At 44.9% G+C, this 71,462-nt stretch overlaps 2 protein-coding genes across 2 annotated transcripts; one reads left to right on the plus strand and one right to left on the minus strand.

Moving 5' to 3' along the window:
- Positions 1-418: 418 nt before the first annotated feature.
- On the plus strand, positions 419-25,603 carry trpv4 (transient receptor potential cation channel, subfamily V, member 4). Its single transcript, XM_072664504.1, has 16 exons — positions 419-463; positions 1,918-2,321; positions 5,920-6,098; positions 7,289-7,441; positions 10,922-11,062; positions 15,225-15,523; positions 15,640-15,819; positions 16,426-16,584; positions 16,748-16,840; positions 18,722-18,795; positions 21,965-22,130; positions 23,184-23,250; positions 23,348-23,655; positions 24,725-24,852; positions 24,964-25,082; positions 25,193-25,603. Exons 1-16 carry the CDS (start codon positions 455-457, stop codon positions 25,309-25,311), a joined length of 2,598 nt encoding a protein of 865 aa, XP_072520605.1. The 5' UTR covers positions 419-454; the 3' UTR covers positions 25,312-25,603.
- A 17,755-nt stretch (positions 25,604-43,358) lies between these two features.
- fam222aa (family with sequence similarity 222 member Aa) lies at positions 43,359-48,195 on the minus strand. Its single transcript, XM_072665070.1, has one exon. The coding sequence runs from the start codon at positions 48,193-48,195 to the stop codon at positions 46,714-46,716; it is 1,482 nt and encodes a 493-aa protein (XP_072521171.1). The 3' UTR covers positions 43,359-46,713.
- Positions 48,196-71,462: the final 23,267 nt, after the last annotated feature.

Here is a 71,462-nt window from a genome sequence, read left to right on the forward strand (position 1 = left end):
TGGACAGCTTCACGAATAATCCCCCTAATATGAAAAAGAACACTGAATCTGTAGGTGTCCCAATACTTTTGTCCAAATCGTGTATGGTTTATTTATTAGTGCGTGGTCCACAAATTAACACCGGGTCCTCCAGTGAGGAGCTTTGTTGCTCGCTGGGTGATGCGGTCTTCCTTTTTAGCCCACCTCTGCCAGATCTGGAGACCCCTCGCAGACTGGTCGGCGTGGTGGTGTAGTGGAGCGGAAACCCGAGGATGAGACGCTTGGTGAGGGGCTCGTAGCGTTTGTTTAAACTCTTGACATCATGTGTGCTTTGCTATTTCTGCAGTTCAGCCCGGACCTTTGAGTGAAACCAACCCCACCCCCCCCCACCCACCTACCCACCCAACTCCAACCCCGACCCCCGCTGACCTCCCCCTGAGGAAGAGGAATTTGGCACCATCGCACTACTAGAGGGATGAATGAGGTAAGTGATGGTGTGTGAGGGTGTGGGTGTGGACACCGAAACAGAAAACTCTTTCAGAACTGCTCCACCCAGACTGCTCAGCATCCTGCCTCCATCAGCCGTAACATTAAAACCACAGCCAGGCCGAGTGAAGAACGTCGCTTATCTGGCTATCCGATGGCAGGGAAGCAGGAAAGATAGACAAGCGTAATAATCTGAGGCACTCTGACAAGAACCCCACTGTGAGGTTCTAGATGACTGACTGGGTCAGAACATCTCCAAAGCATCAGGCGGGTCTTGTGGAATGTTTCCAAGAATGCAGTGGTCAGTATCTACCAAAGGTTCTCCAACCAGCATCAAGGTCGTTGAGACTCATGAAGGCCCCACTTTCAGAGGACACCTTCAGAGGGGTATAAAGCCCCTCCAGCATTAAGCTGTGGGATGATGGTGGAGCTCCATCCAGGACTTCCCTGGACAGTAGAGATCGATACTTTCCAGAAGAAACAGTGAACGAGCAGGCGTCCCAATAATTTTGCCCGTATTTTACTATATATAACTACTGTACGTGAAGTATTGTCATTTTTAACAACATTTTCTTCTTGAATGAACTGGCCAACCAAGCTTATATGAGTTATGATCGCATTGCTCAAATTTTGCTAATAAACAAAGAAAAATGAGCTAAGGGCACGTGAAGTGATGTTAGCCCCTGTTCGGGATTACATGAGGACGAGTCCTGGCCTCCTGGCTCTGTGGTTCTTCATGCTACGCACTTTCGCAACCGAGCGCTTGACTGTGTGTGATTGCTCTTTCCAGTTTAGTCAGTTTGCTCATGACCTCATTAATCAAAAAAATGTGCCGTGAAGAAAGCACCAGGCAAGCGACACCTGTTGATTAACGAATCTCTGGTTCTATGGCGTGAATTTCTTATGGTGCTCGCTACACAAAATATATAAGCTTAAATAGTGCGACTGCTGTACTCTAATTTTAATAAATTAAAATGTAATAAATTAATAAAAATGACTTGTTTTGAACTGCTCATCAGTTTATTCAGCTTATTTATTTATTTATGGTTCTTGTATTTTTAAAATATTTTATCTTATATATATTGTTTTTATAATTAAATGTAAAAATATATACATTTTATCGTTTAAGGTGTAATTTAACAAGTTTAACGTAATGTATGGGTGGGTCAAATAACACCAAAAAATGGTAAAATGATTTTTTTAAATGAATCTTCAAATTATAGAATTATTTGAGAAATTACGTTGTTTTTATTTAAAATAAATAGTATTTTTTTTTTTATGTCTTTTTATGACAATCACACAAGAATTAAAATCTTTAATGGTATCTGAACGTCCGGCTTCGAAAGTGACGCAGCAATTCCGCTAATTTGTCAAATCTGTCTCTTAATTGGTCTTTCCACAACATACAGCGCATCCTTAAAATGCAGGGATTCTCCTTTGGTTTCTTCCTAGGTTTCCTCCACGTTACTACGGCGATACCGCCTGGCCAGGACAGAGACGAACGCCTCCAGCCAGGATGTGCCCGAAGCTCGGGACGGCTCGGGGGACGGAGATCCCGCCTTTCCGCTGTCATCCCTGGCGGGACTGCTGGAGGGGGAAGAAAGTTCCCCTCCACCGCCGGACCCCGTGCGGACCACCGGGCAGACGCAGGGTGACGGTAAACAGAACCTCCGCATCAAGTTCCAGGGGGCCTTCAAGAAGGGCATCTCCAACCCAATGGACCTGCTGGAGTCCACCATCTACGAGTCCCCGGTCGCTCCAGGGCCCAAGAAGGCCCCCATGGACTCCCTCTTCGACTATGGCACGTGCCGGGCCAACAACAACCAGAAGCGCCGCAGGAAGAAGCTTCCACGAGGGTGAGGAGACGTCTGATAATGACATCAGCACAGTCCCTCTGTTTTCTGTCCAGTCTGTTCGTCCTTCAGTGTTCACGAGGTGTCCAGACCCAAAATGCGATGCTGCCGCCCCCGTGCTGCACTGCTGGGAATGCTTTTGCAAGGCTCTGTCTGTCTCTGTCTGTCTGTCTATTGGTTTAATCTATCTGTCTGTCTTTTTATGGATTTGTCTCTGTCTGTTTCTGTCTGTCTGTCTTTCTATGGATTTGTCTCTGTCTGTCTGTCTTTCTATGGAAATGTCTCTGTCTGTCTATCTGTCTATTGGTTTATCCATCTGTCGGTCTTTCTATGGATTTGTCTCTGTCTGTCGGTCTTTCTATGGATTTGTCTCTGTCTGTCTATCTATCTATTGGTTTATCCATCTGTCGGTCTTTCTATGGATTTGTCTCTGTCGGTCTTTCTATGGATTTGTCTCTGTCTGTCTGTCTTTCTATGGAAATGTCTCTGTTTGTCTATCTGTCTATTGGTTTACGTATCTGTCGGTCTTTCTATGGATTTGTCTCTGTCTGTCTATCTGTCGGTCTTCCTATGGATTTGTCTCTGTCTGTCTATCTATCTATTGGTTTATCCATCTGTCGGTCTTTCTATGGATTTGTCTCTGTCTGTCTTTCTATGGAAATGTCTCTGTCTGTCTATCTGTCTATTGGTTTACCTATCTGTCGGTCTTCCTATGGATTTGTCTCTGTCTGTCTATCTGTCTATTGGTTTATCTATCTGTCAGTCTTTTTATGGATTTGTCTCTGTCTATCTGTCTCTCTATCTCTGTCTATTGGTTTGTCTGTCTGTATGTCCATCTATGGGTTCATCTGTCTGTATCTAACCTGTCTGTCTGTCTGATGTGGTGTTATGTGTTATTATGTCTGTTGCATATGTAAACTGAGAGCAGTAGGGGCACTCTGGGCCTCATCTACCCTGTAACAGCTCAGAGCTGATGGGCTGTGAGCACCTGTTCCGTTCGATACTCCCGCCTACAGCAGAGATTGGTCCGAACCCGAGCCGCAGCAACGCGGTCTCATCCAGGACTGCTGTTTAAGCGTGTTCGTACACACTGCTGCGCTGCACTCGCTCAGCTGTCGGAGATGCTGGTCTGTGTTTGGTAATACGAGCTGACTCGGATGGCGCCACTCAGTGGTTAGACGCGTGACGCGGCTGTTTTGACTGGCTGATGAGAGTCGCTCAGCGATCTGATCTACACTCCAGGGCCCTGATTTGGAAGTCAAATCTCTTCAATTCAGAATGAGACCAAAGGCACAGAAGTACATTTAGCATACCATAAAGAACTGCCACACACACACACACACACACACACACACACACACACATACAGCAGATGTAGAAGTGTCACTGAGGAGGAACTGGTTCACCGACATGGTAGCGTTCATGTGGTTCATTTGGGAAGTAAACACAAAGCGTGGGCGGTTGTGAGATGGTAGGTGTAGAGTATCCACGAACGCTCTCACAGTATTGTGAGCACAAATTTAGCAGAAATTGAACGTGGATAGATTGTACATCTTATTTATAGACTTTAGTGTTATTATTTATTACAGCATCATCTTTAGACATGCATTCTGGTACTGAAAGCAGCATTAATAAATACATATAATCTAATCTAATAATTTAAAAAATGCATTTAAATTTAGGAAAAATATATAATCTGATTTTCAAAAAAACAACAACAAAACTTTAGATCTCCACCAAAAAACACAACTAGCATTTATGCTGCTCATTGTGTAATTACAAGAAATATTAACATTAATTTTTGGTATTTCATTCTACACTTGATCTGATATTATATTTTATATTTTAAACTGTTGTTATTGTCAACATTTTATCTGATATCTAATTCTACATTTTCTCATATTTAAATCTGCTTTTTATCTGATATTTAATTCTACATTTTCTCATATTTAATTCTACATTTTGTTCTGATATTTAATCCTATATTTTACCTTATATTTTATTCTGTATTTTCTGATATTTAATTCCACGTTCTGATATTTAATTCTCTATATTTTTATATTTAAATTAAATATTTTATTCTGTATTTTCTGACATTTAATTCTACATTTGATCTGATATTGAATTCTACGTTATATCTAATTTAATTCTACATTTTTTCTTAGAATTTTTTCAATATATTCTGATATTTAATTCTACATTTTATGTGGAAGTTGAAGGGCCTTGCTCGAAGGCCCAACAGTGGCAGCTTGCCGAGCCGAGCCCTCTGACCGCTGAGCCACCATTTTACATTATATTTTACATTTTATCTGAAATTTAATTCTGCATTTTATCTGATATTCCATATTTTATAAAAATTCACAAATATGTACCTTTTACATTTTTGTCCACTTGCACTAAGATACCCAGCTTGCATTACGCAAATCCACCATACGAGCACTGGGAATCCCTGTTAAGCTTTATATTAAGCTATAAGATAACGGTGATAATGATCGCTGACCTTGAGGCTAATAAATATCTGTAGCAACAATTTACCGTTAGCGCGGTAGCACTAACCTTGATTAGCCACCTACAATGTTTTTCTTCGTAAAAAAACACGGCCCATCCTCAGAAATCCACCATAAAGCTCTGTTTTTTGTCCTTGAAAGTCCTTATTTGTTGAAGTTTAATAAACATATCAAGTTAAAAGTGTCACATTAGAGTCTTAAAGCTTTTCTAGCGAATATCATCTGTAAAAGTCACGAATTCTCCTCAGAGAAGGCGCTAATAATCTGCTGAGGGTGGTTAGCACGTTAGCCAGTTAGCCAGCTAGCTAAAGCAGTTCTGTTTACTTTCCTACAATTCGGAGTTTAAGCTTTAAAGCTTTTTTTAGTTTGTTTTGTAATATCCGGTCCCTGTGTTATGGTGTTGTCTTGAGACGCTAAGCTAATCAGACTGACTTAGCCTCTTAGCTACAGCTCTGTTCGACAGGTCTGCCTGTGGTAAAATCTACTGAATTAAATATAATGAGTCATTTTTTTTGTTATTTTTTTTGTCTGATTTCCCTCATGAACGTGGTCCGAGGCTGCAAAACCTCCAGGCTCTTGTTGTAATGGTGGTTAGGAGGAGCTAGTCGTCTTCTCGTGGTAGTAGCCTGCCTCTGCAGGGCATCTTTCCAGAGCTTACAGCTAGCTAGGTAGTAGAATACTGAATAGCAGGGTCTGTTTAGGTAGCTAAAAGTAAACGGACGCCCTTCTGCTACGGGTGCGGCCCTCACGTTGTTGTTTTTTCCCCCGCTAGCGGCGGAGGTCCTGTTTGCTCGGAGGCTTTTCCTCAATGTACAGAGGCTTATTGATGACACAGCTGCGCTAGACTGGCCGGGTGGAACCTCATTTTACCAGCCACTCTGAGCTAAACACTGGTGACCGTTGACACTGTTACTGTGTCCATCTACGTCCATGAAGGGTTTACTGATCCTACAGCAGATTCAGCCTCGACTTGCCTATATTCACTATATATATATATATATATATATATATATATGTATATATATATGCTCTGATCAGCCATAACATTATGACCACTTGCAATGGCGTACACAAAGTTCCCCTTCCTTCCACAGGAAGACTGAAAACGAGATGTCGTGCGACGAGGGCTCAGCGGACCCCCCGAAGGTCCTGAAGGAGTTCAACCGCTACGTGCTGTTTGATGCCGTGTCCCGGGCGGACCCCGACGCTCTGGACGGCCTGCTGCAGTATCTGCAGGCCCAAGACAAGAGGCTGACAGACGAGGAGTTCAAAGGTGAATTCTGGGAGGGAGGGATCTGACCTATACCACTTGCAGTCACTCAGCCAAGAAGCTTATGTACACCAGTTAGCGTGGCGCTGTCTGCACTGTCTCTTGATTTCCGGAAACCATGTGGAGATGTTCAGTGATCTCTGATAGACTTGCTTACATGGTATCTATCTAACCTGACTGGCTTTTATTTTCTGGCAGAGTTTTTGAGGGCTAATGTGACTAATATAAGTTGGAATCTGGGTTGTGGTGCCCTCATCTAGAACTTATTTTATTAGGCATGCAGTTAGCATCATGCTAATTGGTGTACATGAGCTTCCATGACCTTTTTAGCTATGTTAGCCTCGTCGCTCCAGTTCAAAACTAACGAAGCCGCTCCTCCGACGCCAAGCATGTCTTGGCTGATGGACTACATTTGGATTTAGATGGGAAAACTGGGTAACACACGGCCTCCTGAATTAACATAGCAGGAAAAATCCTTATCCATCCATCCCCGACACCATCCGGCCTTATCGGTGACCTTTCCACGCGGACGTGTGTTATGCTTGGCCGTACCGTTAAGAGGAAGAGGAAGCTGGGCTGATATCAGCGGCTTAGTCCCATTAGGGCGTCAGTCAGAGCTTCCTGCCTTAAAAGCTTCTGAGTACACATAGCAGATGACAGTGAGAAATCGCAGTGAACCGCCTCAGAGAGCTGTCTGGGTTGTGTTTGAGCAGAGACACACACACACACACACACACACACACACACACACACACACCCACACAAAAAGTAAACACTAGAGGTCTTAACTTCACCTCTGACCTTTGTGCTTAGGTTAGTGGGGGTTTCCTCTTACCGGAACAGCTCAACCAATAGCTGTACGCCAGCAGCCACCAGTTAGCGTCTTTTTTTATAATGGTAATTGTTTGCTGTTTGCTTACATTCGTTTTATTCATGGCCACTTTATTAGAAACACTCATTGGCTCATACTTTATTATAAAGACACCGTCCAGAACCAGAAACGGACCTCTCATGAAGGTCTAGAGGACGCCAAACCCAACTGTGCGTCAACAGGTGAGCTACGGAGGGGTTTCTGATAAAGTGGCCAGAATGGGTATCGAGACTCAGGGTCAATTCCTTCAGTGTAGAGGAACTGAAATGAATTAATGAACTAATGTCCACATTTGTGTCCGTTATGTTCTTGGTTCCTCCAGAGCTGTCCACGGGGAAGACCTGTCTACCCAAAGCCCTGCTGAACCTCTACGGCGGGAGGAACAACACCATCCCCCTCCTGATGGACATTGCAGAGCAGACGGGAAACCTGCGCGAGTTCATCAACACGCCGTTCAGAGACGTCTACTACCGCGGTAAACCTCCACGGGGCGAGCGTGTGGATCATATGAACATTATAGAGCGCCCCCTACGCTTCCTGTAGTGTATTACAGTCTGTCAGAATGAGCGTGTGGATCATATGAACATTATAGAGCGCCCCCTACGCTTCCTGTAGTGTATTACAGTCTGTCAGAATGAGCGTGTGGATCATATGAACATTATAGAGCGTTATAGAGCGCCCCCTACGCTTCCTGTAGTGTATTACAGTCTGTCAGAATGAGCGTGGGGATCATATGAACATTATAGAGCGTTATAGAGCGCCCCCTACGCTTCCTGTAGTGTATTACAGTCTGTCAGAATGAGCGTGGGGATCATATGAACATTATAGAGCGTTATAGAGCGCCCCCTAGATACCAAATGTCTGATTGACTGAATCTGAGCTCAGTGATGTGACTTAAACTTTTCCTTTAAGGGGAATTGTGACCCTGCTGTAGGAGTCCACCTAAAGGCGGCCTAAAAATAGCTCTTTTGAAATCCACGCTGGCATTTCGCACTGAAGTGAGTGTGTGTGTGTGTGTGTGTGTGTGTGTGTGTGTGTGTGAGAGAGAGAGAGGTTAGGCAAGGATTTTGTGAAAGAGTTGCAGTGTAGCTTGTTGTCTCCACCCTCCTCCTCCGGTGTGTGTGTGTGTGTGTGTGTTTTATGGTCTCAGTGTTCCAGGACTGGATGTGAGAACACTGAGGTTTCCAGTAATGACACACCCCGTCACTTTTCCCTCCTCGGCTGGTGTGTTTTGATGGTCTTCACATCCTAAAGCTTTCGCTTCTGATTGGATGCGTTCTGGCGGTGGATTCGTTGGTGGAGCTGCTGTTTGTGCTCCATCTTTATGCTTTCCTCAGGATGTGATCACTCACAGATGGGCGCCGTCACTTTTGGCAGAGTTGAGTCTGGAGTCCAGTCTGGAGTTCTGAGGAGCAGCTGTGTGTGATGGAGATGGGAGGAGCCGGTCAGATGGGTGGTGTTTAAAGACACCGCCATGAAAAAGGCCTCCGTGATGCTTTCAAAGACCCTAACTGACCATCTCGGTTCACACTGCGGTGTTTATACACTGCACCAAATTCAGGTTCCCGCCCTGAGTTCTAAAAGCTTCAAAGTGGGTGTGGCCTTATTTTTAGTTATGAAAATAGGTGGGAGTTGGGTGGTGCTTTTGAACTGTTGGTGCTGCACTGATTGGCTGTATTTGGGATAAGGGGAGGGGGGCACTGACACCTTGCCTGAAGCAAATGCAGAACGGTTGAGCATGTAAAGTGGTTTCCACTTTCAGACAGCTATTTGGCTGTTGCTAGGTGGTTGCTAGCCAGCTGATGTGGTATTCCAGGTGGTTGCAAGGGTGTTGCTGTGGTATCCCAGATAGTTGTTAAGTAGTTACTATGGTGTTGATGGGGGGGGGGGTTGCTAAGGGGTTGCTAGGCAGCCAATATGGTACCCAAGGTGGTTGCTAGGTGGTTGCTTTGGAGTTGTTCATTGCTTGCTAGGGTGTTGCAGGCAGGTTCTGATGTATTGCAGGTGGTTGCTAACTGTGTGCTATAATGTTGCAAGGAGGTTGCTGTGGTATTCCAGGTGGTTGCAAGGGTGTTGCTTAGTGGTTGCCAGGCAGTTGCTGTGGTATCCCGGGTGGTTGTTAAGTGGTTACTATGGTGTTGATGGGTGGTTGAGTTGGAGTTGTGTAGTGCCTGCTAGGTGGTTGCTATGGCATATCGGACACGTAGCGGGTTTGCTGTGGTTCCGCAGTAAGATCAGAGGAGAACCGGGGGGTGTGTGTGTGTATGGGGGGGGGTTTACTGTGTGTAATGGTGTGTAAAGCGTGTAACGCTGCTGTTTAATGGTGTGTTAAATGGGCAGACTGGGAGAGGACATGGTGACGGCATTAGGCGTGAAATGCAACGGCTTACCTGCGCTCACGAATTCTGCTTGGTCACGGAGCCTCGGAATAAAAGCCGAGACCAAACACGAAATACACACACACACACACACACTATCAAGGGAATGCTGTATCTGGCGCAGGGTGAGCTGTTTTTTCCTGGTTTGCTGAAAGCGCTGATGCTGTCCACTATTCAGTCACTCCAGCTGCTCAGCGAATGTGTCTAGTGTGTGTGTGTGTGTGTGTGTGTGTGTGTGTGTGTGTAATGCAGTGTTTACTGATGATATATTAATAACACTGTATTCGTGCTGTTTACACTGCCTGTGAAGATGTTTGGGGACACCTAGCTTTTCAGAATGTGCTTAAAGGAGCCTTCTGGCCTAAAGCCGACGTTTAAAGGGTCCGTATGTAAAATTTCCCCTGCGTATCCAGGTCCCCTTATGATGCTAGTTCTGAAATGCTGATATCTTCAGTGCAATTAGACAGGGCTAAACTCAAAAAGCAGGCCGGACCACTCTTTATAACCTCAGGGGAGTGGGCGGGGCTAAGCTGCTGCAAGCTAAATGGGTGGATATATTTAAATACTTTGTGACATCACAAAAACAGTGAATTCACAACAGGCTGTTTTTGCAGCACTTCCTTTTCAGATTTTCGGATATTGGCCTTTTATGACTGATTTGTGTAAATGAGCTCTGCTTTGATTGGCTGCCCTCTATTGCCCATAACATCCGTGGGCGGGACTAATCGGCTGCAAGCTGAATAAATGGATGGAGCCTACTTTTTTTTTTTTCACGTGACATACTGTATGTAAATGAGCTCTGTTCTGATTGGCTGCCCTACATCACGCCTGGTCTGTAAAGCAGTCCAGGCTGAAGCACTCCTTATAGCTTCAGTGTGAGTGGGCGGGGCTAAATGGTTGTAATCTAAATAGGTAAGTATATGTAAATGTGATGGGTGGTTTTTGTGTGACATCATGAGCAGTAAATGTATATGTTGGTTTTCCATTATTTTGGCCCTTTAAAATGCTACTATGTGATGGAATATTCATCCGTGTTCTTTCACTACATTACCCAGAATGCAACTTATTGGAAATCCCCCTGATTAAAATAAAGAATTCTACTGACGTATATTGAGCTTCCCACAGATGTTCGCTAGCCAGGAAGTGAAAAATGGTTTCAGACAGCCCCGCCCCCCTTAAAATCCACTCCAAAACAGTTGTAGTTCTGTAGAAGCTCCTCCCACCTTCAAGATGCGTCATCAGAAGGTGGTTTTTAGTCGTTAAGCTCTAAAATCTCACGCTGTGAAGACGGCAGCACCGCTGTAGGGTCAGAGTAGTGTTTACATCACACACAGCGAAGGTTACGTTTTTTTTGCTTTGGCCGAATTGACCCTTTAAGTTCCGATGATATTTACGATGTATGCTGTGATGTCATACCGTCCCCACACCCACTCGTGCTCAGTTGATAACTACAGTGGCTGTGAAGGTGAAGTGTCCTCAAACTTTTGGCCCTGTCCCTGCAGTTGTTTGTTGTTTATACGCTGCTCGTGTGTGTGTGTGTGTGTGTGTGTGTGTGTGTGTGTGTGTGTGTGTCGCAGGTCAGACGGCGCTGCACATTGCCATAGAGAGGCGCTGTAAGCAGTACGCAGAGCTGCTGGTGGAGAAGGGGGCAGACGTCCACGCTCAGGCCCGAGGACGCTTCTTCCAGCCGCGGGACGAGGGAGGATACTTTTACTTCGGTGCGTAGAACCTCCTATAAACCCCTCCCGCCTGAAGTGTTGCCTTTTTTATAGCAGGAGGTTTCTAATAAAGTGGCCAATGAGTGAAAGAAGCACAGGGTAGGGTGTTTCTAATAAAGTGGCCAGTGAGTAAAAGAAGCACAGGGTAGAGTGTTTCTAATAAAGTGGCCAGTGAGTAAAAGGTAGGTGTTTCTAATAAAGTGGCCAGTGAGTGAAAGGTAGGGGTTTCTAATAAAGTGGCCAGTGAGTGGAAGGTAGGTGTTTCTAATAAAGTGACCAGAGAGTGGAAGAAACACAAAGTGGGGTGTTTCTAATAAAGTGGCCAGTGAGTGGAAGGAAGTGTTTCTAATAAAGTGGCCAGTGAGTGAAAGGTAGGGGTTTCTAATAAAGTGGCCAGTGAGTGAAAGGTAGGGGTTTCTAATAAAGTGGCCAGTGAGTGGAAGGTAGGTGTTTCTAATAAAGTGGCCAGAGTTTAATACCAGCCTGCTGTTGTGTTTATAGGGGGATGAGTGCACTGTCATTAGATTCTCCTGAATAGAGAGACTTCCTAGCTGACCACACCCTTCTCTAGTGACCATTATGACTATAATGTCCTATTGTAGTGTTGTGTACACACACACACTCACACACTCACACACACTCACACGCTTCAAAAGCAGTCCTCCACTCGTGCTCCAGGGATGAGTCTGACCACACAACTGTAGTGTTGTGTGGTCAAAGCTCCTCGGTCAGCACTCCTCCCCTCGGTCAGTCTGAACCCCCCTGCCTCGGCTCCTAATGACCGCGAGCTCTGCGGGCCGAGGGCGAAGTGGTTTTCAGGCCGTCGCCCCCGAGGCCATTAACCGAGGGACTGGACTGTTGTCGTGCCAGTTATTACATCATACCGTCTGCAGCAGTCTGACCACCTTCATGGTGACGTCAGTGGAAGCACACGGTGAGCTCTTACCCGGAGTCCGGCCACTGGCTGAATAGGACCCTCACTGGCCACTTTATTAGAAACCCCTACCTTGTGCTTCTTCCACTCACTGGCCACTTTATTAGAAACCCCTACCTTGTGCTTCTTCCACTCACTGGCCACTTTATTAGAAACCCCTACCTTGTGCTTCTTCCACTCACTGGCCACTTTATTAGAAACCCCTACCTTGTGCTTCCTCCACTCACTGGCCACTTTATTAGAAACCCCTACCTTGTGCTTCCTCCACTCACTGGCCACTTTATTAGAAACCCTCTACCTTGTGCTTCTTCCACTCACTGGCCACTTTATTAGAAACCCCTACCTTGTGCTTCTCCCACTCACTGGCCACTTTATTAGAAACCCCTACCTTGTGCTTCTCACACTCACTGGCCACTTTATTAGAAACCCCTACCTTGTGCTTTCAGACTGGCCACTTTATTAGAAACACCCCCCTCTGCGCTGCTTTGGACCTGTGGTCTGTTTATGGAGAGGATGATGAAACGAGACTCTGGCTTTAATAACGGTCACACTGTTCTTCACTCCGTCACTCAACCCGTCATTTGAATAAAAAGTGAGGCGGCGCCATAAAAATCACCCCACTCACTCCACTGCTCAGGCACCTCTGCAGGGACCTGTGAGGTGGGTGGAGCTCGTAAAGAGACCGGGGAGTGGATGCAGCGCGTGTGTGTGTGGTGGGGGTTGAATGCAGAACGCTAAGCACCTAAGAGTTATTAAGGAGTGTCAAAGTCAGTCGGCATGGCAACATCAACGTCAGGCGATGTTCAGCCTCCACCCTGATGGCTGGAGTACAGTTAAGCCATTCAGGGCCTGTCTGCCGGTTAGCAGGAAAGCTTTAGGGAGCCGTGAGCAGGATCAGCGAGACGCTCAGTGAAGGGTGTCTCTGTGCTGACCTGCGCAAACGAGCAGCCGTTAGAAAGCAGCACATGGACCGAAAGTGACCGAATCTAAGGCCAGCCGGCCACTGTGACACATTTAAGACCGGCGGCTGCCACTGCCCCCTGCTGGTCAGAGAGTGCCAGTGCCACGCTGGACTTTATTAGAAACCCCTACCTTGCGCTTCTTCCGCTCACTGGCCACTTTATTAGAAACACCTACCATGTGCTTCCTCCGTTCACTGGCCACTTTATTAGAAACACCTACCATGTGCTTCCTCCGTTCACTGGCCACTTTATTAGAAACCCCTACCATGTGCTTCCTCCGTTCACTGGCCACTTTATTAGAAACCCCTACCTTGCGCTTCTTCCACTCACTGGCCACTTTATTAGAAACCCCTACCTTGTGCTTCTTCCACTCACTGGCCACTTTATTAGAAACCCCTACCTTGTGCTTCTTCCACTCACTGGCCACTTTATTAGAAACCCCTACCTTGTGCTTCTTCCACTCACTGGCCACTTTATTAGAAACACCCACCTTGTGCTTCTTCCACTCAGTGGCCACTTTATTAGAAACCCCTACCTTGTACTTCTTCCACTCACTGGCCACTTTATTAGAAACCCCTACCATGTGCTTCCTCCGTTCACTGGCCACTTTATTAGAAACCCCTACCATGTGCTTCCTCCGTTCACTGGCCACTTTATTAGAAACCCCTACCTTGTGCTTCTTCCACTCACTGGCCACTTTATTAGAAACCCCTACCTTGTGCTTCTTCCACTCACTGGCCACTTTATTAGAAACCCCTACCATGTGCTTCCTCCGTTCACTGGCCACTTTATTAGAAACCCCTACCATGTGCTTCCTCCGTTCACTGGCCACTTTATTAGAAACCCCTACCTTGCGCTTCTTCCACTCACTGGCCACTTTATTAGAAACCCCTACCTTGTGCTTCTTCCACTCACTGGCCACTTTATTAGAAACCTCTACCTTGTGCTTCTTCCACTCACTGGCCACTTTATTAGAAACCCCTACCTTGTGCTTCTTCCACTCACTGGCCACTTTATTAGAAACCCCTACCTTACGCTTTTCCGCTCACTGGCCACTTTATTAGAAACCCCTACCTTGTGCTTCCTCTCGGGCCGCTTTATTAGAACAGTAGTGAGGGTGGAAACGTGGGAGTGCTGTTTAAGTGTAATTGTCTTTTTCCTCGTTTACCGTCTCCGTACAGCGCTCGCTCCTCGTGACATTAGCTTCAGAAATAAAGAAAGCGCCACAGCAGGAGTCTCTCCTGAAACCAGACTGATGGAACGTCGCTCTCCTCCGCTAGGTCTCGTTGTCAGGATTCGTCTCTGTTGCGCCGAAACCGATTTCCTCTTGCATTAAGTACGGCTGGCTCTGTCTAATCCCCCCTCCATTACCCCTCCAGCCAGCCAGATCTCAGAGCGGCTGAGTAATTTGCCGCGGAGCTCAGACCTGGCGCGACTGACGGGCTAATGTGATTTAGCGATCACGCTAACCGCTCTCCAAGCGCGTGCAAATCAATGAGGAGGAAGCGTTTCCACGCGAAGTGACATGAAAGTAATCTGTCACCCCTGGCAACAGCTCTCTGGCTCTCGTTCTCTCACCGTCTCCATAAGCCTCGGTTTGGTCTCCTCGTCTCTGAAGGGCCTCCTCGTGAGGGAGGCGCTAATTGTGCGCTTGATAACGTTAGCGCTCGGATCAAAGCGCATGTCTTGCCGCCGCTCTGATCCCTGACAAAAGAGCGTCTTTCGCAGGATTGATTTTCGCAGGCTAATTGTCTCCGCTTTCATTCCAGCCTGCGCTCGCTGATTAAGGGGGACTCGAGACGAGCCCGTGTTGATTCTGAGCGTTTGCTGGAGAACATCTGGAGGCTTCAGGAGCCGTTTATTAATTGCTGTGAAATGCTGATAAATTTGGGCATATGGTGCGATTGAGTAATCCATAATTCAGCAGCCCCGACAGCAACACCCCACCGAGATAACCGCCTTGTTTACATACTGGCCAATTTATTAGAAACACCCACCTTTTACTTCCAGTCACTGCCCAGTTTATTAGAAACACCCACCTTCTGTTTCTACTCACCTGGCCACTTTATTAGAAACCCTGACCTTGTGCTTCCACCTCCTGGCCACTTTATTAGAAACCCCAACATTGTGCATCCACCCCTGGCCACATTATTAGAAACCCCTACCTTATAGCTCACAGTTGCCACACCTCTGCTGGGTGTTGATGAATGGAAGCCTGACGCTGATGCTGTTCCCTCTCCCTCTCTTTCCCTTTTGCCGTGTCCAGGGGAGCTGCCGCTGTCTCTGGCCGCCTGCACTAACCAGCCGGACATGGTGCACTACCTCACTGAGAACAGCCATAAGAAGGCGGACCTGCGGCGGCAGGACTCGCGGGGGAACACGGTGCTACATGCGCTGGTGCACATCGCGGACAACACGCGCGACAACACGCGCTTCCTTACCAAAATGTACGACCTGCTGCTCATCAAGTGCGCAAAAATCTACCCAGAATGCAACCTGGAGCTGGTGCTCAACAACGACGGCATGTCCCCGCTCATGATGGCTGCCAAGCTGGGGAAAATCGGGGTGAGGGAACACTTACAGATATGACGGACCACTTTATTAATATTGGAGCGGGTTTGGGCTAATTTAAGCCCAGTCCAGTCCTGGTCCTTTGTTCTTATGACTGTCTGTCCCTGCAGGTGTTCCAGCACATCATCCGCAGAGAGGTAAAGGATGAAGAGGCTCGTCACCTGTGCCGCAAGTTCAAGGACTGGGCTTACGGACCTGTTTACTCCTCCCTGTACGACCTGTCCTCTCTGGATACCTGTGGAGAGGACGTCTCTGTGCTGGAGATCCTCGTCTACAACAGCAGGATAGAGGTAACTTCACACATGTAGTGCTGGTCTTCTTGGAGACATCTCAACAAGCTTTGAACTTCTGGAAATTGGCATCTTTAGGCTCCTCCACAGATGTTAGATGAATCTGGAAGAGGTGTTCTTCAAGGATGTTCCTCTATTCGGCTGCGTTAGTCATGTCCTCACCTGTCCCCATAGCACAATGCTGCCACCACCATGTTTCACAGTAGTGGTGGTATTAGCCAGGTGATTTGCAGTGCCTGTTCGTTGCCTAGTTTATGCAACTAGTGTCCAATCGTTGTCTCATCAGACCAGAGCATCTTGCATAGGTGGGCTGTCTTGCCTGCGGAGACGATTGTCCATCCAATGGGTTCGCTGATCTATCTTTGACCAGGACAACTGGAGCTGTCTTAGGGCCAGGCGATGAGCTTCATCCATGTAGTGTAGATTAACGGGTTAAAATACAGCTGATCCTTGACCAGCTCTTCGACCTGGACATAGGTATAACTGTAGGTACAGAGAAACGCAGAGAGGCGTGACGGGAGGGCGACCCTGTGTTTGCGTACATCAGCAGACCTTGGTGGAGCAACCAGGCCAACGTCAACTGACCTCTCGGTTTGTCCCCATCAGAACCGCCACGAGATGCTGGCAGTGGAGCCCATTAACGAGCTGCTGAGGGCGAAGTGGCAGAAGTTTGCAGCCGTCACCTTCTACATCAGCGTGGTTTCCTACCTCATCACCATGATCATCTTCACCCTGGTCGCCTACTACCGCCCCGCAGAGGGCAAGGTGAGAAGTGCGCCTCGGTTCAGTACAGTTCTGTTCAGAAAAATATATAATATTAAAAATATGATTTCACAAAATCTGGTTTAGTTTATAATATTTTATAATACACTGTAAAGAACAGGGGTGTGTGTGTGTGTGTGCTAACTATATTAATGACCCTCCTTAGCCTCCATATTCGTATGAAACCCCTGGAGACAAACTGCGTTTGACTGGCGAAGTCATCACTCTCGCCTCTGGGGTCTTCTTCTTCATAACTAATGTGAGTCACATTTATTTATATGTATACATACACATCCACTCATGGCTTAAGACATTGCTGGTTTGAGGCAGGGTAGGATATATGATGTTTCTGGAAGGGACCGAAATTCAGGATAATTTTTAACCCAGTTTCTATTAATGAAAACAATTATTACTTCAAGTGGAGACAAAATACAGTAATGACTTTTCAGCACTGAAATATTAAAAGTTCAAGTATTGAATTGTTTGAGTCCCAGTGATGCCACAGCTGATGGTTGTTTATGATGTCGCTCATTAACACTAATCTAGTGGTCAAAACACTATATAACTATAAAATTAATTAAAATGATTATCAGGAGGCTGCAGGTTTAAATTCCAGTAATGTCACAGCTGATGGTTTTTAATTATGTCTATTGTTCACATTTTCCTGGACTGTCCAATCTTTGTCCAAGCCTCTACTATAACAGTACAAAATAAATAATGGTAAAATAAACGTTATACATAAAAATAAATAAAAACCAGCAGGTTGCAGGTTTGAATCGCAGTGATTTCACAGCCGATGGTCTGCAAATGATGTTGCTCGTTAACACCCCTCTAGACGGCCTGTTATTAGTCAGACACTCTACTACAGAAATACAAAATAACCATAAAGAAACAAAGTATAATTTAGACAAACAAATAAATGAAAACCATTGAAAAGTTGCAGGTTCGAATCCCATTAGCCCCACACCTCATTGTTTTGAATAACTCATTAACACTCATCTAGATTGCCCAATCTCAGTCCCAAACCTGTACTATAACAATACAAAATAAAATAATCTCTCAAAATAAATGAAAACCATTATTGGGAGGTTGCCGGTTTGAATCCCAATGAATCCTCAATAATTAACACTCATGCAGACTGCCTAGTGTTGGTCAGAAACTCTCCTTCATGATTACAAAATTAAACAACGAATGAAAAAGAATGAAAATGAAAAAGATCACTGAGCGGTCACAGGTTTGAATCCCATTCATGCCACAGCTTGTTGTTTTTTTTAATAATGTCATTAATGAACACTCACCTGGAGGTTGCAGGTTCGAATCCTGGTGATGCTACAGCTCACCCTAATTGATTTGTTACCAGAATAGACAATAAAATAACAAAAGCAACAACAAATAATTGAATATAAAAAAATAAAACAAAACAAAACTGATCAGGAGGTTGCAAGTTCGTAACCCAGTGATGCCCCACCTGTCCCAGTGCATAAGATACAAGCGTCAGGCCAGCACTTACACCACGCTGCTCTACTGGAACTGTTAGCTTAGGACGGAAACATCAGCCATCACATCAAATCAGGTTTATCGTCAACGTGGGTTCATGGTCCCTCACTGCAGTACAAACACGCACATATCTACACATTAACTTACACTAAACACACACACACACACACAGCACTGCACTGTTTATATATGAAACCCATACATTATAATCTGTGAAGTGTTTACAGGACTGTTCACACGTAGACACTGGAGAGGACGTGAAGAGGGAGCTCGCAACACGCCTGCCATGAGCTGAGCTGCAAGGCTAAACCTAATCGCTGCTCATAAACGATAAGAAAGCGTGTTTTAAACATCTAAACTATCTTCTCCTTCCCAGTTAATGAGGAGGAATTTGCCAAAAAAGCATTTTGTGTCTGGAGCAGAAAGAGAGCGAGAGAGAGGTGTTATCCACGCGGCGCTCTGAGTGTCTCCCTCTCGGCCCCCCTCCAGTTCTGTCTAATTGGATCACGTTCCCCGTTTCATTTACATGATAATACTTTCTCTAGGTTTTCTCTGCTCTCGGGTTTCAGCTCCTCTCCTGCCTCTGCTCAGCGTTAAACACCATATGCTCCACGGCAAATCTGCCTCTTTCTCTTCCTTTTAGGTTAAGGACTTGTTCCTGAAGAAGTGCCCGGGGGTGAATTCCTTATTTATTGATGGATCCTTTCAGCTTCTATAGTAAGACTCACTCTCTCTCTCCCTCTCTCTCTCTCCTCGCCGTGTTTCTCCTGAGGCAGATTCCTCCTCATTTTAATTGAGCTGTCTAATTAATTCCACAGCCCCCGACTTGGCATGTTTTTATAGTTTACATCCCCTTTAATAAAAAACCCACCATCCGAGCCCCGCCGCCGCCGCCGAGCACAGTTCACAGCCGTGTTTCGGTTTCATCTGAAGTGCTAAATCCAGCCAGGCCCCGAGCGCCTTCGCAGACCCGACGGCATCCTTTCATATTCCAGATATCTGCGGTCCCAGGCACAGATCGGCGCAGCGATAGCCTCTATCGAGCAGAAACACACTGAAGTCCCTTCAAAATCACATTACGTGTGTTACATAACCGGGTTCAAGCTAATGTGTTTGTCTTGGAAGGTAAACAAGAACATGGCTAACGTTACAGGCTCGCTGTACGGTCAGTCCTGAGGCGCAAATTTCGCTGATAGTTTTGGTATTCGTGTTCGAGTGGTTTGGGTACCATAGCCTGCTTTTAGATCCTGTCTAGAGTGAAAAGCTTCATTTAAAAGCAAAGAATCTCAAAGATTAGTAATTACAAACAAAAAGAAGTACGGTTGGTTTTAGTATCGTATTTACTATTTACTACTCAGCATTTTAGTATCAGTAGTATTTAGTAGTATCAGCCAATATTTTAATGTCTGTGTCCGCCGATGCTCAACATTTCAGTGTCCATATTGGTTTCAATATCACTCATCAATCAGTACTCGACGTTTCAGTATCACTCATCAATCAGTACTCGACGTTTTAGTATCACCATCATCGATCAGTACTCGACGTTTCAGTATCACTTATAAATCAGTACTCGACGTTTCAGTATCACTCATCAATCAGTACTCGACGTTTTAGTATCACCATCATCAATCAGTACTCGACGTTTCAGTATCACTTATAAATCAGTACTCGACGTTTCAGTATCACTCATCAATCAGTACTCGACGTTTCAGTATCACTCATCGATCAGTACTCGACGTTTCAGTATCACTTATCAATCAGTACTCGACGTTTCAGTATCACCATCATCGATCAGTACTCGACGTTTCAGTATCACTCATCGATCAGTACTCGACGTTTCAGTATCACTCATCAATCAGTACTCGACGTTTCAGTATCACTCATCAATCAGTACTCGACGTTTTAGTATCACCATCATCGATCAGTACTCGACGTTTCAGTATCACTCATCGATCAGTACTCGTCGTTTCAGTATCACTCATCAATCAGTACTTGACGTTTCAGTATCACTCATCAATCAGTACTCGACGTTTCAGTATCACTCATCAATCAGTACTCGACGTTTCAGTATCACTCATCAATCAGTACTCGACGTTTCAGTATCACTCATCGATCAGTACTCGACGTTTCAGTATCACTCATCGATCAGTACTCGACGTTTCAGTATCACTTATAAATCAGTACTCGACGTTTCAGTATCACTTATAAATCAGTACTCGACGTTTCAGTATCACCATCATCGATCAGTACTCGACGTTTCAGTATCACCATCATCGATCAGTACTCGACGTTTCAGTATCACTCATCAATCAGTACTCGACGTTTTAGTATCACTCATCAATCAGTACTCGACGTTTTAGTATCACTCATCAATCAGTACTCGACGTTTCAGTATCACTCATCAATCAGTACTCGACGTTTCAGTATCACTCATCAATCAGTACTCGACGTTTTAGTATCACTCATCAATCAGTACTCGACGTTTCAGTATCACTCATCAATCAGTACTCGACGTTTCAGTATCACCATCATCGATCAGTACTCGACGTTTCAGTATCACCGTCATCGATCAGTACTCGACGTTTCAGTATCACCGTCATCGATCAGTACTCGACGTTTCAGTATCACTCATCAATCAGTACTCGACGTTTCAGTATCACTCATCAATCAGTACTCGACGTTTCAGTATCACTTATAAATCAGTACTCGACGTTTCAGTATCACCATCATCGATCAGTACTCGACGTTTCAGTATCACCGTCATCGATCAGTACTCGACGTTTCAGTATCACTCATCGATCAGTACTCGACGTTTCAGTATCACTCATCGATCAGTACTCGACGTTTCAGTATCACTCATCAATCAGTACTCGACGTTTCAGTATCACCATCATCGATCAGTACTCGACGTTTCAGTATCACCATCATCGATCAGTACTCGACGTTTCAGTATCACTCATCGATCAGTACTCGACGTTTCAGTATCACCGTCATCGATCAGTACTCGACGTTTCAGTATCACTCATCAATCAGTACTCGACGTTTCAGTATCACTCATCGATCAGTACTCGACATTTCAGTATCACTTATAAATCAGTACTCGACGTTTCAGTATCACTCATCGATCAGTACTCGACGTTTCAGTATCACTAGCAACAAATACGATTTTAGTATTCTATTTACCAAAACCTCAATATTCAGTATTGAGTATTGGCCGACACAAGGTTTCAGTATTGGCATGGGTTAGAAGTCTACATTGCAGTATTGGTTTTAGCCAAGACTCAGCTTTTCATGTCGGCCTGTACTCAAGATTTCAATATCGCTATTGGCCAATCCTCCACATTGTAGTATTAGTATCAGCTAATGCTTGACATTTCAGAACCATCTGACACCATAATGCTTACATTTAAGATTTGAGGATCGTTGTTGGTATCAGAAAGAAAAGCTGGTATGGGCCGATTGACTGAGCTAATCAGCATTAACAAAAAAAAATGAATCTTGGGCTAGGAGCACCTGGTGTGCTGGACACCCACTGCAGCACTCAAGTTTTAAAAGTAAAATCCTGGAAGAGCTGCAGTTCTGGAAGCAAAATGCTAAACCAGGCTGTTAGTTCTCCTGAAAACGTAGAAACAATTACTGCACTATGATATTCTTAACAGTCCTCGCTAACGCTACTGTGCAGTTAGCAGCTCTACTGAAGATCAACAGCCAATTAGTGTCCAGAACTAAACCCAACTTAATGAGGTTTGAAGCGAGAAGTTGTTGAAGTTCCAAAAAAACGAGCTAAATTAGCATCGACTGGGTGCAGTCGCTAATGAGATCTGAGTCTTTGTGCTGTGTCTTGAGCAAATTCGTCTCGCTGATCTTTCCCTGCTGTCCTTTGTAGCTTCATCTACTCGGTGCTGATTCTGGTGACGGCGGCTCTGTACCTGTCGGGAATCGAGGCCTACGTTAGCGTGATGGTGTTCGCGCTGGTGCTGGGCTGGATGAACACGCTGTACTTCACCAGAGGACTCAAACTCACCGGAACCTACAGCATCATGATCCAGAAGGTAGAACCAAATGATCAGTTATTGTGCAGTGCAACACCATAGCAACCAGCTGGGACGTCGTAGCAACCACCTTGCAGCCATCAGATGTGGCAGCTAATCATCAAAATCCATAAAGCAGCAGCTTAGGAACCAGTATAGCATAGAGATCATTAGTCAGCCGCAGAGCAGGCACTTGAAACAGCTTACCGACTGCTTAGCAACCCCATAGCAACCACCTGAGAAACAACTGCACAGCTGCATAGCAACAGATTAGGAGCCACTTGGAACAGCATACCGACTGTTTAACAACCACCTGGAAAACCACTGCGCAACTGCTTAGCAAACAGATTAGCAACCACTTTGAGCAGCATACCAACTGCATAGCAACCCCATAGCAATCAGCCGGGATATCAAAGTAACTGCTTAGCAGCCCTGCAGCAACCACCCGGAAGACAATATTATAGCAACAGCATGGCAACTATAATATAACAGTGGAATATAACAGCAACTGTCAGGCAAACCTATAGCACCCCCTTAGAAACCACCTGGAACACCACTTTGCAACAGTATAGCAACCCCGTAGCAACCACCTGAGAGGTCTTGGCCACTGCTTAGCAACAGCATGGCAAGTACGTAGAACATAACAGCAACTGGACTTTCAGTTGTATAGCGCTACAGTATAGCAACCCCGTATCAACCACCTGCTAAGCACTCCAATGCTGTTCCAACGGCATGGCAACTACGTGGAACATAACAGCAACCACCTAGCAACCCTATTGCAAACACTTGAAATACCGTTGTGCAACTGCTTTGCAACAGCATCGCAATTATTCGGAATACCCCGAAATACCCTCAGAATCTTGGCCACTACTTAGCAACACAACATAAAAAACAACTGGCTAACACCAACACTGGAATACACTTGCACAACTCTACTCTTGAGACGAACACTGTCGCTTTTACCTGATAACAATATAACCTGTCGATCAACGCGCTGCCATGGAAACATGGGCGGCAACCCATGAAGTTTCTGGACACTCATTTCGCATGTTGTATTTTGTTCCCTGTGTTCAGATCCTCTTCAAAGACCTGTTCCGGTTCCTGCTGGTCTACTTTCTCTTCATGATCGGTTACGCCTCAGGTAATCAGACCTTACTTTCTCGGACATGTCCTACAGTACAGGAGCAGTTCTCGGTTAGCCAGTTAGCCTGAGCCTGTTCACTGGTCTTTACCCTCAGCTTTGGTTACCCTGCTGGCCGTCTGCCCCACCAACAGCACGGACTGTTCCAAAGGCTGCCCCAACAGCACGCACTGCCGAGACACGGTCACCTTCAGCCTCTTCCTGCTCGACCTGTTCAAGCTGACCATCGGCACCGGCGACCTGGACGATCTCCTGCAGGGGGCGCAGTACCCCGAGGTCTTCCTCATCTTGGTGGTCACCTACATCATCCTCACCTTCGTGCTGCTGCTGAACATGTTGATCGCCCTCATGGGGGAGACGGTCAGCCAGGTTTCCAAAGAGAGCAAGAAGATCTGGAAGCTGCAGGTGAGTTTTATAGGATCGGTATCATGGAAATGTGCTGCTCATTGCTGTGTGCACTGTTGCGTTGTTGGTATCCAAAGAACTGGACGCCCTGAAGTTCAAATGAAAGGTACTTCCTTAGAAGAACACCTTTCCAACTGTTAAGCATGTGGCTCGGGCTTTGGGTTTGTGTTGCAGCCAGTGGCACAGGGAACATTTTGCTGGTGGATGATTTAATAAAATGCCAGCAAATTCTGGAAACATCACACCAGGATGCCCACCTCAAAAACCACAATGAAAGAAACAAGAACTAAAAAAATCTCTTAGCTGCTATTAAAAAGTGTAGACAAAAGTATTGGGACACCTGCTCGTTCATTGCTTTTTCTGAAATCAAGGGTAGTTAAAAAGAGTTACTGTCCAGGGGAGGCTTTCTAGGAGGATTGCGGTCCCATCCCAAACTCCACCAAAGCACCATCCATCATTCCAGAGAACACAGTTCTTCCACTGCTCCACAACTCAATGCTGGGGGGCTTCATACCCCTCTAGCCCACGCCTGGCATTAGGCAGCATGGTGTCAATAGGTTCATGTTGATTTGCTCCAGAGAGTCCTATTCTATTGGCAGTTCTTCTCTACAGGGATGAGACAAGCACAAGGTGTATAAGGGCTGAGCGGGCAGGTTACCTATGCTCAGTGAGGCCTAACGCTACAACGGGGTGGGTGGGGAAACATCTGGAAGCTACATGAGAAGCGCAGTTCCCCCTCTCAGGGCAGATGTGCTGCTGGATTGTTAATAAGAGCTCCGAACTGGGTTAATCAGAATCGCAGTCATGTAGGAAGATGAAAATAAGATCTGGAAGCTTCAGATGAAAAGGAGATGCATCTCGGCAGGCAGCTAACCTTATTTGAGGCTTAATAATTTATTAGGCTAAAATGAGGTTAATTAGAATCAGAACGGCGCCTGAAGAAACGGCAGGTGAGGTGAGGAGCGGGGAAGGGTAGGGGTAGGGGTAGGGGTAGGGGAAGGGGAAGGGGAAGGGGACGGGGACGGGTACGTGGCTTTCTGCTAATCCTGTGTGTCTGTGCTTCCCGCAGTGGGCTACAACCATCCTGGACATCGAGCGCTCCTTCCCCGTCTGCCTGCGCAGGTATTTCCGCGTGGGCGAGATGGTGACGGTGGGCAAGAACTGGGACGACACGCCCGACAAACGCTGGTGCTTCAGGTACACCTACAACAACAACTGCAGCCGCCAAACTTTTTTTAAATGAAACTTTTTAAATATGACTAAATTATATGGTCGAGATTAGACAGTCGGTTGACCTTTGTGTTACAGGGTTGATGAGGTCAAGTGGTCTCACTGGAACCAGAACTTGGGAATCATTAACGAAGACCCAGGGCAGAAAGAGCTGAACCAGCAGGAAAATGCTCAGACTGGGAGAGGACTGCGCAGAGGTGGGCTTCACAGCATTAACACACACCCAAACATCAAGCCTGTCGACTGATGCTGGACTCGATCAGACATTCTATTTATTAATTCATTTTTGTGTCATTATTTGTTGCAGACCGTTGGTCCACGGTGGTCCCGCGGGTGGTGGAGCTGAGTAAAGGGACTAGAACCAGGGATCATGTGGTCGAGATGGAACCCCTCAGCCCCAGAAACCGATTCCGCTCGGAGAGCTAGAGCCGGACACTAGGGGTTGCAATCCCAACAGAGATCTCCAACTGAGAGTCCAGACCAACTCCACTGACCATACAGAGACCGGCAGGACCCGTCACTCCAGGGTCCGAAATTAACAGGGAACAGGACTGTGGGGTGCAAATGGTCAAGTTCTACAAGCAGCACCAAACTGGAAGTCTGAATCTGCTGGGGTCCGTTTTTCTACACATGGGTTTCCTGAACAGTGGCTTTCGGAGATGCTTGACAACATTTACTACATTCTGGATCGTTTTTATTGGTCCACTCATCATGACATGTTCTAGGACTCAACAGTATTTTTACATTTGCAGTGATTCTAGGGTTTCTCTGCCCTTGCTCATTAGGGAATGTGCAGAGGCATGCTTGATGAGCGAAAGCACATAAAGTGCACAATGCAGGGTTTCCAGGACCGGGTTTCCGAAACCCAGTGGTAAATACCATGATACCTCCGAGTTTACCTAGACGCTATTCTCCTAGTCTGAGCTCGTTTTATCTCTAGCAAAGGGAAGAGTGTGTTTTTAGAGGGGGAAATAAAGGAACAGTTAGGGGAAAAATGAAACTTACATGACAGCATGAAAGAGAGATGCTAGGCTAACACTGCTAACCCTGCTAACAAACACATCTCAGCAAGCACAAGCCTAAAATCTTTTTAAATTATTTTGATTTTATTTTGTAGAATTATATTTAAAAACTTTGTAAATAATTATATTTTAATAGATTTAGCTAGACCTTATTCATACATTTAGGGTAAACCTGGATCTATATTAGCGACGGCCTTAATAGAACTATTCCATTTCTAAGCTTGTGCTCACGTCATATTCTAAATCTCACTGATTTGCTAAATTCTTGAGGTTTTGAGAGACGAGTTGAGCAACAACATTTTTTATTGAGGTTGGTGACTACGTCCGGTCTTTGTTAGCAACATTAGCCTAGCGTCTCTTGTTGAAAACTAAAAAAACACACGAATCTTGGGTAACCGCCTGCTTTTAAGTTCAGTGATCAATCATTTTGAACAGAAGATTCTGGTTCTGTTTGATCAAATAAAGCAAACACTAAAGAAGTAACGTAAGAAATAATCCACAAGCAGCCCTACGTGGGGTTCGAACCGGCAGTCCTTGGCTCACCGTGCCACTGCATTAGTCAGCTGCGCCACTCGGGGAGCGCGTGTCGTCTTCGTTTGCGCTATTAGTGCAGTGGAGTCGGCTACAGCACAAATAGCACGAACGAATACAAACATGAGCGTCTCCAAGTGGCGTGGTGGACTAACACACTGCCACGGTGATCCGAGGATTGTCGGTTCTAATCCCAGGTAGGGCTGCTTGAAGTTTAATTTGTTATCCCCACTTGTGTCACACTATAGCACTTATAGTGTGAACAAAGTGATTCTGTTTAGGGACTTAAAAACAAATCATAATAAATATCTTGTTTAAACACACCTGTACAAAGGGACCCACTTAAATACTTGTACAAAGGGACCCACTATAAGGGACCCACTTACTTACTTGTACAAAGGGACCCACTATAAGGGACCCACTTACTTACTTCAAAGGGACCCACTTACTTACAAGGGACCCACTTACTTACTTGTTCTAAGGGACCCACTTAAATACTTGTACAAAGGGACCCACTATAAGGGACCCACTTACTTGTTCTAAGGGACCCACTTACTTACAAGGGACCCACTTACTTACTTGTACAAAGGGACCCACTTACTTACTTGTACAAAGGGACCCACTATAAGGGACCCACTTACTTGTTCTAAGGGACCCACTTACTTACAAGGGACCCACTTACTTACTTGTACAAAGGGACCCACTTACTTACTTGTACAAAGGGACCCACTATAAGGGACCCACTAACTTACTTGTACAAAGGGACCCACTATAAGGGACCCGCTTACTTACTTGTTCTAAGGGACCCACTATAAGGGACCCACTTACTTACTTCAAAGGGACCCACTTACTTACAAGGGACCCACTTACTTACTTGTTCTAAGGGACCCGCTTACTTACTTGTTCTAAGGGACCCACTATAAGGGACCCACTTACTTACTTGTTCTAAGGGACCCGCTTACTTACTTGTTCTAAGGGACCCACTATAAGGGACCCACTTACTTACTTGTTCTAAGGGACCCGCTTACTTACTTGTACAAAGGGACCCACTATAAGGGACCCACTTACTTGTTCTAAGGGACCCGCTAACTTACTTGTACAAAGGGACCCACTATAAGGGACCCACTTACTTACTTGTTCTAAGGGACCCGCTTACTTACTTGTTCTAAGGGACCCACTATAAGGGACCCACTTACTTACTTGTTCTAAGGGACCCGCTTACTTACTTGTACAAAGGGACCCACTATAAGGGACCCACTTACTTGTTCTAAGGGACCCGCTAACTTACTTGTACAAAGGGACCCACTATAAGGGACCCACTTACTTACTTGTTCTAAGGGACCCGCTTACTTACTTGTTCTAAGGGACCCACTATAAGGGACCCACTTACTTACAAGGGACCCACTTACTTACTTGTTCTAAGGGACCCGCTTACTTACTTGTACAAAGGGACCCACTATAAGGGACCCACTTACTTACTTCAAAGGGACCCACTTACTTACAAGGGACCCACTTACTTACTTGTTCTAAGGGACCCGCTAACTTACTTGTACAAAGGGACCCACTATAAGGGACCCACTTACTTACTTCAAAGGGACCCACTTACTTACTTGTTCTAAGGGACCCACTAACTTACTTGTACAAAGGGACCCACTTACTTGTTCTAAGGGACCCACTTACTTACTTGTACAAAGGGACCCACTATAAGGGACCCACTTACTTACAAGGGACCCACTTACTTACTTCAAAGGGACCTACTTGTTTAAAACCATACATAGGGACACAATTAGTCCATTAATCAGGGTCATCTGTCAATCAAATCAGGAGTAGGAGGTGGGAGGGGTGGGAGCCCCCAGCTCCCTCCCACCCCCAAATCCAGCTACAACAGTGGCCTGAATGGAAGAGAGAGGGGGGGAGGCGCCATCAACCTCCACCTGCGCGATCATGGCCAATTGCGCTTTGACTCCAGCTGCCGATGGCAAGCAGCCTGACCCGGGATTGAACCGGCAACCCTCGGATCACCGTGGCAGTGCGTTAGTCCACTGCGCCACTCGGAGACACTCATTAACTTTTCGTTCGCGCTATAAGTGCTATAGTGAGTGGGGATAAGAAAGTAAACTTCAAGCAGCCCAAACCAGGACTCGAACCGGCAACCCTCTGATCACTGCAGCAGTGTCTTACCCCACCGCGCCACTCGGACATGCTTGCAAATTCTTCGTTCGCGCTATAAGTGCTATAGCGAGTGGGGCTAAGAAATTAATCTTAAAGCTGCCAAACCCAGGACTTGAACCATCAACCCTCTGATCACTGTAGCAGTGTCTCACCCTCTGCGCCACTCGGACATACTTGCAAATTCTTCGTTCGCGCTATAAGTGCTATGGCGAGTGGGGCTAAGAAATTAATCTTAAAGCTGCCAAACCCAGGACTCGAACCTGCAACCCCCGAACCACCCTGGCAGTGCGTTAACCCACTGCGCCATTCCAAGACGCTCGTTAAGGCGATTCCCCCTCTGGACTACGAAGCTGAGAGCACTGACCGTGCACTGACCTCTGTCTGAAGTTTTTTTATACATATTTTTATATTATTAATGAAACTCAAATGAGAACTAATCCCCCTCCCAACCAAATTGGGGAAGTGGATCAGAAGCTAGTTCCATATTCAGTCATTTAGCGCTTGTGTTTATGTGTGCATTTATTTTTACTGGTTCTCTTATTTTACTGGTTTCAGCAGAGACGGGTCTTATGTAGTCTGGAGAGCTGGATCTACAGTAGCATATAGAAATAGATAATATATTATAAGTCAAAGCTGCAAGCTGAAAGTGTCTGGATGTCTGAAGAAGCCCGTTTTGTATTTGTGAGCTCCAATAAAAGATCTGATCATGTTTCGCCTCAATCACTGGAAGGAGAAGTCCAGCAACTGTACACAATTCCTGCATAATTCATGAGTACAGCCCTTTTATTTACTATCCAAACTCACCAGGGAAGCTATTTGAGTCTTCTGAGTGTTATGTGGGATGATTTGCTATATATTTATATATGTCAAATATATAGGGGACTATTTTTTGTGGCACAACACCCTGCATGTATCCCTCCGCCATATTAAGGATAAGGGATTTTAAGACCCCAGATCGTCTTCAGTGTAAGAACTTTCTGTGATTGAGCTTTTAGTGTAAAGTGTGTTTACCTGGACAAGCCTCATGTTGGCCAGCAGGAGGCAGCAGAGAGTTGTACTGGTCACTGTAAAGTGAAAGTAGCCCAACGACCGGTTTCACTATTTCAATATTGGTCAAAGACTGAGCAGATTAACAAATTCCATGTCATTTCTTAAAGTTTTGGGCCTTTGAGTGCACAATCTGCCAGAAGGGAAGACAAAGAAGAAAGAAAATCATCAAGAAAAGCCCGAATGTTTCTCTGTAAGCAGCTGTAAACGGGCTGGAGACTCCCTCAAATGGTCCCCTGTGCCCTACATTGTGGGCTACATCTGGGCAGAAACTGCTGCGACCGATAGTTCAGTACAAAATAAAATATATAAATTTATTATTTTTAATAATATCTGATACCTCAGCAATGTACGGCTCACAGCAGGATTTTTCAAACTAACAAACACATGAAAAAATGTAACATTTTAACTTTTAAACGTTAAAATCTGTATGTATTTGTCCAGGGCGTGCAGTGCACGGATGAGCCACCAGGGGGCAGGGATATATTGCTACTATTATCTAGATACCATTTCATAATAATTGAACTATTAATTAAAGGAATCATGCAGACGTCTCAAAGGGTTAAAAACAAGGATCCTGAATGTCTGGACGCTGTTTGATGGACGCCGTGTCCACTGCAGTAGCCTTTTCTGTAGAGCAGGGTGCTATTAGGGTAATCCAGGTGACTCTGTAGACTGGGTAGTAACACTACTGTCTGACTGACCACTGCCGGACCCCGACTGGGCTGAGATTAACCCATCCTGAAGGACACTCGAGCACTCTGTGGCCCCTCTGAGTGAGGCTAATCCTCTTTAGCAGCAATGCTAACTAGGCCATTAATCCTGCAGGAATTTACCTAAGCAGTCAATATGCACACACACACACACACACACTGCAAGAGAAACGAGAGAGAACAGAGATAGAGATAGACTGAATGTGTCAGCAGTGTGTGTGTGAGTGTGTGTATATATATATATATATATATATATATATATATATATATATATATATAAGTAGGGCAATGTCACTGTCAGCACCTCCATAACCACACAAGAAGTGCAGCTACAGAAAGGCACACACACACACACACACACTCTCTCTCTCTGATGAAAGAGTGTATAGCTGTAAAACTCTATACAACATTAGAATAAACCCAAATAAACGAAGAGCCCAGCTAGAAGAGCCCAGCTAGAAGAGCCCAGCTAGAAGAGCCCAGCTAGAAGAGCCCAGGTTTGGGTGTTGATCATCTCTGTGAACTCCAAAAACTGTCTGATTGACTTTAATTAATGCCTGATCAGCTGAACTAAGGGTTCGGGTGGGAACTGGGCCGAACAACGACTCATCATTTCATACCAGTGGAGTTCGCTGGTCCGTCAGCCTCCGTTCTCCACATGCATGACTCTGGGAGCACGCTACTGAAAGCAGCTAAAGCTGATGGGCACTCGGTTTAATATTAGATCCATTACTCATCCCAGCAAAGAAGCCTACAGCCTGGATTACCACAGCGCACACACACACACACACACACACACACACACAGACAGGTAAGTGTGTGTACCAGTGATCCAGACAAAGCGGCTGAAGCTGCTCAAGTCCGTTTGTTTCCATTGAGACCCTCCATCCTAAATGTGGACGACTACACTTCCAGTTAGATGCAGAGTAAGACCACCCCACCTTACCACTGGTTTCGCTCCCCACAGCCTTCAGTGGCCGGGAGGCCAAGACTGCATGCCGGGCCGGCCCCGGTTCCCTCTCCTCCATCACTCACAGCGCGATGCTAGCCAGGATGGGCATCTGTTAGCTGACATAAGAGAATTAGCAGTTAGCACTCCACTGGGAGGTCAGGTCAGGCGGTTTTCAACACAGCTTAATGCTAAGCAGCCAAGAACAGCGTTTACCAGAAGATGCTTTTAAATGGCCCAAGTTGTTCTTCAGTGATCGAGCTGGTTGCTATATAAGCTACAGAAGCTGGATGACCAGCATAATCAACGCAACCAACCGAGCAGGGCTGGATTTCTCAAAAGCATCTGCTGGGGGAAAAAAAAAAAAAACAACAACAACAACAACAACAAGCTGGCTGGGCTGACTTGATCAACCTGGTCTACCAACGTATTAAACCAGCACCACCAAGTTGTCCATGAAACGCAAATGGAAACATCTGCTTTGCTGGATCAAGAGCTAAACTGGTTACCAGTTATTTAGCTAGTTTAGTCCTTCAACAAAAAAACGAAACTAAAAAAACCAAGTAACTCGGCCACAGTGTCTCTTTTAAGGTCACTTCGCCCGTCCCGAGCCCGGATAAAGGAGGAGGGTTGGTCGTAGAGTAGCAGCTCCACCCCACATAACAGTCTTTTGATTATAAAATTGATACGCTAACATTTAACAACACGGGACAAAACTGATTGATGTCATTTACATCAAAAATTATTTGGGTCGAGACAAAGCATCAAAGTCATGTCATCAAGTTATTTTTGGAAGTGACGGCCTAATTCAACCACAACAAAAACAACAACAACAACAACAAAACGAATCAACAGAAGACGTTGTTCATTTGTAGTTCCAACATATTTTGGGTGTTTTTTTTTTTTACTCACTTTTTAAAATATTTGAATTATGCAAATTAGGCGATGACGTCATTTGGCGACTTTTAGGACAGCCAATAGCTACTGTCCTTACTGAGGAAGTTGGCAGCACTGCCAATAAGTCCCCTAACAGCGGCCTTCCCGCCGTCGGTCCGGTCCGCCCCGCGCGCGCGCGCGCTTCCGCTCTCTCTTCCCGCCAAACGCTTGGACGAAATTCAAAAAAAGCGTAAGTTTCCCGCCATAGAGAGGCTTTGAACTTTTTAAATAATAATAACAATAATCATTAACGTATTTAAACGCGGCTAAGCACGCTGTGATCTCGCGCATGTGGAGATGGCCGTTGCTGAGGGACTAGCACCTCGGCCGGCCTCAGTCTTCAGACCGAGAAAATGACTGAACACAAAGGCTCGGTTCGGTGAGCTAGCAGGGTAACGTGCAGCTCCGTCTGGACGTTTAGCCGAGCTGCTGCTGCTGCTGCTAAAGCCTCAGGGTGTTCGGGGGTGTAGCCTAGCTCACTCGCTAAGCTAACTAGCTAGCTACCCTCTGCTTAACTAGCTCAGCTAGCTAGCGAGCTACTATCACCATGACAACCGCTGCCTGAGGGCGTCGGGAGGGGCGGGAAGGCGTAGCTACATTTAGCTAGCATAGGTAGCTAACTCCGCTAACTCAGCTAGCCAGCACCACCACACCCGCTCAGAGGAGAGACCCCCTACCTGAGAGCGCAGACTGGAGGGGAGGGGGGTCTTGGGGGGTGTTTTCCACTGCTTTCAGCCACATTGGGGGTCCAGCTGGGCGCAATTCCCCCCCCTCTAACCGACCCGGCGCGCCGTGAACTCCCAACCGCGGTGGGTTTGATGCGCCTGGGGTTGTTTTTCTTTCCCCGCCCGTTTTCAGAGCGGCACCTCAGCGAGCAGCGAGCTGCACAGCGCCCCCTGCCTGCGGCTCTGTTAAAGGCACACGGGGGAATGAGCTTATTTGGCCGTGTACTAGATACACACACACACACACACACACACACACACGACAGAGGTCATTAATTATAAAAAAAAATATATAAAAAAAATAATAATTTATTTTAAATTAACTTTGTTTTAAACCTTTATTCACACATTATTTTCCATTAAAAACCATAACAATTAATCTGCGTTTTTGTCGAATTTATTTATTTATTTAATTTTTTTATTTTTTTATTTAGGTGAAACGTCATCAGCTGCAGTGGCCACGGACAGTCCCAATGCCCGGATGTGTTCCGTGTTACCGATGGTGCCACAGGTTGACCCAGGGTCTATTAGTCCAGTGGGCTTTACTTTAGGGACTGCTGTCCAATGCCTAGACCAGCAGGGGGCTCCACAGGGTCAATAGTGATGGCAGGGGAAACTACCAACGTTAAACTGGATGTTTTGAATGGCCAAGTCACGTGACTGTGTATGTAATAAAATATTGTTCATATTTAATATGTATTGAAAAATAAGCTTTATTATTAATATTTTTTTAAAATCTAGACTGAGAGCTATTATAGCTAAGGTCAATTTAGGGTATGGGTAGCCCAAGTGGGAACCTGGATGTTTTGTCTATGGGTTCCATGTTGTAACACACACACACACATATATGGATGACCACCAGGGTTAGGGATTAAACATGGGTCCATTTGGCCCAAAAACACTCGGGAACCCCCCACCCCAGCCTACGTTGCCCCCATGTGAGCCCTACATTAGCTGGGATATAAATTGTTAAGCTAATCTGAGCAATACTGCTCCCACATGGTTGCCACCAGAGAAAGAAACGATGGGCCTCCCAGTTAACCCCCTCAAACGAAACCTCCCAACCCAACCCTGACCTCGTAACTCTTAAAAAGCAAAGCAGTGACCGATACCTTGGGCTGCTTTGTCTTTTGGAAACGGCCCCAGCCTTTCTCCTGGGTGATGAATGTGTGGCTGAATTGATAAAAGTGTGGTAGGAGCCTCCAAGAAATAATTAACTCTGGGCGCCAGAGTGAATTAATATCCCCCCCGAGTGATGCAGACAGCACGGGCTGGTCCAGTTGGTCAGGGAGATTCGACATCTAGCCCTGGAGGGCCACAGAACTGCAGAGTTTAGCAGTAAGAGGAGGTTATGATGTGCTTGAGCCAAAACTGACCCTCAGAGGAAGAGCGTCTTAACATCTTCACCTTCCAGCCCAGAGCCTTGCAGACCAAGAGCAGGCATTCGTCCAGTAATTGGCCGCGCCGGATCCATTTTTCAGCAGACTTCCCAAATAACCGTAGTGACCTGCTCTGATCTGATCCTGAACTGATCCTGAACTGATCCTGAACTTGTGGAATTGACCCCAGACCTGTTTTATTTCCCTCCACTTCTACACAAGCCAGCCAGAAACAAGGTCAAGGCCTCATGAAAAGCGTATGAACCTTCTGAATCTTTCTAAACATTCTTCAACGGTGGAGAAAAATCATAGATCAGCCAAAACATTAAAACCACCTGCCTAGTATTCTGTGGGGGCCTTCCTCGTGTCCTCAAAACAGCTCTGACTCATTGAGGCATGGACTCCCCTGGACCTCTAAAGGTGTCCTGCTGTGGTATCTGGCACCAAGACCAACGTCAGCAGCAGATCCTCCTGTAAGTCCTGTAGGTTGTGAGGTGGGGCCTCCATGAGCATCAGTAACCCTTGGGTGACCTTGACCCTGTCGCTGGGCACCACCTTTAGAACATCACAGTTGGGTTCCTGTCCAGGTTATTCACGTCAGTTGGCAGTGGTTTTAATGTTCCGGCCGATCAGCGTATATTTATTTGTCTAGCTGTCTTGTACACTAGACAAAAGTATTGGGACACCTGTTCATTCATTGTTGCTTGTGAAATCAAGGGGATTCAAATGGTTGACCTGCTTTTGTTGGAGTAACTGGCTCTACTGTCCAGGGAAAAAGAGCTGTTCGAGATTCTCGAGAGCTATAGTGAGTTCAGGATGTTGGATGAGGAGCACCACCTCACCTCATCTTCCCCAACTCATCCCAAAAGCAGTGGCTGGAGGAGCATCCATCCTTCCAGAGTACGCAGTTCCACTGCACTCATGTTGATCTGCTGCAGAGAGTCCAATTCTATTGGCTGTACTTTTCCACAGGGACACACACATACACTGTGGTGCCATCACACTTCAGCTGAGCTTGGCTTCTGGAACGAGGTGAACTGGCACCATTTGAAGGTTGAGAAAAACAAATTCTCTTCCATTTCTCTCTCTCTCTCTCTCTCTCTCTCTCTCTCAGGGGGACGTCTGTGCAGGGTCACACCGTTACCCTCTAACTAATCAGGGCGAAGTGGGTCAGGCCTGTTCCAGCTGCTCTGCTCAGAGTGAGCCAGAGCTAAATCCAAAGCCTTGCTTATCTCCGTTCATCTTCAGAGGTTCAGACCCTGCTGAGATGTGTCTTTCACTATCCATCACCTGCCTCTGCCTCTGCCTCTGCCTCTGAATCTGCCTCTAAAATGACAGAAAGCTCAACTTCCCTAAGAGCATGAAGAACAACCACTGAGAGGTTTGAAAAATTCTGCACATTAAAGACCAAGAGGTTCTAATAAAGTGGCCAGTGAGTGGAAGAAGCACAAGGTAGGGGTTTCTAATAAAGTGGCCAGTGAGTGGAAGAAGTACAAGGTAGGGGTTTCTAATAAAGTGGCCAGTGAGTGGAAGAAGCACAAGGTAGGGTGTTTCTAATAAAGTGGCCAGTGAGTGGAAGAAGCACAAGGTAGGGGTTTCTAATAAAGTGGCCAGTGAGTGGAAGAAGTACAAGGTAGGGGTTTCTAATAAAGTGGCCAGTGAGTGGAAGAAGCACAAGGTAGGGTGTTTCTAATAAAGTGGCCAGTGAGTGGAAGAAGCACAAGGTAGGGGTTTCTAATAAAGTGGCCAGTGAGTGGAAGAAGCACAATGTAGGGGTTTCTAATGAAGTGGCCAGTGAGTGGAAGAAGCACAAGGTAGGGGTTTCTAATAAAGTGGCCAGTGAGTGGAAGAAGCACAAGGTAGGGGTTTCTAATAAAGTGGCCAGTGAGTGGAGGAAGCACAAGGTAGGGGTTTCTAATAAAGTGGCCAGTGAGTGGAAGAAGCACAAGGTAGGGGTTTCTAATAAAGTGGCCAGTGAGTGGAAGAAGTACAAGGTAGGGGTTTCTAATAAAGTGGCCACTGAGTGGAAGAAGCACAAGGTAGGGGTTTCTAATAAAGTGGCCAGTGAGTGGAAGAAGTACAAGGTAGGGGTTTCTAATAAAGTGGCCACTGAGTGGAAGAAGCACAAGGTAGGGGTTTCTAATAAAGTGGCCAGTGAGTGGAAGAAGTACAAGGTAGGGGTTTCTAATAAAGTGACCAGTGAGTGGAAGTGACTGAGCTGTGGGAGCTGAACGGTGGTGAAGGAGCTGCTGAGCATCAGATTCAGCCGCTCGCTATTAAGCCCCACGCAGCTCTAATCTCTAATCCAATTCACCCACTACATAGCTCTCACTCGCCCTCGCACAAGCATCTCTCTTTCTCTCTCGCGCACAAGCTTTTCTCTTTTACCCAACCCCCCCCTCTCGCTCAACCAGAGGTTCCCCTGGTTCTCTTCAGGTAGGAATGGAAGAAGGAAAGACAGAGAGACAGATGGTAATAGAGAGATAGGAGAGAGAGAGAGAGAGAGAGAAAAGTGAGCAAGAGAGAAAAAGACAGAGGAGAGAGAGAGACAGGTCAGAGAGACAGACAAAGGAACGAGAGACAGAGACAGCCACAAGTGACTGATTAAAATGACCTTCGAGCTTCTCCACACTCTGCCCCCGAGGTGAGCGAGTGAACGACAGAGAGAGAGAGAGAGAGAGAGAGAGAGAGAGAGAGAGATACACCAGGTGTAGAAAAGCTTCTACCGTGTGTCTGAAGGCTTCTTTCATGTTGCCCTTGAGGCTAATGTAGCTAACAAGTAATGGAAGCTTATGTACACCAATTAGCATGATGCTAACTGCAAGCCTAGATCATCACACTCTTCTTATAGCCTGAGGAGGAGAGCAGTAATCTCTAATAGCTTGATTATGCTCTTTCTGACAAGCATGCGTAAGTGTGTGTGTGTGTGTGTGTGTGTGTTTATGTGTGTGTGTGTGTGTATGACCGTGAAGGTGTGAACATATATAAGTGTGTGTGTGTGTGTGTGTGAGTGTGAGTGACAGTGCCAGGGCTCCACAGAGAGAGCAGCTGTCCTTGTTTTTATTCCTCTGAGCCTCCCTCCGTCCTGCGAGGAGAAGAGTGAAGAGGGGATGAGCAGTAAGAGAGAGGTGGTGTTTATCTCCCTAACCTACACCCCATCCACCCCCACCCCCCCAAACCAGATACTCCAATCAGCCATAACATTAAAACAACATGCCTAATACTGTGTAGATCCTCCTCTGATCCGCCAAGGTCTGGTCCCCTCATCGTGGTTGGCCGCAGCCTTGTGGGCATCCCGTGCTGAGTGGACTGTGGTCTGCCGCCGAGTGTTGGGGAGTGTTAGCATGGTAGGCAGACTGACGATGTGACGGTGGGTTTCTTTGGAGCTGGGCTGATGGTTGTGGCTTTAGGGTAGGCAGGACCGCTAGACTGTGCCGGGGGGATGTTGAAGATGTCCGTGAAGGTGGCTGCCAGCTGGCTGGCACACGCTTTCAGGGCTCTACCTGGGATTCCATCTGGGCCTGCTGCTTTCCGAATTGAGACCTGCACCAGTGGCCTCCTCAGCTCTTTAGCAACAGCAGCTATGAAAGAATGCTTGTGTTCTAGATAGGACAAACAAACGGGTTCAATCGGTTCTCATCCGTGAGAAAAACACGCTGCTGTGTTTCACTGTTCGCAGATCTGGACGACACACCGCTGCTGATTCCTGAACTGTGGCTCTCCCAGAAACACTGCAGCTGCTTTTACAGCCTTAATGAGGAGATATCACACACACATAGCCTTTGGTCAAGAGAAGAGTCCAACACTTTGATGATGGTCACAGATGGTGTGAGATCAGAGCTGAGCTCAAACTGGGCCATCACACACACACTGACCTGGAAGGTCACGATTCAATTAAGGAACTCTTACACACAAAAGAAAAGCTCTGTCTCTCTTTACCTCTCTCTCTCTCTCTCTCTCTCTCTCTCTCTCTTTCTCTCTGACAGACAGATGAACAGAGGCAGAGATGAGCTAATTAACGACTGGAGCTCAGAGCCAGCAGAGCAGAACACACACACACACAGACAGAGAGAGAGAGAGAGAGAGAGAGAGAGAAAAAAGAAGGAATGAAACAAGAGATAGAGGGAAGTCTCATTTCTTCTCCTTTGATCTCAACTCAACTCATTTTCTCATCTTAACTCATCTCCTTTGATCTAATCTCAACTCAACAAGTCTAGTTATTTGATCTCATTTATTCAGTCTCATTTTATTTTCTCATTTTGCTTCATCTTATTTGATCTCATCTTAATTTCTCATTTTATCTCATTTTATCTTCTCATTTTATCTGACTCTCATTTTATCGCATCTCCTTTTCTCATCTAATCTTATAAACTCATTTTATTTTCTTATCTTCTCATTTTGTTTAATCTTATTTGATCTCATCTTAATTTCTCATTTTATCTCATTTTATTGCATCAACGAATTCATTTTCTTTGTACTTCTCAACTCGTCTCATTTTATTTAAACTCAACTAACTCTTCTCATGATTTCTCAGGAAATCAGTTAACTCTGCTCAGATCAGCTTAACCAGTCTTAACCAACCTAATTTCTCCTAACTGTACACACACACACACACACACACACACACACACACACACACACACAGTGCTATAGAGCTCAGCTGTCAGTAAGGAGAGAGTATGTGGAGACAAGAGACTGAAACACTTCAAACAAACAAACCACCTTCCATCACACACAGCCACTGCTTCATCCTAGGTAGGTGTGTGTGTGTGTGTGTGTGTGTGTGTGTGTGTGTGTGTGTGTGTGCGCGCGCACCCACTTCATGAAGCAGTGTCTCACCTCAGCAGCTCTCTGAAGCCTGACCGCCTCTTAAGTGCAGCCTGTGAGAGGCTGGATCTAATTGTGTGTATGTGTGTGTGTGTGTGTGTGTACTCTCTTGTTAGCTGAAATGTGAAGTGCAGTGTAGACTGACCTGCTCCATCCTCTCTCTCCCCCTCCCTCTATCTTTCTCTCTCTCTCTCTCCCTCTCTCTCTGTCTCTCTCTCTCTTTCTCTCACTTCTCTCTTACTCTCACTCTCTCTTTCTCTCTCACACTTCTCTCACTTCTCTCTTACTCTCTCTCTCACTTTTCTCTCACTTTTCTCTTTCTCTCACTTCTCTCTTACTCTCACTCTCTCTTTCTCTCTCACACTTCTCTCACTTCTCTCTTACTCTCTCTCTCAGTTTTCTCTCACTTTTCTCTTTCTCTCTCTCTCTCTTCTCTCTTACTCTCTCAGTTTTCTCTCACTTCTCTCTTACTCTCTCTCTCTCTTCTCGCTCTCTCTGTTTTCTCTCACTTCTCTCTTACTCTCTCTCTCTTTCTCTCTCTCTCACTTCTCTCTTACTCTCTCTCTCTCTCTCTCTCACTTCTCTCTCTCTGTTTTCTCTCACTTCTCTTGCCTCTCTCTCTCACTTCTCTCTTACTCTCTCTGTTTTCTCTCACTTCTCTCGCCTCTCTCTCTCTCACTTCTCTCGCCTCTCTCTCTCTGATTTCTCTCTCTCTCACTTCTCTCGCCTCTCTCTCTCTGATTTCTCTCTCTCTCACTTCTCTCGCCTCTCTCTCTCTCTCTGATCTCTCTCTCTCTCTCACTTCTCTCTCGCTCTCTCTCTCACTTCTCTCTCACTCTCTCTCTCACTTCTCTCTGACTTTCTCGCTCTCTCTCACTTCTCTCGCCTCTCTCACTTCTCTCTCTTACTCTCTCTCTTTCTCTCTTTCACTTCTTTTTCTCTCGCTCTCTCTCTTACTTCTCTCTCTCTCACTTTCTCTTTCTCTCACTTCTCTCTCTCTTTCTCTCGCTCTCTTTCTTACTTCTCTCTCTCTTTCTCTCACTTTCTCTCTCTCTTCTCTCTCTTCTCTCTCTCTCTCTCTCTCTCTCTCTCTGCCAGTGTCTCTTGCTCAGTTACATGAACGAGTCGTCTGAAAGTGAGCTTAAGGACCATTAAAGGAGCCGTCCATCATTTCCCAACCTAATCTCTATCTGCTGTGCCCGTAGCTTACGGTCGATCAGCACGGACAGTGAGGTCAGAACGTTCCCCTGAACCGAGAAAAGAACCGGAAACCTGTTGACTCGGAACGTCGGCTTCGGCGTCTGCCCACTGACTTCTATTAGAAATCCGGCATCCAGAGTAAAGCTGATCAGAGGAAATCAACAAAACTGTGTCTGTCTGTCTGTCTGTCTGTCTTTTCTTCCAGACCGTCTTCAGACAGACAGGCATACAGACAATACCCAGGCATATGCTGCTGGTGCTAGCGGCAGCTGAGAGTACAGGCATCCTTTAGGCAGCTCTGCACTATTATTATTCCAACACTATTATTCCCACTATTGTCCTCGACTCCAATCTGTCTGGAGGTTACGGGGCGGGGGTGTCGGGGGGTGGTGGTGGGGGGGGGCGACCCAGAGTGGAACGGCATTTAGCTGGGGGAGACCCAGACTGCCCCCCGAAATATGGACCTTTGTTCTCACGCTCAGGGTTGCGTATTGAAATTCAAATGTGTTTAAAGCGAAAGTTCGGCTCCACCCCTCCTTACCCCCACGTTTGGTGGCTAACGTAGCTAATGAACCTACAAAGCTACAGCAAGAGCAGGGTGAAACTCACCGACATGGACGTTACTGACCGTGCAGGGTGCTCTGCTAGCCAGGCTGGTGGTGCTGGTGGTGGTGGTGGGGGGGGGGGCGGGATGGGGCTCACTCCGAGGCCTCTGTGGCTTCACACCTCCATGCGGTCGCTGATGGCGCTGAAGGTGGCAGTTCTCACGAGCCTCGGATCTTCGCGGAGTTCACAGCTCGGCCTCAGCTGTGTGAAAACTTTCGGTTGCTAAGTTACGTTATTCATGCCGGGTGCAGAAATGCTGCGGGTCCACCTGCTGTACCATGCAGAGGAGGGAAGGGTCACTTCAGCACAACACCGGCTGGTCCCGGGCTTAAAATACTGGCCACTTTATTAGAAACCCCTACCTTGTGCTTCTTCCACTCACTGGCCACTTTATTGGAAACCCTCTACCTTGTGCTTCTTCCACTCACTGGCCACTTTATTAGAAACCCCTACCTTGTGCTTTTCCCACTCACTGGCCACTTTATTAGAAACCCCTACCTTGTGCTTCTTCCACTCACTGGCCATTTTATTAGAAACCCCTACCTTGTGCTTCTTCCACTCACTGGCCACTTTATTAGAAACCCCTGCCTTGTGCTTCTTTCACTCACTGGCCACTTTATTGGAAACCCCTACCTTGCTCTTCTTCCACTCACTGGCCACTTTATTAGAAACCCCTACCTTGTGCTTCTTCCACTCACTGGCCACTTTATTAGAAACCCCTACCTTGTGCTTCTCCCACTCACTGGCCACTTTATTAGAAACCCCTACCTTGTGCTTCTTCCACTCACTGGCCACTTTATTAGAAACCTACCTCGTGCTTCTTCCACTCACTGGCCACTTTATTAGAAACCCCTACCTTGTGCTTCTTCTACTCACTGGCCACTTTATTAGAAACACATTGCAGCAGACTGTTGAGTCGGCTACTCCAGAGGTATCTGCTTGAAGCAGCCGGGTGGAGCTACAAGGAGCTACACTTCTACAAGCCTTGGAGTAGAAGTGTGAGAGAGAGAGAGAAAGAGAGAGAGAGAGAGAGACTGACTCTGAACCCATTAGCTAGTCTGGGGAAAAGGTCTGAACGATGAAGGATGACAGGAAAGAGGGAGCGCAGAGAGGAGGAGCCCCTCAGAGATGTAATCACACACACTTTAAGAGTGACTGACACGCTCACTCGCGCACTCTCGCTCTCTCTCTCTCTCTCTCTCTCTCTCTCTCACACACACTCACTCACTCTCGGTTGTGGTGCTTTCCTGCTGGAGCCGGCGTAACCTTGCTGAAGCTGTGAAAGTCATCACATAATTACTACACAAGTTTGCTGCTCGATTATGCGCGAGTGTGTGAGAGGGTGTAAGAGCATGTAAGAGGGTGTAAGAGTGTGTGAGAGGGTGTGCAGCTGGTTGGAAAAACCGGGGGTCCAGCTCATTCTGCTTTACAACCCACCCAGTGGAGTGTAGTGGGCTGACCCAATCCAGTGAATATGGAGGGGGGGCATTTACAATTCACGGACAAAAGTATTTGGACGCCTGTTCAATCATTCATTCCCTGTTTCTTCAGGACCTCCTTCAGGGTATTAACAAGAGTTTCTCCTGCTTTTGTGGGAGGAACTGTCTCTACTGTCCAGGGAGGAAGGCTTTTTACTAGCATTGCTGTGAGAATTTGATTGCATTCAGCGACGAGAGAAGCGTTAGCAAGCCCACCCCCTTCAACTCACCCCATCCCATTGGTCATTCCAGAGAACACAGGTCTTCCACTGCTCCATGGATCAACGCTGGGGAGGCTTCCTACTCCTCTACAGCCCACGCCTGGAGTTGAGAGGCATGCCACAATGCTACAGGGGCTACCTCGGTGTCTGCAATAGGTGTGAGCTTCAGACCGACTCAACAACGGGGGGGAAAAAAAGGACAAACAGCCGAATGTAAGGTTTTAAATAAATTCTGAAAATCCATTTATTTATTTCTGCACCTCAAAACAGAAGGGAATGAGTAAATAGGACAGTGGGAATGTACCGGAATCACAACCGCAGTTCACTTTTTTATTATTATTATTTTTCTTTCTTTTTTTTTTCCTCTTTTTTTCAGTTTTTTTTTTTTTTTTTTTGGTGCGAGCTCAGAGAAAGAAAAGGGAAACTCCATACAGTCGTAATAATTGCACTTCATAAATCTAGACTGTAACCAGCTTCCTGCCTCTGACTGAACAAATCAAACCTCTCTCTCTCTCTCTCTCTCTCTTTCTTTCTCTCTCCAGAGTTTAGAAATTCAATTTTCCAGTGAAAGTTGACTGACAAAAGAAATGCTAATTTAGCGGCGACGGGACTTCAGCACAGATCCAATTTCTCCCCCGTTCTTAAACCCCCCTCCCAATACCCCCAACCCACTGCCCGCGAGGCATTAGTCCTCACAGCTGGATAAGTGCAGCACATTCACAGCGACGTCACAGTCTGAATAAACAGGCCGGCGAAGGCCGAGCCAGCTGCTGGCGCAGTGTGTGTATATATATATAGAGAGAGATAGAGAGAGAGAGAGAGAGGATAGAGGGTGGAGGATGAGGAGGAAGGAGAAAGGGTAGTGAGAGAGGGCAAGAAAGACGGTGAGAGGATATCGTCGCTGTCTCCAAAATGCCAACTTTACAGCAGAATGGAAAAACCTCCCTAAATTTCAATGGAAGTCAATGGAAAAGGGTCATTATTCCAGGTCATTCTGGAGCATTTCTATTGGTCCGTTCATCATGAAGCTCTGAAACAATGTGAAGAACAACTGCCGGATTCAGATTATTGAGAAAAGTGGAAAACGGCAATGATGGAGATACAAGGTTTTTGAGTGACAGCGACGAAGAGAGGAAGAACTCAAAGATGAGACTGTGAAAATGATTGTGTTCTTCTTTCCAGTGTCTGACTCTTGAGGAACAGCCGAGTGTCCAACCAATCAGATCAATGCAGAGCACTGAACCTGCTCCTCCTCCAACCAATCAGAACAATGTAGAACACTGAATCTCCTCCTCCAACCAATCAGATCAATGTAGAACACTGAATCTCCTCCTCCAACCAATCAGATCAATGTAGAACACTGAACCTGATCCACCAACCAATCAGATCAATGTAGAACACTGAATCTCCTCCTCCAATCAATCAGATCAATGTAGAACATTGAACGTGTTTCTTCAACCAATCAGATCAATGTAGAACATTGAACGTGTTTCTTCAACCAATCAGATCAATGTAGAACATTGAATCTCCTCCTCCAATCAATCAGATCAATGTAGAACATTGAACGTCTTTCTTCAACCAATCAGATCAATGTAGAACATTGAATCTCCTCCTCCAACCAATCAGATCAATGTAGAACACTGAACCTGATCCACCAATCAATCAGATCAATGTAGAACATTGAACATGTTCCTTCAACCAATCAGATCAATGTAGAACACTGAATCTCCTCCTCCAACCAATCAGATCAATGTAGAACACTGAATCTCCTCCACCAACCAATCAGATCAATGTAGAACACTGAATCTCCTCCTTCAACCAATTAGATCAATGTAGAACATTGAACGTGTTTCTTCAACCAATCAAATCAATGTAGAACACTGAACCTGCTCCTCCACCAACCAATCAGATCAATGTAGAACATTGAACCTGATCCACCAATCAATCAGATCAATGTAGAACACTGACCCTGCTCCTCCAACCAATCAGATCAATGTAGAACACTGAACCTGCTCCTCCACCAACCAATCAGATCAATGTAGAACACTGAACCTGCTCCTCCACCAACCAATCAGATCAATGTAGAACACTGAACCTGCTCCTCCAACCAATCAGATCAATGTAGAACACTGACCCTGCTCCTCCAACCAATCAGATCAATGTAGAACACTGACCCTGCTCCTCCAACCAATCAGATCAATGTAGAACACTGACCCTGCTCCTCCAAACAATCAGATCAATGTAGAACACTGAATCTCCTCCTCCAACTAATCAGATCAGCCTGGAGCAAAAAGCCTCTTCAGCAAGTCAGAACCCGCTTATCTGTCAACAGTGGAGCGGCAGGATTGGATCACTTCTGAATTTGGGTTGATTCCTGGTTCATTCTGATTCTGAATCTGATTTACAAAAAGTCTAAATTTTTAGGACTGGCCCAAACAGCTTTTATAGGTTTCAAAAACTTTGAGAATTCGAGAAGTAGCCATGATTTCATGTTCGGTACTGCAGCTCCAAACATATCCAGTAGGTGGCAGATGCATTAGGCCTGATAGTGTATAGCGGTGATAGCACAAATGAACTGAAATCAGCTGTAACCTTACTGAACTGTTTAAGGTGTGTAGCATTAACACTTCTCCGATAAGGATCACTATATTTACATATTTGAGGTCAAACCTTTCGCGCCTCCACGGTACATCAAGAGCACAACTGAAGGCTGCTGTTGATTATTTCTTGATTATTTCTGTTATGTTTAGGCTGCAGTTTTTTTGCGGGCCAGCCCTACAAATTTCTAAACCCGAATATCCGCCCTGGTCATGCTCGCACTTGGTCAGAATACGTGGGCTTAACGACAAAAGCCGCAGACCTCCCAGTAGTGTTCGGGGATCGATCTGAACCCGAAACAAACAAATTCTCTAACGTCACACCAAAAGGACAAGAACTCAGGACCTTAAATATCGGGACAATCTCGACTTCAGCGAACGCCTGCCTTAAGGAATGCTAGTTTCGAGACTCCAGCAGCGGATTCCAGTGTTAGCAACGAGCGAGCGATGCTCCTGCCTGCGGTCTCTTCCGAACCAAAGCAGTGATTAGACCATCAGTATTACAAAGACAGCCAAGAAGAGGAAGGAACTTAAGAAACCCAAAACAAGCAACCCAAACGTAACGAAAACCATAAAAACAAAACTATGCGTTCGGGACAAGTGTTCCCCCCTTAGCAGCCGATGCATATCGTATACTACAAATATATAAAATGACAAAAATAAGTTCAAGTTTTCAAGTTTTATAAATACGTCATATCCAAACTACGGCCAGCTTCCCAATTCTTCGAGACTTTTAGATCCCCAAGCAGTGCAATTTTCAATTATAGCCATAATTAATATCACAATGTAGTTGTATATATATATATGCTTTTTTAGTTTTTTTAATACTCGAAAGCACTGATTCTTCGGTCTTCGTAACATTTGACGTGGATATATCTAGAGCTGTGTGTATGCATTTTTATGTGTGTGTGTACATTTTGAAGCCCTAAACTTTAGTCCTTGGAGACCACACTTGGTTATAAGCAGGGGGCGCTGCTTCCTCCTCGTAGAAAGCGATTATTAACACCACAAATTTGAGTCCAATCAGAGAACTTGGGGAAAGAAAACAAAAACAAAGCAACAATAGGACAAAAAAAAAAATCAACCTAAAAATCCCTGTTGGCAAAATAATAATAATAATAATAATAATAATAATAATAATTATAATAATATCACAGAATCCTCAGAAACATTCCTTTTTTCCCCACCACCCCCCCATTTCCCAGCAGGTCACTCTTTTCCGACTCTCGGCACCCCTCGGCCTCCCAGCATTCAGCCTAAGGTGATCCAGGTCGCCCCAGGCTGTTCACGGTAAAAAAATCGCTGCCGTTTGCAACGGTACAATCCTGAATATCCTCCGTTTTCTGATTGAAAAGTCTGAGCGAAAGTCATCCCTTCGCCCTGGACCCGCCCAGACGCACTTTTCCTGGAGCAGGAGGCTGGACTCTATCTGTAAACAGGCAGTCGGATGTGTGCGTGCTGATGGTCCAGCAGCCGCGGCACTGACACGGTCTCATAGCCTTTGCCCAACATCTGCTCCTTAATGCACGGAGGGTGGATGTCGTTGATCAGGTATTCCAGAGACTGCAGGCTGCTGCTGAGGACCGAGGCGTTGCACAGGCTTTTGCTCGGCAGGCTGCAGCACATGCCTCCCGCGCTGTCCAAAGGTGGGTGGTGGTGATGGTGGTGATGATGAAGGTGATGATGATGCAGATGATGATTGTGGGGCGGGAAGCCCAGCTCCCTGTGCCCAGCCGTGGCTGCCGTTCCCGGCAACTCCTGAGGGTTGTAGCAATCGCTGTCCGGGGTGACCAGGATGCTGTTCCAGGGTGGTCCGAAGTACGGCCCCACTGCAAAATTTCCCTGCATGCCGGCGCAGTTCAAAGGGGAGGAGCTCACCTTGTCCAGCCCACCTCCTCCTCCGCTCACGCTGGCTGTCATTGGGTACACCCGGGAAGAGGAGGACACCTGGGCTCCCCCGACCAGGATGTTACTCCCTGGGGCACAAGACTCAGGGGACTTGCTTATGGCTCCTCCCCCACCGCTCCCACCGCTGTACATCCTTAGCACTGACTGTTGCTGCTGCTGTTTCTGCCACAGGATGTAGTCCACGCCCTCGGAGTACACCTTCATCGCTTCCCCGTTGTGCCCCGGTAGTCCCGTCCCGGAGTACCCCAAGTTGCCCACGTAACTCCCTCCTGATGAACTTGTTGAGGACATGCCGACTACGGTAGCTCCCTGCTTGCAGGGGCTGGGGTTAGGGGGTGCCGTGGAGACCTGCTGCAGGGCCTGGGCTTGGCAGTGCTGGTTGATCTGGTAGATGATGCTCTGGATGGAGGGCAAGTTAGACTGAGGCGGCAAGTTCAGCCCGCCTCTGCCCCCAGCAAGGGGGATGACAGACCCAGCCACTGTCACGTTCGGGGGCACAGCCAGCGCCTGGCCATGACAGTGGGCTAAAGTGCTGCTGTTGCTGTTGTTGGGGGGCGGGTAAGGGGCCACCGCTACTTGGGCGGGGGAGAGCTTAGTCCGCCTACCCTCTGCATTCTTGACCACGGCTTTCGCAGAGGCTACAAACGAGGACGACGACGAAGAGGCCGAGGATGAAGAGGACGAGGAGACTTTGACAATGGCCAACAGGCCCTGGTAGCCTCCCGAGTGGAGGTGGGGGTACGGGCTGTAGCGCTGGCCTGTGGTGTCATAGCCATTCACCGTCCGGTTAAGGTGCTTGTGTTGTGGGACCCTGATATTGGTGGGGAAGATTTTGATGGACAGCGGGTTGTTGGCCGTCTTCTGCGCGTAGGCGTCCAGCTCTGCCGTGCTGGGGTAGCGTGAGTGAACGGGCATGCTCAGTTCACCTGAGAGAGATGAGGAAGAGCGAGACAGAAAGAGAAATAGACAGAGAGAGAGAGAGAGACAGAACATGGTCATTAATCATCACAGTCTTGTATAACAGAGGTTCCTGGTCCTGCTTCTAATGGTCTAAACTGCCCAGGGTAGCGCTAGTCCAGCAGAAAGGCTGGAAACCAATGACCTATGACAAAAAGCCCTTACACTGACTTTGGTGTGGGCCGTGGCAACGAATGGGAGTGTGGTGTTCTACAGTGGAGCGCCACCGGGAGCTCCAGAACTCCACTGGAAAGGTTTCCAGAACATTCGGTTTGGCTGACATGGGCCTTTGTGTGGCGCGGTGTGCTTGCACAAGCTAATCCGTTAAAAAGAGCCTGATCTTCGGACCAGACGGGCAGTGTGTGTTCGGCTCCATTCACACGAGAGAACGGCTGCTGCGTTATCAGTTTTCCATTCAGCCCAGACGCAACAGAGAACGTCCAGCAACACAATCACCCGCCGAAGCGCTCGTCCTGCACGTGAACGGAATCGTGCAAACTGCAGGCGATCCTGTTAGCAGCCCGCGACGAGAATTTGATGAATGCCTCATAATCTCCCTTCGTCCATCATCATCCATATCTCTCTCTCTCTTGCGCGCTCTCTCGCTCTCTCTCTCTTTCCCTCCCTCAGTCTCTTTATCCCTCTCCCTCTGCGGAGGTTCATCCTGGGCCAAGCGGATCTTTTTTTAAAAACTCAATCTGCGGAAAGCCTTCACCTTAGGCACTATTAAATCAGTGCTTTGCGAAATTAATTCAGCGCCGCAGAACTGGGTTAGCCCCGGAAACCAGCGGTGGTGCGCGAGAGGGAGAAGCGCGAGGGGAGGAGGAAAGCACTTTTTAATTGCGGTGACACAGTTGAGATTTATAAGTAGCGGCGGCAGCGGCGGGGCTCGGGCTCAGCCAGACGAATTCCTCAATTATTCAATCAGCCCGGCACTAAACGGAGCCCTGCCGCTCGCTGGCCTCCCGCAAACCACCCCCCCCGCCGCAAGCACGACCGTCCGGGAATTCCTAACCGGGTTGCTTTCTTCTGAAGGAGATTAAAATAAAGGCGGGGGGGGGGGGGGGGGTGTGTGGTGGTGTCAAGGGAGGCACAAATGAACATGATGTACCAACAAGTCTTTTGTCTGACAAGGTGATTGAGACGTCCGATGATGACGGCAATGCAGGCAAAGGTGGGCTTGTTAGTTAAGACATTGAGCCGTGGTTTTACTGGGCTGCCAACCACTGGTTTAAGCAAACAGAAGTGCACTACACCAGTGTGGACCACCACAGATTACAGACAGAACCAAAGACTGCATACTGGACTCATTAATTATTTAGATGATCGTGTTCTAGACTACTATCTAAAGACTGCATTCTGTACTATTATATAAAGGATCATGTTCTAGCACTGTAATAAAGTGCATTCTAGACGTATTCTAGACGACTGCATAAAGGACTGTATTCTAGACGACTGCATAAAGGACTGTATTCTAGATGACTTCATAAAGGAAAGTGTTCTAGACGACTGCATTAAGGACTGTATTCTAGATGACTTCATAAAGGAAAGTGTTCTAGACGACTGCATTAAGGAAAGTGTTCTAGACGACTGCATAAAGGAAAGTGTTCTAGACGACTGCATAAAGGACTGTATTCTAGATGACTTCATAAAGGAAAGTGTTCTAGACGACTGCATAAAGGACTATTCTAGACGAGTGCGTAAAGGAAAGTGTTCTAGGCAACTGCATAAAGGACTGTATTTTAGACGACTGCAAAAAGGAAAGTGTTCTAGACGACTGCATAAAGGTCTATATTCTACATGACTGCATGAAGGACTGTATTCTAGACGACTGCATACAGTACAGTAATTTAGACTACTGTATAAAACACAATAAAAGTGTTCTAGACTACAGTAATCTAGTAATCTAGACTCTCGAATAAAGGACCGCAATCTAGACTACAGTATAAAGGACTGTATTCCAGACTACTATTCCTAGACCACTGTATTAAGCACTGCATTCTAGACTATCATAAACAGGACTGTATTCCAGGCTACCGCATACAGCAGTTTTCTAGACTGCCATATAAAGACTGCATTCTAGACTACTACATACAGACTATTCTAGACTGTATTCTGGACTACTATATTCCAGATCTATACGCGGTCAAGGCCGTCTGCAGTCCACAGAACTATCTGTAGTGGAATAGCAGTTAGCACTGGTTTTCTCAGAGAGACCCTGCATGAGTAATGAACTCATCAGACGACAAATTTGATTCCCGGTGGAAAACCTCCGCCGACAGCACGATCCGAACGTCGGATTAATCTGTGTACAGGAAACTGTTCCATAGAGTTTAAGTGGTCAGCAAAGGTGGGCAGGGAAACTCTTGCACACACACACACACCTCCCAACACACCCTGGCAGAAGCGGCGTTAAACAGCGGAGGTGAAGGGCCGCAGTAAGATTGGATTTAAACGACATTATTCAGGCAATTTCACGGCTGCTTAGCTCGGGCCCAGAAAGGAGCAGCAGGGGTGGAGGCACGTGGGGGAGGGTGGGCTGTCGCGGGGTGGGGAGCGCTTCATTTAGCAGTGATAAATCAACTGCCACAAATGACTTGCAACCTCCTCAAAAATGACATTTTTATGCAAAAGCGTTTCCAAAAAAGTCTTCAAATTAAACCGGCGCGAGCGGTGCAGTCAGCAAATGTCAGGGTGCCCTTGAGCGGGCGGCGCGAGAGAAGAACCAGAGCGAGACGTAATGTTTCTGATGTGTTCTTTTTTTACGGGCTCTCGCACACTTTAGCATCCATTAAAGCCGTCTCCAACCGCGGCGCGGGGCTAATTCGCTCGGCTTCCACAAGCGCTACGATACATACACCTAACTGAACTCATCAGGTCGTCATCAAGCCATTCGGAACTGAGAGCCCCAAGTCCCAAGTGCGGTGGGAGAGCTTCCTGAGCGGCAGAAATCTGGGGCCGAGACGCGAGAGTCCGGGAAATCAGTGCGAAACAGTGCAAACTAAACAAGGCTGTACTTTAGCCTGGCTAGCTCGCCCCGCCGTGAGATGTGTATCTGCTGTAGATGATCTACTGGTGAACAAACTCTCCGGTGAGAGGTTGAGGTCCGCTTTAGGACCACGTAAGGGGTAAGGGGGTTCAAAGAACTCGCTAATTTAGACCCATATGAGGCCTAGCCTACATCCAAGGCCTTCGCTTTCTCCTCCAGCTCCTGAGGCAGCTGATCCAGGTAATCAAACTACAGGCACGCGCCAAAGCCTTTCTGCGCTGATACTCCCTCAGTAAACAGCAAACAATAAATATTTAAAAGAACTCATCATGAACAAAGCAGCCGACGCCGACAGCAGCTGTACAACACGGACCGGCAGCACAAATCCCGGCACGCCTCCCAGACGGCAAATTCGATTTCCCGTTAGAGCCCCAGTTAAGCTGTAAAGCACGGGCGTAACAGAGGAAACAGTAAACGCCTGAATCCAGGCGCTTCAGCTTCGATTCAGGGTGTATCCTGGTTAGCGATGCGAAGTTTGATTCGTTTCACAGAACCGAATCGAGTGTCTGATTCAGTTGAAGAGGCTCCAACATCCTGCAGTCTGATTTCTATATCCAATGGTCTGATTGTTATGGCTGATCAAGGTTTGAACTGGTCTACTGAATCATTAGTTTATTGAATCAGTTTGTCCAGGCTATTGCACTAGTTCATTGAATCAGTTCCACTGATCTACTGTAAGGTTTGAACTGGTCTACTGAATCATCAGTTTACTGAATCAGTTTGTCCAGGCTATTGCACTAGTTCATTGAATCAGTTCCACATATCTACTGTAAGGTTTGAACTGGTCTACTGAATCATTAGTTTATTGAATCAGTTTGTCCAGGCCTTGGCAGTAGTTCACTGTAAGGTTTGAACTGGTCTACTGAAACTCAGTTTATTGAATCAGTTTGTCCAGGCTATTGCACTAGTTCATTGAATCAGTTCCACTGATCTACTATAAGGTTTGAACTGGTCTACTGAATCATCAGTTTACTGAATCAGTTTGTGCAGGCTATTGCACTAGTTCATTGAATCAGTTCCACTGATCTACTATAAGGTTTGAACTGGTCTACTGAATCATTAGTTTATTGAATCAGTTCGTCCAGCCTATTGCAGCACTAGTCCACTGAATCAGTTCCACAGATCTACTGACAGATTTCAGCTGGTCTACTGAATCCTCAGTTTACTGAATCAGTTTGACTGGTCCACTGAATCAGTTGATTGAATCAGGTTCCACTGAAAAGAACCGCTTTAGGGAAAATGATTAATTCAGGGATGTGTTCGCTGCTGGCTGAGCTCGCTGTGAGCAGGTTAGCGCAGATGGCAGACGCGGTGTGTATCCCGAGCGGGTGAGGGGGGATGAGGGGGGCGGGACGGGGGGGTGGTGGCGCGTCTCTGAGGTTGATGAAAAGGCTCTGATCTACGCTGTGCTGTCACTGCCTAATTGGAGGTGGTCTAAATGGGTCAGACAGAACAGGGACTGTCACACAGCTGTCCAGCCCACACACACACACACATATACATACACAGACCCAGCCTGCACTGGGCATACACACACACACTCCTGCCCCTCGGTGACAGCAGAGCCACCATCCTTTGATGTTCCCCGACAAGCAAATTCCAGGGCAGAAGGGGCGGGCAGGGAGTGCTCTGTGAGTGTGTGTGTGTGTGTGTGTGTTTTACAAGCAGACTGACAGCAGACTTATTTTATTTGCTCTGGAGAGAGAGAGAGAGAGAGAGAGAGGGAACGTTTCAAAGAGCAGAGCGGCGGCTGGTCCAGATGCAGAGCGAAGGAAACTTTCTGATCTACAACGTCTCTGATCAGTGTGTGTGTGTGTGTGTGTGTGTGTGTGTGTGTGTTTTAACAAGTTGAAAGACTAAACAAAACCCTGACACACTGTTGTTGTTGTTGTTGTTTTTTTTTGTATCTCTTTGTTCTCTCTTCTGTTCTCCGTCTCGGCTCTGCGCTCCCTGACCGGTGGTCTAATTCTGAGGTCCATGAGCTGCTTTACTGTGGTCAGGACCGCGGCCTCGTCACTCATCTGACCTCTAACCTCGGCTGACACTGTCTCTGACGGGCGTACTCTAAACCCAACTCCCTAACTCATCCGGACGGAGCACCACCATCCATCACTCCGGAGAACACAGGTCTTCCACTGCTCCACAGCTCAGCGGCCAGTCTCAAAGCACATGGTAGGGGTTTCTAATAAAGTGGCCAGTGAGTGGAAGAAGCACAAGGTAGGGTGTTTCTAATAAAGTGGCCAGTGAGTGGAAGAAGCACAAGGTAGGGTGTTTCTAATAAAGTGGCCAGTGAGTGGAAGAAGTACAAGGTAGGGTGTTTCTAATAAAGTGGCCAGTCTGAAAGCACAATGTAAGGGTTTCTAATAAAGTGGCCAGTCTAAAAGCACAAGGTAGGGGTTTCTAATAAAGTGGCCAGTCGGAAAGCACAAGGTAGGTGTTTCTAATAAAGTTATCGGAATATCGTCTGTTTTATCTGGATATCGCAGTTTCATCGTAATATCGCAGTTTCATCGTAATATTGGCAGTTTTATCGGAATATTGGCAGTTGATCGTTATTCCCGTTTGGGCAAATTCAATATAAAATACATAAAATAGATTCATTTAATCTATTTAAGATGTGAATTCTGAACTTGACTCCACGAGCACATTGAGCGCCTGTCGCAGGGCAGCCAATCGCCCACTGCTCTCACGCTTCCGTCCCGCTGGGCTAATTGCTGCCGTGAGGATTCCGGGAGAAATCCCCCGGTAAAGCTCGTCCGGCTGCCAGCGTGAGTTCTGCTCAGCGACACGGGCCGAATTTTCCACGCCACAAACGAACTGCTGAATCCTCCCATGTAGGGGGAAAAATCTCTCTTTCTTTCTCTCTCTCTCTCTCTCTCTCTCTCTCTCTCTCTCCCTCGCTCATTGTTTGTCAACAGGGCGAGCCCCCCTGGCACCCACCCTGGCATCAAAGGGCTTCACACTTCACAGAGCACAGGGATTAGAGGGCTTTCAGGCCAGCAGGGTCTGGAGAGAGAGAGAGAGAGAGAGAGAGAGAGAGAGAGAGACCCCCAGCTATAACTGCAACCACCAGCAGAAATGACTAACGGCTAACGCTCAGAAGGGCTTGAGAACTGCAAGGCTAATGTAGCTAATAAGTAATGGAAGCTTATGTACATCAATTAGCATGGCGCTAACTGCTAACACTGGGCTGGAACCGTGGTGCCGGAGGTGTTCAGGAATCTCCAGTAGAGACGTGTGGAAAGGCAGGCAGCACGGCGAGGGGCTTGATTTTATATGGGTGATTAAGAGGCGTGTCCCAATACTTCTGTCTTTTAGGTGGATGTGTAATGCAGACAGTAGCGGCTGAGTGAGTTCATCTGATATGAATAGAGTAATGAGAACAGTGCAGTGCTGTGCGAGTAATCAGATCATGTTTATGTGCACAGTGCAGATGGCTCTCTCTCTCTCACACTAACACACACACACACACACACACACACACACACACACTCTGAGCTGTTCACGCCTTTGTAAACTAACACAGACCTGCTTCTAGAGATAAAAAGTGTAAAGAAGAGACACTGATGCAACTCACACACACCCATGTGGTCTTGCAGCAGTGGGCTGTTTTTCAGAGAAGCCTCCCGGGCTAAATGTTTCACACTCACGTCTCACACACTCACACACACACACACATACATGCGCACACATGCGCACATATACAAACACACACCTTAATTACTTCCCAAGAGGAACACAGCCGTCCCCACCCACCAAACAGATGCACAAACACCCTCCCTTCCACCCACACACACCAACACGTGTTTCTACAACCAGCGTTTCTAATAAAGTGGCCAGTGAATGGAAGAAGCACAAGGTAGGGGTTTCTAATAAAGTGGCCAGTGAGTGGAAGAAGCACAAGGTAGGGTGTTTCTAATAAAGTGGCCAGTGAGTGGAAGAAGCACAAGGTAGGGGTTTCTAATAAAGTGGCCAGTCTGAAAGCACAAGGTAGGGGTTTCTAATAAAGTGGCCAGTGAGTGGAAGAAGCACAAGGTAGGGTGTTTCTAATAAAGTGGCCAGTGAGTGGAAGAAGCACAAGGTAGGGGTTTCTAATAAAGTGGCCAGTGAGTAGAAGAAGCACAAGGTAGGGGTTTCTAATAAAGTGGCCAGTCTGAAAGCACAAGGTAGGGGTTTCTAATAAAGTGGCCAGTGAGTAGAAGAAGCACAAGGTAGGGGTTTCTAATAAAGTGGCCAGTCTGAAAGCACAAGGTAGGGGTTTCTAATAAAGTGGCCAGTCTATTCACGGAGAGACCAAGCAGAGCACGAGGCGTCTCGGGTCAGCCGAGGCAGACTGAGCGCTGGGAGCAGGCCGGGTCAGTCTGGGCCGCACACCCAACACTTAATTACCTCCTCTAATCACCATCGGCAACACACACAATCTGTCTGTGTGTGCAGATCAAAGGCGGCGGTGGCTCTGAGCATGAATGTGTAACAGGACGTTTTTTTTTTTTAAATGGCTCTGAATTGTTAAAAAGTCACTGAGAGAGCGTGAGGGAGAACAGATGGGCGAGCGAGGAGTGAGGGAAGATCAAAGAAACGGCGGCTCCACATTTCAGTTCACTTCCTCCGGCCACCCGAACCCACGGCGGAATTCCCAGCAAACTGGAGACCGCCACTTTGACCGGTGAGGTGGAAAAGACTTGGACTGGACTACGGAGACATGTTCTAATCGTCCTAGAAAAGCCTAAAGTAATCGTGCACAGTGGGCTAGAGGGGTATTATGAACCCCTACCAGCCTGACCTCACTGCTGCTCTCGCTCTTGTGTGGCTCATGCAACCAAATCCACCTCCGAGCAACGCTCCGACATCCACTTCCGGTTAACATGTCAGAAGAAACCTTGGGGGGAGCAGGTGTCCACATACTTTTGGACAGGCAGTGCATCTCTGTGGTGGTGCTGAAGCTCGTGAATCTGCAGGATGTGGAGCCTCGCCTGTCAAACATCTCACACCGCCATCAATGCGTCTGAGAAACACGCACTGCGGTCTCGTTTCTAACCACACTGACAGTTACACAACTCTGTGTGGGTTCAACTATGAGAGCACAGCAGTGTGTGTGTGTGTGTGTGTGTGTGTGTCTAGTATTTAAATCTAAATGTAAAAACTGTATTTAACAGATCATCTGGTAAATCGAGGCAAACCAATTCATTTCATACATTTCTTTCTTCATTAAAATGTCAAACACTGTCCATTTACTTTAGACCACAAAGTAGAACAGCCCATATCAGCCCCCCCAAACTGACCTAGATGTCATTACCATCGCATATCTATCATATCATCGCATCTACAATACACCTCAGTCCAAATCCGAGTCTTAGTTCCACTAGCAGTGTGTGAAACTACCTCCACCATGTTTGGAGGCTGTATTTTAATACACCCATGTACACAAAGTTCAGCCCCCACATTACGGGATAAGTTTAACAAACGTTCTGTAGATGTGATGGTAATGAGTTTTCCACAGCAGCCTCTTTTCACTGAGCACATTTATTTGGACGCAGATATTTTGACGTGTTTAGGTTGGAAATTACAATAACAACAAAAACGTTTTTAGCAAATGCTACTTATAAATATATATAAACTCTATATATTAAAGTCGCTAAATCTTTCAAAATGTAATACGTAAATTCAGTTTTGCAAAAGGAAATAACTTTAACTAAACAGGAAATGTCTAGCAAATATAAATTTGAATTATATCTCTCAAGCCTGAACTGAATTTCAGGACAAACTAATTAATTTCCAGTTATCTCAAAAACTTTTAACTTTTTTTTTTTTTTTTTTTAACTTGGATAAGTTCATTTTAAGAAACTTAGTAAATATATTACATTTTCCAAAATAAACAGTTGTGACTAAATAGCTCGAAAAACTCTCGAGCCTGAATTGAAATTCTGGAACAACTAATTCATTAAAAAAAGTCTAGAAACAGATTTTAACTTTGTTTAAAATTAGTTGCTAAATAATAAATAAATACATTGTTTTCTAAAAGCAAATGTAATTAAACAGCAAATTTCTAGCACATGCAACTTCAAAACATTTGTCCCAGAATTAAAATTTTAGAAAACTTAAGTTATTTCAAATTAGGTCTGCAAACATTTTAACTTAAATAAGTTGCTAAATCTTACATAAACAATACATTTCTAGCAAATATTACTTACAGATATGAACTTTTGTCCCGGACTCAAATTTCAGGACTAACTAATGTTTTTCCATTTAAAAAGTCCATAACATTTTTGAACTAAGTTACTAAATCTTAGGAATTTCTGAAGTTTTCTGAAACACAAAGTAACTAAACAGAACATTTCTACTTTGTTCCGAAACTATTTCATTTCAAAGTAACTCTTGAGCCTTAATTTAATTAATTAATTAATTAATTATAATTAATTAATTATAAGAATTAATTTAAGAAAAGTCGAAAAACAGATTTTAACTTAGTTAGTTTTTAAGGAAAGTAGCAAATAAATGTAGTTTTCCAAGTGTGTTACCTACAAGCTTTATTTAAGAATATGCACTTTACACATGTTAAAGTTAATTAGTTAATGTTAATTAGTACATGTTAAGTAGTTAAGTTAAGTAAGTAGTAGTAAAATATTACTACTTATTATTTAGTCACTAAAATCTATTAAAAATGATTCATAAACATTCTGTGTCCTGTAGGGCTTAGTCAGTCAGAGAGGAGTCACGTGGGTGGAGGGTTGTGATGAGGGTTAACTGCATTTGGGTGTCTTTTCATAGTGGAATGAAGACTAAACCACATCAGCTTGAACTCAAAAATACACACACACACACACACACACACACACACACACACACACACACACAGGCTGTGGCAAAGCACAGATAAACAACAGGAACTGATTCTGAGAAACACACATAAGGTCAGACACAGTGCAAGTGCAGTGTGTGTGTGTGTGTGTGTGTGTGTGTGTGTGCAGGTTTTTCTTTGAGACAGTGCTGCTACTGATATCAGCACATGTGATCTATCTGGGTCTGTGTAGGTGGTGCACTGTTCAGGTGTCTGCGCTGAGCACTCTGAGGCTTTAGGCCCCTGATCCCATTATTCCACATCACCTCTCTCAGCAACACGAGGGCTTCTACCATAGGAGCTCCACATCTCATCAGAACATACATCCAGTAAACAGGAGAAACAAGAGCTTCTCGTTCTGAAGAAAGAACGAGAACGCCCTGGAATCCAGCCAGCACAGCGTGGAGGATGTGTTCAATCAACTCCATCAGCAGCAGCAGCAGCAGCAGCTCACCTGATTTACCATCATTAAGCCCTGATTTACCACCAAACCAGGTGTTGATCTGAGGAGAACTCTGAGAGGAGATGTTCTAATGATGAACACAGTGATGGAGAACCACCACCACCACTTTCTGTAGGACATTCTAATATCAGCGTTTTACTGAGGAGATCAACACCTACTGTCCAGAGAAGCAGCTTTTTAATTCAGATGTAAAATAAGTAATTATATATAGTTCAAATGATATATATAGACATAAATATAATATTTTTCACTTTTTGACAAAATATGTAAGTTAAAATCACTCAATTTCCCCCAAGAAGAACAATGATGCTGGACCCTCGCTGCAGGGGTTTGGTTTCTTTATATTGTATCAGAATTTCTAAATGATTCTATATAAAATAAAATCTTTATATATATTATAAATATTATGCAGATGATGCAGTTTTATACTATGACAGTTTTCCTAAATTTTTATGTTAAAAAGCTGCAGTATGTTAAAAAGCTGCAGTATATCACAATAGTTTGAATTGTAACTCCTTTTGTGATCGCCAAGTTTGTATCTTATCTTGTCAATGCATAGCCCTAATATAAAAGTATACATACAGGATTTTTTTTTTACAATGTACATTTAGTTTGTGTTATTAACAGGTTGTCAAATTATACACCTTAATTGTGAATTTTGGCAGAATATCAAGGTATATATTGTGTATTGTGATAACGGCCTTTAAGCATCTTGATAGATCTGTTGTCATTTTGCTTTCAGGCCTATCATTTTTTTTTAACATTAAAGATGTTCATATATACATATTTGTATATGTTTTAAAGATGAAATATATTAATATTTAGCTTTTAAAAATTAAACATGTATATTTTATTTATGTTTTAAAGATTAAAGATGTTTACATTTATATTTTAAAGATGAAAAAATGATATATAGGTTTTAAAGTAAAAAAAGTTCATATTCATATTTATGTTTATACTATAAAGATTAAAAATATTTATATTTCTGTTTTACAGATGAAAAACATATTTCTACTTTTTTTTTAACCTAAATTATTTATATTGTGTATATACGTTTTGAATCTGATTGTCTTGCTATCCCTTTGCTGCTGTGACACTGTGAATTTCCCTACTGTGGCACTAATAAAGAATTATCTTATCTTATTTATATTTTAATGACTAAAATGTTTCTATTCATATTTAAACATTTAAAATGTGCATATTTATATTTATATATTTATACTATATTTTACACACAAAAAAATTTAAAGTAATATTTCCACATTCTAACAAAACAACCTTCCCAAAAAAAAACTAGGATTTCAGAAATGATGCTGGTTTATTTAAATGTGGGTGTGTCCATTGCATAAAACCCCGCCCACTTCGAACACTTCGAACACTCCTCCTGCCTCCCCGCTCTGGTCTTGGTGCATAGAAACACTAACTAGAGTCAGTTTGTGGGAGAATACTGAATAGAGAACCCAGTATCCTGATCGGATCACGGGCCAAGTTAATCGCTTCACTGCTTGGAATTACATTAAATTCATATTTTCTAAAAAAAAAAAAAATAAAATATATATATATATATATATTATAAATAAAAAAAACACCAACGGACTGGACATGTCTAGTGGTTGGATACAGACTGCTGGAGCTGCTCCTCCTCCTCCTCCTCCTTGTCTGGATGAAGGTGTGTTAATTAATAAGTAAAGCAGACCTCACGTCTGCACTGCTAAAACCCCCGACTACTGAGAACCTCATTAGACAGACCAGTCTTTAAACACTTACCCTACTGTCTCAGCCTCACACACACACACACACACACACACACACACACACACACACAGGTCCCTCAGGTCTGTTCTGATCAGCTCTGAAGCAGCTGATTGGACGGCAGACTGTGTACGGCTTCCTCGCCATAGAGACGAGCTGAGGTGTGAACATGGCTGTTATTAGACTGAGAGAGGATTAATGATCTGCTCTCATTAAGAACAGAGGGATCATAAACTCCTCAGAGGGGCCTGCAGCTCTGTCCAGACCCCCCGAACACCCTGACCACGAGGAAGGACGAAGAGATGGCTGGACGAACAGAGTGACCTGCACATTCAGCCTTTATATCTCTTCATCTTTGTTATCTCTCTCTCTTTTCATCTTTTTTTCAGAACTTCCAGATCTTTCTCTCATCACTTTTATCTCTTTCCATCTTTCCATCTCTCTTTTTATCTTTCTCTCATCTTTATCTATTTTTATCACTTTTTATCATTCTATCATCTTTTTTTTTAACTCTTTCCATTTTTCATCTCTCTTTTAATCTTTTTCTCATATTTTTGATCTCTTTTTACCTTTCTTTCATCATTTTATTTCTTTCCATCTTTCTCTTTTTATCTTTCTCTCATCTTTTTTGATCTCTTTTTATCTTATTTCATCTCTCTTTTATATTTCTCTCACCTTTTTTTATCTCTTTTCATCTTTTTTGATCTCTTTTCATCTTTTTTCCATCTCCCTCTTTATCTTTCTCTCATCTTTGTATCTCTTTTCATCTTTCTCTCATCTTTTTTTATCTCTTTTGATCTTTTTTCATCTCTCTCTTTATCTTTCTCTCATCTTTTTATCTCTTTTCATCTTTCTCTCATCTTTTGTATGCCTTTTCATCAGTCCATTTATCTTTCTTTTTATCTTTGTATCTCTCTTTTCAAAATTTTGTCAGCTTTTTACCTCTTATCTATTTTTAATCTAATCAGCTCTCCTCATCTCCCCTTTATCTTTTCATCTCTTCATTTTTAATTTCTCTTGTTTCTTTTCCTCTTTCCTATTCATGTCTTTCTTTCGTTTGATCTCTCTCTGCCTCTCTTTCTCGGTTCTTCTCTCTCATCTCTCACCTTTTCACTTTTTCCAATCTCTCCTGCCTCTCTCTCTCTCTCTCATAACTCAGGTGCACTCACCCTAGTGACCGTTGCCTGGACACCAGTGGCCTTGCTCCACTTCCTGTAATTTTTAGCATATTTCCTCCCCAGCTTCAGCCTCACTTTCCTCTCTCTCTCTCTCTCACACACACACACACACACACACATTTGCTATCGGTGCAGCACCTTCAGAATCCACTGGAAACCAGTACACATGTGCTTTACACTCCCTGACAGCAAACCCTTCATCACCAGCTACTGATCCCAGATCAACCCTTAAACCCTTCATTCATCAGTGGAGTTACAAAACCGACTCAACAAATGACTTACCTCACTAATGACCCGACTCAACTGACTCAACAAACAACTCAACAAATGACTTACCTCACTAATGACCCGACTCAACTGACTCAACAAACAACTCAACAAATGACTTACCTCACTAATGACCCGACTCAACTGACTCAACAAATGACTTACCTCACTAATGACCCGACTCAACTGACTCAACAAATGACTTACCTCACTAATGACCCGACTCAACTGACTCAACAAACAACTCAACAAATGACTTACCTCACTAATGACCCGACTCAACTGACTCAACAAACAACTCAACAAATGACTTACCTCACTAATGACCCGACTCAACTGACTCAACAAACAACTCAACAAATGACTTACCTCACTAATGACCCGACTCAACTGACTCAACAAATGACTTACCTCACTAATGACCCGACTCAACTGACTCAACAAACAACTCAACAAATGACTTACCTCACTAATGACCCGACTCAACTGACTCAACAAACAACTCAACAAATGACTTACCTCACTAATGACCCGACTCATCTGACTCAACAAACAACTCAACAAATGACTTAACTAATGATCCGACTCAACTGACTCAACAAACAACTGAACAAATGACTTACTTCACTAATGATCCAACTCAACTGACTCAACAAACAACTCAACAAATGACTTACTTCACTAATGATCCGACTCAATAAATAGCACAACGAATAGCGCAACACATCTTAACAAGCAACTCAACTGACTCAACAAACTCAACAAATGACTTACCTCCCAATGACCTGACTCATCTGACTCAACAAACAACTCAACAAATGACTTAACTAATGATCCGACTCAACTGACTCAAACAACTCAACAAATGACTTACTTCACTAATGATCCGACTCAATAAATAGCACAACGAATAGCACAACACATCTTAACAAACAACTCAACAGACTCAACAAACAACTCAACAAATGACTTACCTCCCAATGACCCGACTCAACTGACTCAACAAACAACTCAACAAATGACTTAACTAATGATCCGACTCAACTGACTCAACAAACAACTCAACAAATGACTTAACTAATGATCCGACTCAACTGACTCAACAAACAACTCAACAAATGACTTACTTCACTAATGATCCGACTCAACTGACTCAACAAACAACTCAACAAATGACTTGATCCGACTCAACTGACTCAACAAACAACTCAACAAATGACTTACTTCACTAATGATCCGACTCAACTGACTCAACAAACAACTCAACAAATGACTTGATCCGACTCAATAAATAGCACAACGAATAGCGCAACACATCTTAACAAACAACTCAACTGACTCAACAAATGACTCAACAAATGACTTACTTCACTAATGATCCGACTCAACTGACTCAACAAATGACTTAACTAATGATCTGACTCAACAAACAACCAAATGTACAAATGGCACAAAACAACTCAACAAACGCCGACTCAACAAACGACCGACTCAACAAATGACCGACTCAACAATCAGTAAAAAGAAACAGAGCTCTCTGCTCAGCTAAAACCAGCTCATCCTCTTAGCACCTTCATCCAGTCCAAACCAGTCCAACATCAGCTCTACGTTATTCACACAACCACTGCAAACACACGGCCGTGTGTGTGTGTGTGTGTGTGTTTCAGTAATGCTTGTGATTCGTTTAGCCTCTGTTTGATCTCTGTTGTTTGTGTTTGTTTGTCAGCAGGCAGTGAGGCGAAAGGTAAACAAAGTGTCATCAGAGCGGCAGCCGAGACTGGACACAGAGTGGACACACACACAGACACACACACACACACACACACACACACACCTAAACCCTGAATGAACTTTAGTGCACTCAAAAAAAAAAAACGTCGCACACAGTACTGAGTTCTACAAAGCCCTGGGTTCTTAGACTCATGTTACAGTAGTGGAACCTTTCTTGGTGCTGTTATAGAACCAGTTTCCTATCACAGACAAGAGACTTTTATTCAGGCCAAGAACCAATTAAGGATTCAAAGTGTTCGCTGAGTTTTCAGGGTTCTTTATAGAACCCTTTATAGAATGTGTGTGGATCTCAGTGAGGGTCGTCTATGGCATCACTCCAAAGAACCACTGTCTTTAGTAAATCTGAGATAAATGAAGTTCTTCAGTAAAGAACCTTCGAAGAACCCCCTTTAAGGGCACAGATCCACCCTCTATTTAGGGGTGTATGTTCCCTTTTTAAAGGATATTCAGAAGATCCCATATTTAGTAAAGAACCTTCGAAGAACCCCCTTTAAGGGCACAGATCCACCCTCTATTTAGGGCTGTATGTTCCCTTTTTAAAGGATATTCAGAAGATCCCATATTTAGTAAAGAACCTTCGAAGAACCCCCTTTAAGGGCACAGATCCACCCTCTATTTAGGGGTGTATGTTCCCTTTTTAAAGGATATTCAGAAGATCCCATATTTAGTAAAGAACCTTTGAAGAACCCCCTTTAAGGGCACAGATCCACCCTCTATTTAGGGGTGTATGTTCCCTTTTTAAAGGATATTCAGAAGATCCCATATTTAGTAAAGAACCTTTGAAGAACCCCCTTTTAAGGGTACAGATCCACGCTCTATTTAGGAGTGTAGGTTCACTTTTAAAAGGATATTCAGAAGATCCCATATTTAGTAAAGAACCTTTGAAGAACCCCCTTTAAGGGCACAGATCCACCCTCTATTTAGGGGTGTATGTTCCCTTTTTAAAGGATATTCAGAAGATCCCATATTTAGTAAAAAACCTTTGAAGAACCCCCTTTTAAGGGTACAGATCCACGCTCTATTTAGGAGTGTAGGTTCACTTTTAAAAGGGTCTTCGAAAGATCTCAGATTTACTAAAGAATCCTTGAAGGACCCTCTACAATGATCCGACTCAACTGACTCAACAACCGACTCAACAAATGACCTACCTAACTAATGATCCGACTCAACTGACTCAACAACTGCCTCAACAAATGACCTACGTAACTAATGATCCGACTCAACTGACTCAACAACCGACTCAACAAATGACCTACCTAACTAATGATCCGACTCAACTGACTCAACAAATGCCCTACCTAACTAATGATCCGACTCAACTGACTCAACAACCGACTCAACAAATGACCTAACTAATAATCCAACTCAACTGACTCAACAAACGACTCAACAAATGACTCAACAAATGACTTTCTTAACCAATGATTCGACTCAACTGGCTCAACAAACAACTCAACAAATGACTTCCTTAACCAATGATCCGACTCAACTGACTCAACAACCGACTCAACAAATGACCTAACTAATGATCCAACTCAACTGACTCAACAAACGACTCAACAAATGACTTCCTTAACCAATGATCCGACTCAACTGACTTAACAAACAACTCAAATGACTTACTTAACCAATGATTCGACTCAACTGACTCAACAAACAACTCAACAAATGACTTAACTAATGATCCGACTCATCTTGTTTGTTATTTACTAAAGAACCCTTGCAGAACCCTCTATTGAGGGCTGTAGGTTCACCTTTGATGCTCTAGATAGGAACAGTATTCTGAGGAACCGGTGTGTTTGGTTCCTGCTGTTTGTTGAAGACAGCGGTGATAAATCCATCTCCTCTATTATTACTGATCATAGTCATAAGGGGTTGGAATCAGTGCTGTTTTCTCACGCTGAGTGTGTGTGTGTGTGTGTGTGTGTGTGTGTGTGTGTGTGTGAGTGTGTGTGTAGCCTGGCTGTGCGAGCGCAGTGCTCACAGTGAGCAGATAAATGGAAAGTGACGCGAGTGTGTGTAGAAGCGTATTAGCGGTGATGCTTTGACTACAGACAATAAAGAGCTATAGCCCTGAGGAGAGAGAGAGAGAGAGCGAGAGAGAGAGAGAGTGAGAGTGAGAGAGAGAGCGAGAGCGAGAGAGAGAGAGCGAGCGAGAGCGAGAGAGCGAGCGAGCGCGAGAGAGAGAGCGAGAGAGAGAGAGAGAGAGGCAGGAGAACACAGCGGAGAGAGCCAGACAGAGACGGAGAAAAAAGAACATGTGCGAGTGCAGTTCAAAGCAATGTCTATTAAAACCAACAGACGTGTGTTTTCATTTCTGATTGGCTGTTCATTAAAAACCCTTTGAACGTCTGGTAAAGAGGTTCTGCACCCCGGTGGAAAAGCTGCTGTAGGTTCTAGATATCCACAGCTAATCATGTTCTACAGGTAGGAGAACGTAGAGTCAGGACTCTTATTGGTGTAGTGTGGTGCGCTTGCCCGGGCCGGGGAATTAAACCCCAGGTTAAACTGAGGCATTAAACTGAGGCCTTATATTTAGGCCTTAAACTAAGGCATTAAACTGAGGCCTTATATTAAAGCCTTAAACTGAGGCATTATATTAAAGCCTTAAACTGAGGCCTTATATTAAAGCCTTAAACTAAGGCCTTATTTTGAAACCTTAAACTGAGACATTAAACTGAGGCATTATATTAAAGCCTTAAACTGAGGCATTATATTAAAGCCTTAAACTGAGGCCTTATATTAAAGCCTTAAACTAAGGCCTTATTTTGAAGCCTTAAACTGAGGCATTATATTAAAGCCTTAAACTAAGGCCTTATTTTGAAGCCTTAAACTGAGGCATTATATTAAAGCCTTAAACTAAGGCCTTATTTTGAAGCCTTAAACTGAGGCATTATATTAAAGCCTTAAACTAAGGCCTTATTTTGAAACCTTAAACTGAGGCATTAAACTGAGGCCTTATATTAAAGCCTTAAACTAAGGCCTTATTTTGAAGCCTTAAACTGAGGCCTTATATTAAAGCCTTAAACTAAGGCCTTATTTTGAAGCCTTAAACTGAGGCATTATATTAAAGCCTTAAACTAAGGCCTTATTTTGAAGCCTTAAACTGAGGCATTATATTAAAGCCTTAAACTAAGGCCTTATTTTGAAACCTTAAACTGAGGCATTAAACTGAGGCCTTATATTAAAGCCTTAAACTAAGGCCTTATTTTGAAGCCTTAAACTGAGGCATTATATTAAAGCCTTAAACTGAGGCATTAAACTGAGGCCTTATATTAAAGCCTTAAACTGAGGCCTTATTTTGAAGCCTTAAACTGAGGCCTTATATTAAAGCCTTAAACTAAGGCCTTATTTTGAAGCCTTAAACTGAGGCCTTACACTGAAGTATCCACAGTGATCGCAGCTCAGTGAGTACTCTCCACACTCTTCCTTTTTTCAGTCTCTCTCTCTCTCTCTCTCTCTCTCTCTCTGTATGCCGTATAAAGGGGGTGAATTCCTGCATCAGCAGATCGCAGCGGCAGCTCTGTGACTGCAGCACCAGCCGTGATGTCGAGAGGGATTACATCCGCGAGGCTGAAACACTGCCCTGCGGCCGACAAATCACCAAATCACAACACCCACTTCCATCTCATCCTTCTACCACTCTCTCTCTCTCTCTCTTTGGCTGACTGTGTAATTCTTCAGGACACCCATCGCCCCACACTCATTGCTGAGCTTCTCACCGATTGGCTCATGTTACGCTGTGGTCTCTCGTGTCTCCCATCATCAGCGCTAATATCTGTAACCGTGAACAACTGAAAATGGACAAATTTGGAGATACATGGTTTTCACTGGACAGCTGCTTTATGACCTTGTACAGAACCATCCTAACACCAGACCGCTGCAGAAATCAATAATTCATTAATAATAAATTCATTGTTGTGGAAAAAAGATCAGAAAACAAACAAACAACAAACAAAAGATCAAAGAACAACAAAAAAAGAGTAAAATAAACAAAATAAATGAAAAACCCCAGAAGCTCAATTTGTAACCGTGTGCGTTTTTCATCTTCCTAATCTCTAAAATATAAACACTGACCTCTTTTCCATCCCGGCGATTACAATCGAGAAACCACAAGGTGCGCACACACACACACACACACACACACACACATACACACACACATACCAGCGCTCATGCTGATGAATGTGGAGGAGAGTACAGAGATGAGGGAGATTATGAGAACAAACAGTGTCTCAAAGGAACAGATAACACACACACACACACACACACACACACACATATAGACACTAGAGTGTGTGAATATGTGTGTGTGTGTCTCTCTATCTTGCCACAAAGATGCAGAGCTATGTGTTTTTATATGGGTCTGTGCTGTCAGGATGAGGTAGAGATGTGCGTGTGTGTGTGTGTGTGTGTGTGTGTTCTGTCAGAATGAGGCAGTGGTGTGTGAGCAGTGTATGTGTGTTTACATACCAGCAATTAGGCTAAATGTCTTCTTGCATGTGTGTGTGTGTGTGCGGATGGGGCAGTGGTGTGGAGTACTGGATATTGGAGGTTTTGGTATTGGTACAGGTGGATATCTGAGGTTTTGACTTGAGGACCAGAAATTGGGACTGTTGATATTTGAAGACCAGATATTGGTACTGGTGATATTTGAGGACCAGATATTGGGACTGCTGATATTTGAGGACCAGATATTGGGACTGCTGATATTTGAGGACCAGATATTGGGACTGGTGATATTTGAGGACCAGAAATTGGGACTGGTAGATATTTGAGGACCAGATATTGGGACAGGTGGATATTTGAGGACCAGATATTGGGACTGTTGATATTTGAGGACCAGATATTGGGACTGGTAGATATTTGAAGACCAGATATTGGTACTGGTGATATTTGAGGACCAGATATTGGTACTGGTGATATTTGAGGACCAGATATTGAGACTGTTGGTATTTGAGGACCATATATTGAGACTGGTGATATTTGAGGACCAGATATTGGGACTGGTGATATTTGAGGACCAGGTATTGGTACTGGTGATATTTGAGGACCAGGTATTGGTACTGGTGATATTTGAGGACCAGATATTGGGACTGGTGATATTTGAGGACCAGATATTGGGACTGGTGATATTTGAGGACCAGAAATTGGGACTGGTAGATATTTGAGGACCAGATATTGGGACTGGTAGATATTTGAAGACCAGATATTGGTACTGGTGATATTTGAGGACCAGATATTGGTACTGGTGATATTTGAGGACCAGATATTGAGACTGTTGGTATTTGAGGACCATATATTGAGACTGGTGATATTTGAGGACCAGATATTGGGACTGGTGATATTTGAGGACCAGGTATTGGTACTGGTGATATTTGAGGACCAGGTATTGGTACTGGTGATATTTGAGGACCAGATATTGGGACTGGTGATATTTGAGGACCAGATATTGGGACTGGTGATATTTGAGGACCAGAAATTGGGACTGGTAGATATTTGAGGACCAGATATTGGGACTGGTGATATTTGAGGACCAGAAATTGGGACTGGTAGATATTTGAAGACCAGATATTGGTACTGGTGATATTTGAGGACCAGATATTGGGACTGCTGATATTTGAGGACCAGATATTGGGACTGCTGATATTTGAGGACCAGATATTGGGACTGGTGATATTTGAGGACCAGAAATTGGGACTGGTAGATATTTGAGGACCAGATATTGGGACAGGTGGATATTTGAGGACCAGATATTGGGACTGTTGATATTTGAAGACCAGATATTGGTACTGGTGATATTTGAGGACCAGATATTGGGACTGGTAGATATTTGAAGACCAGATATTGGTACTGGTGATATTTGAGGACCAGATATTGGTACTGGTGATATTTGAGGACCAGATATTGAGACTGTTGGTATTTGAGGACCATATATTGAGACTGGTGATATTTGAGGACCAGATATTGGGACTGGTGATATTTGAGGACCAGGTATTGGTACTGGTGATATTTGAGGACCAGGTATTGGTACTGGTGATATTTGAGGACCAGATATTGGGACTGGTGATATTTGAGGACCAGATATTGGGACTGGTGATATTTGAGGACCAGATATTGGTACTGGTGATATTTGAGGACCAGATATTGAGACTGTTGGTATTTGAGGACCAGATATTGAGACTGGTGATATTTGAGGACCAGATATTGGGACTGGTGATATTTGAGGACCAGATATTGGTACTGGTGATATTTGAGGACCAGATATTGAGACTGTTGGTATTTGAGGACCAGATATTGAGACTGGTGATATTTGAGGACCAGATATTGAGACTGCTGATATTTGAGGACCAGATATTGAGACTGCTGATATTTGAGGACCAGACATTGGGACTGTTGATATTTGAGGACCAGATATTGGTACTGGTGATATTTGAGGACCAGATATTGAGACTGGTGATATTTGAGGACCAGATATTGGGACTGGTGATATTTGAGGACCAGATATTGGTACTGGTGATATTTGAGGACCAGATATTGGGACTGGTGATATTTGAGGACCAGATATTGGTACTGGTGATATTTGAGGACCAGATATTGAGACTGTTGGTATTTGAGGACCAGATATTGAGACTGGTGATATTTGAGGACCAGATATTGGGACTGGTGATATTTGAGGACCAGATATTGGTACTGGTGATATTTGAGGACCAGATATTGAGACTGTTGGTATTTGAGGACCAGATATTGGTACTGGTGATATTTGAGGACCAGATATTGAGACTGCTGATATTTGACATCACATCCTTCTCAAAATCCCACTCCAGCCACACAGACTCTTTCTCCTACTGAATTCAGAGCTTTTAGCTCCCTGCACTCTCACCACCATGTTAGTGGATTGAGGCGTGTGGAGCATTTCTATTGGTCCATTCATCCTGAAACGTATAGAACAGCTGCTTTTGATATGATAGTGATGATACGTGAGTGTGTCCTGACAGGTCGAGGCCTGGGTCTGTGTGTGTGTGTGTGTGTGTGTGCATGTGAGTGTGTCCTGACAGGTCGAGGCCTGGGTCTGTGTGTGTGTGTGTGTGTGTGTGCATGCATGAGTGTGTTTGAGTGTTGCCTGCAGGATCGCCTGAAGCAACCTAGAGCGTCTGCTCCATCATTTAGGAGACAGGACCTACACTGTTCTACCATTAATATTAAACACACACACACACACACACACACAGCTGTGATTGGTCAGGATTGGACAGTAACCACCCTCTGTGGTCTGAGGAAGGTTGTATTTTGCCTGTTCTGCTTGATTTCTTAAAAAGCTAAATAATTTAATTAACATTGATGACAGAGACGTGTGTGTGCGTGTGTGTGTCAGAGATATTAGTGTAATGAGAGATGAAGGTATGATGTCACTCTAATCACAGCTCTAAACCCTGATTAAAGATTACATCAGTGATGGGCTGCGATTCAGACACCTGTGTGTGTGTGTGTGTGTGTGTGTGTGTGTGTTATTTACAGGTGGACTATATCACAGTATTGAACAGTGTTGGATATTTGGTCACTGTGGTATTAAAACTAAGGTCTGTTTACACTATTTGAAAAGTGCTGCTCTACATTTCAGTGTGTGTTAAAGGGGCACTGTTACATTGTACATTGTACTGTTGAGACACGGTATTGCTAGAGGACTGTTGTATTGTTATATAGCTGGAGGAGTGTTTTACTGTTGTATTGCTGGGGACACTGATGCATTGTTGGAGGACTGTTGTACTTTTGGGGAGACTGTTGTACTGTTGTATTGCTAGAGGACTATTGTATTGTCAGAGGACTGTTGTACTGTTGTATTGCTAGAGGACTGTCGTATTGTTGGGGAGACTGTTGTATTGCTGGGGAGACTGTTGTACTGTTGTACTGCTAGAGGACTGTTGTATTGCTGGGGAGACTGTTGTACTGTTGTATTGCTAGAGGACTGTT

Source organism: Salminus brasiliensis, chromosome 20, assembly GCF_030463535.1.
Source record: "Salminus brasiliensis chromosome 20, fSalBra1.hap2, whole genome shotgun sequence".
Taxonomy (NCBI): Eukaryota; Metazoa; Chordata; class Actinopteri; order Characiformes; family Bryconidae; genus Salminus; species Salminus brasiliensis.

Coding starts and splice junctions, on each gene's coding strand:
- fam222aa (XM_072665070.1), bottom strand. CDS start 48,195: ATGACCATGTTCTGTCTCTCTCTCTCTCTCTGTCTATTTCTCTTTCTG.
- trpv4 (XM_072664504.1), top strand. Junction 11,063..15,224: donor GGGAGGATACTTTTACTTCG/GTGCGTAGAACC, acceptor TGCCGTGTCCAG/GGGAGCTGCCGCTGTCTCTG. Junction 23,251..23,347: donor CATGATCGGTTACGCCTCAG/GTAATCAGACCT, acceptor CTTTACCCTCAG/CTTTGGTTACCCTGCTGGCC.